Here is a 72,089-nt window from a genome sequence, read left to right as displayed (position 1 = left end):
TCTCCTTCTCGCCCTGTTGTTTGAGTGTAAAAGAGCAGGAAATAAACTATGCATGTTTTACGCCTGGAGGCAGCTCCATTTCCCTTTCTGATGATGGCAGCTTAATTCCCATCGTGACATTAATATCACAGATCAGAGCACAGCTTAAGGCAAAATGCTCTGCTTCAGACTGTATAATTTATTTCATGGAAGGAGAAAATGATTATTGTTCATGCTGTGGATGGCTGGATTTTATTAACACAAAATTCCCCAAATCTTAGTTATTCATTTATTATATTAGAATGATTTGCTTTGACATGTAAGTAAGATTAATAATTACATTGCTTCTTCTGAGATTATTTTAAACCTCTGTTTCATTGTCTGCATAAATCAAGCTTACCTGAATGAACCTTCAACTCCATTTGAAAGGACACTGTTAAATAAGTGAGCAATGACATTAACACTGTAATAAACTGTGAAAATGAACAACAAGAACATGGACAGAATTAGTGCTGAATACCAAAAAAAACAAGAAGAATATACAAGTATTATATGGGATATATCTTTGAACTAGCAGGTTAAATAGTGAATGTTTGCTACCTACCTTCCTCCTTTCTGATGAACGGGAAGAAATATTATATGGGCTTTAAAGGGATAAATTATGCTTATGTATTTAATGTTGACTTTGTAAGATATTCCATCATTTTAGTAGCATTTAATTTTTTAGCACTCCCTTAGTTGCAGTTTCAAGCTTGCGATCCCCCCCCCCCCCAATAATATTTTAAATATTTGAATGAAATATTTGAATAAAAATATACAGTGAGACTGTGACTGAAGAATCTGCTTTTAAAACAGTCTGAGCGATATTGAAACCAGCAGAGTTCTGCTGACTGGCCTAGTAATTACTTGCAAGATAAACCTGGATCAATTTGTCATATCTTGAATCTATAATCATTTGCTTGAACAGCATGAGGGGAGATGTAGCAGAAATGTGACATTAGAACCGCACGGTTTGATTTCTATACCCAATATAATCGACAGAATGAGACTCAGCGTTGTACTGTAATCTATAGTCTTATTAAGGAATGTGCCGCAGTGTGTCAGAATCATGCTCAATGTTTTATGGAGGAGCTGAAGTGGTCCATGGTTCTCCTTCTTCTCAGAATAAAAAAACAACACTTTGGGACATGTTGTTTCAGGAAAATAATCAACTCCAGGGTGTTAAGACTTTGTGTTTTATTGCTTTAAACATATAGGGCCATATTTAGACTCAGCAACTTAAATCAATATTTACTCAAGGAAAGTTACATGCATTTAGAGTCTGTGAACAATAAAATCACCATGCCAGATTTTATTGAGTTGAAGCATGGAAGCACAATCGAGACCCAGAATACCAAACCCATGAATTGTAAGTGAACCTATTTTGCTATGATACTGAGTTGAATCTGGCACAAGTTAAAAGAGGATATATGAGAAAATGTTTATATTTGACAGCAAACATTTGGCTGAGTAATGTGATGGAGACAGACTGTCGAAATGGATACAGTCACACATTTGCACTGTGATTTGTTCTCCCAGCGTCAGCCGTCCCCGCAGGGAATTGAATACGGCATCCTTTCAAAGAAACACCGTTAACTGTGGGAATGATAACAGCGTGTGTATATGCTGGAAATTGAACCCATCTCTGCAACTCTATCACTCAGGAACATTCATGTTCAGAACAGCACTGAATCTATCAGTGCCATGAGGATGCAACCTTGTTCATAATCATCATTTTAACTGCAGACATATATATATATATATATATATATATATATATATATATATATATATATATATATATATATATATATGAGAGACATACTAAAATGGATGAGCTATATATACACTCAGCAAAAATAGAAACGTCCCTTTTTTCAGGAAATGGTAGTTTAAAGATATTGTTGTAAAATTCAAATAAGCTTTACAGATCTTTATTGGAAAGGGTTTAGACCATGTTTTTCATGCTTGTTCAATGAACGATAAACAATTATTGCACATGCACCTGTGGAATAGACCTTAAGACATAACTTAGGACACCAAAGAGGCCTTTCTACTGACTCTGAAAAACACCAGAAGAAAGATGTCTAGAGTGCTTGCTCACCTGCGTGAACATGCCTTAGATCTGCTGCAGGGAGGCATGAGGACTGGAGATTTGGGCAGAGCGATAAATTGTAATGTCTGTAATGTAAGACACCTGAGACAGTGCTACAGGGAGACAGTGCTACAGGGAGACAGGAAGGATAGCTGATCGTCCTTGCAGTGGGAAACCACGTGTAAGCGTGTGTCCCCCCCAGATGTGATTGAGAACTTGCCTTGGTGGAAGAGTGGAGGAACATCTCACATCAAGAAATGACCATTCTGGTGCAGTCCATGAGGATGAGATGCACAGTAGGACTTAAAGCAGCAGGAGGACAACAGATACTGTCTGTTCCTGCTGGTATTGACACTGACTGATCTCTGACACTGGCTACCCGAATATGGCTCAAAACTCTGAACTTTGTACATTTAAATTTTTTTTGAAAAATACAGTTTACTACAGGAAAAGGTTATGAAAACAGACTTTGAGTTTGATGTGTGTGTAATGAGGATTTAATACCAAAATTGTGCACACCAGACTTCAGACGTAACTACAGACTTAAGCACTATTCAGAGAGTTATGCAAAATTTGCCTATGTGGAAAAGGTTTTTTTTTTTTTTGGTCATTTGCCAGTTCCCACCCACCAGCCAACTGTCTTACATAAAGCCAATCTTTTGCCAATCTGCTGCTCATGCTGCATCACAGGGCAGAATAACACTCTCTAAGGAAAGCATTATTTGCCCTCTTCTACATACATGAGCTCACAGATGCCCACAGTTGTGTAGTGTCACTGCGACTCTCAGATACGGATGACTGTGAAGTCGTTGGGATGACCCGTTCTCACTCCCAACATATCAAATAGTGAAGCATGGACAGAACCCTTTGGTGTCACACTACACAGACAAAAGGGCACCTTTGGCATTGAAAGCCGGTTCGAGCCATCTCTCCAATGCAAAATATAATCAGTTTTACTGGATTTGTCATCCACACCTTGTGCTTCAATGGTCCAGCCCAAAAAGGTGAATGAATGAACAAATTCACAGTCCATAATAAAGGATAACTCTTCTGTGATTTTTATTCTTGTTGTTCTGTAGTGCCACATCTGCATAGTGTCATATTATACTCTGCATAGGGGCAGTGGTGGCTTGGCAGGCTCTGAGTGTAGGCTCTGGGTTACTGATCAGAAGGTTGGGGGTTCAAACCCCAGCACTGCCAAGCTGCCACTGTTGGGCCCTTGAGCAAAGCCCTTAACCTTCTCTGGTCCAGGGGGCGCTGTATCATGGCTGACCCTGCACTCTGACCACAACTTCCTGACATGCTGGGGTAAACGAAGTAAAGAATTTCACTGTGCATGTGACCAATAAAGACTCATTATTATTGTAATAAACATGTGATATTTATCAGAAGGCAGTTGTTGATTACTTCTTTGTGGAAGTCTCTTCATTAAGTCTCTTCATATTCATATTCACTAACCTTGGCAAACCATGCCTTCATGGAGCTAGTTTTGTGCACAGGGACATTGTCTTGTTGAACTTGTTGAAATCAAAAAACTTGTTGAATTAAAAAAAAAAAAGAGTACTTGTACTGTAGTCTTGCAACAAGTGTTTCATTATATGCATAACAATTCGTTTTGGAATGCAGCTATTCTGTCCTTCTGGCATAAAATATGGATGAACGTATAAATATGAGGTAATTCATGGCATCTCGATTTCCTCACTTCAGCTGGAGCATCATAGCATTTACAAATGAATACACTGAATATTTCAGCACTACAGTAGATGGTTTGGGGTAATCACAGTCACAACCCAGTTCTAATCATTCTTAGAAAGTTGCAGCGAAAATATGTATCTTTTCAAATGTCTGCATCTTCGAAGTGCTTCATTTGCTACCGTTTAGAACTGCCACTTGAATGTAATAGCCACTGGAGTTTTCTACCAGTTTAATTCAATGTCATCCTGATTTACACCACTCAGAAGATCACAGACTTTTATAAAGGTGGCATGGCATTGAACACCAGCACATTAATAGCACAGAAATAAAGGAAATAAAGCAATGGTTTCAGTTTACTGCACTGCTCATTCTGGCTTTTTCATTGCTGTTCAACTTCTGCTTTGTATAGAGGTCAGGAATTTCAAAAACGTTACTTCTGATTATTTTTTTTTGTGTGTGTGTGTAATACGCACAGTAAATTGTTCAGGTTAAAGGGGTTTTTCTGCCTGTGCTCTGTGACCAAGAAGCAAATAAAGTGACCCTTGCTTCAATGAGTATTTTTTTTAAAAAAAGGTCAAAAAGGTAGACCAGGTTGTACTTCAGGGAACGCTCATGATGAGACAAGAGAATAGAACTGACCTTAGACGAACATTTACAGACATGAAACTATAATTATGCTTCTTTCTTCAGCCTGAAGTAACACTCATCTATCAGTAAAGAGGAATGAACCCAATTAAAATGTTATTAATCATGCTTATAAATTACAACTCAGCACACTGACCATAGATATTTAGTTCTCTCTTTGGGTAAATGTGTGTATAATATGTTCACAGTGCTCAGACTTAATGCTTTATTCATCCATTTTTTACTCAGTTAAATCTGCTTACTGTACAATTGTTGGCTTTTTACTTCTATCAGTGCCTGAAACAAAATAATGTTGTTTTCTTGGACACTGAAGTTTTCCTTGCTGAATAAATATTCTAAATCAATCCAATGTGTAGAAAATGTATGAATAATAATAATAATAATAATAAAAATGTTTAGCAATTTTGACAAAACATTTAACCAAACTCATGCATTTTTTTTTACTGATTTGCCCTTCAAATATTTGTAACATGTGACCGTTATTGCACTAAATACCTCAATGTTTTGTATTCAATAGTTATGAAGTTTTTTGAAGAGTTGTTCCTAAAAAAAGAAAAGCCTACATTTATGGTTGACTCTGAAAAGCACTATTGCACGTTCATAACATTGTTATTACACATTTATAACAGTGTTATTACACATTTACTACATATTTATTACATACCCTCTAAATTTCACTTAAATAAATCTGGTAATAATTAATTTTGCTAAAGTATTACTTATTCGATTCAGAACATTACACAGACATTATTCTGCTGTTCGCTTGTTCTTCATTAGTCTTTTGACCAGATCAAAAAAATATATATATATTTGAGTCCATGATTTGACTGTCGCTTAATCTGTTCCGATTGATGAGAACACCCCAGTTTATAGGATCAGTGCCATTATTTATGGATTGTTTTAATATAATATCTAATGTGCTGTTTTCATTAAAGGAAAAAAATATATATAACTGATAAATTAAGTATCTCTTTTGACAACATGATGGCTGGCGGTAGCTTTATTAGATTTGTTATTTTAAAATCAGCATAAAAGAAGAAATAACCCCTGAATTCACATAAAAAGTGAAAAACATTAATGCAAATCAAATTGTCATATTCATCAGGAACAATTCAGCACCACAACACCAGACGCCCATTAAAACCCTGATTTCAGCACACTTCATCTATTGTATTCTATAGCCATTTCCTGTTTATAGACTATAAAAATCTCAATAAAACTCATTGTCAATGCAAAGTCTGTAGCGACCCTCGCAGCAGCACTGGGCAGAGCACAGACACACAGAGGCGATTGATGAGGAATCAGTGCCGTTTTTTATTTACAAAAAAAAAAAAAAAAAACACATTAGAAAGGGACAGCGTGAGGGCAGAGAGTGCAGGGAGTGTCAATGGCAGGCTGGTAATCACTCTTCCCAGATAAGAATGTCGCAAGGAAAGAGCTGTGCAGTGTTGCGGCGAGGCTCCAAAGTGTGGAAAAAATTTACAGAGGGAGCAGCGATGATGGACAGCCGGGGCGCATTGTCATCCCTGCCACACAGAGTTTGCCGTTTGTTAACAGGAGACCGTTCACCTTGCTGCTCCTGGCGTGCCCTTTTATAGTCCGCTGCTGTCTCCTGGATGGTAGAAAGACGCCATTGCCATGCATGGTTTGAACTACTTCCCCTTCAACCATGCTCTGATGTAGTCCAAAAACACTAGGGGTGCTGAAAGGGAACTGTCCCTTCAGCACCTTAGCTGCAATCAAACGAGGAGCATTCTGTATCTTTTGGGTTTAGCTCCGGTCCGATGTCCCCTCTCTTCAGTTGTGGCCCAGCATTTCTCTGGGCCCTGGGGCCAGGTGTTGCAGCTGGGTGAGGGAGAACTCTCTTCATGACTAGTGAGTTCTGTGTGAACGTCGGTGTACTGTGTTTCCGTCCTGTTAATTGTTGCTGCTGCGTCTGAATTGCGAATCTCCCCCTTACTCTGCATAGGAAAAGACTATAGTGTGTGGATCGCTATATTAGACCCGGCTACCTTTAGTTCCTTTCCCCTGCTGTTTTCCAGGCCTATTTCCCTTGGAGAAATGATGGGGCTACAAAAAACATTTTTTTTTTTTTTCCAAATTTTCCACAAAAAAATTACCTCCAGCGTCTCTTCTAATAAGAGTATTTCTGGAATCTGCCAAGCACAGTAACAGAACATCGTTAATCCGTGAGTAGTTTATACCTTTGATGTAAATACCTGCTCTGTTTTGAGCTCTCCTACCATGTCTTGGGGCCAGAGTTTTCTTCTCCTTTTCACATAGGACATCCTGGCGGGGGCCCTTTTTGGGAGGTTCATCACTGGTTCCACTACTCACATCTTCCTGCTTTCTGGGAGACTCTCTTCCTCTGTGCTTGTGCCTATGGCCTTTGTGGTCCTTTGCTCCTCAGCCTCTATGGACAGGAACTCAATCTCAGCCTCTGACACTGCACTTCCCGAGGAACAGGGGGCTTTCCTCAGCCACTTTTCGGACACTGCAAGGGTGGTTGCACAGGGTGGGTTCCCCACATAGCAGGCACAGTCGGCCAACAGGGGCTTTCTGGCACGGGCAGCAGATAGGATTTCCAAGGGGAGGGAGCTTGTGACGTCCTGGGCCATGCTGTACACATGGCGGCTATAGATGGTCGTCCCATTTCTAGCAAGTTCCTGTCCTGTGTGGTGTGGAGGAAGACTCTGGGGGCGAGTGAGGCTTCTTGCTCGCTGGCTCTCCCTCCCAAGTTCCAAGGGTCTCTAGGCTCCTCTTTGGGTCTCCGGCTATTCTCCAGGATCACCAGCTGGTCCTACCTTTTCATAAAGTCCCGCATGAGGGTAGATGTCCTCTCCCATTTCGGCTGTTCCTTTATCCAGGCAGCCGGCTCCAGCTCCAGCAGTTCCTTTTCCTTCATCTGTCTGGGTGAGTCTCAGGGTTGCATAACTTGGCTGGGGACAGAGAGGGGAGCAGCAGCACCTCTGGCAAGATCTTCCCAAACACGGAGCTCTTCCTCGATGCTCCACACTGATGTGTGTCTCGCTGATGGCTGTCTGAGTTTTTTCCTTCTACGACATTCTCTGCGCCATGTTTTTTCTTCCAGTGGCTGCATTCTCCACCAGTGTAGTGACCCTCGCAGCAGCGGCAGGCAGAGCACAGACACACAGAGGCGATTGGAGGGGAATCAGTGCAGTTTTTTATTTATAATATTTACAAAAAAAAAAACAAAAAAACAAAAGAGAAAGGGATAGTGTGAATGAGAGAGGAGTGCAGGCAGTGTCATTGGCAGGCTGGTGATCCCACTTCCCAGCTGAGAATGTCGCAAGGAAAGGAGCAGCAAGGAGTTGTGCAGTGTTTTCGCGGGGCTCCAAAATGTGGAAAACATCACAGAGGGAGCAGCGATGATGGGCAACTGGGGAGCATTGTCGTCCCTGCCTGCAGAATCTTCTTTAAAGAATGTACAAAAGAGAAAGAGTTAGCCGTTTTTTAAGAGGAGACCACTCACCTTGCTGAGCCCAGTGTTCGCTTTTATACACCGTCTCCTGGAAGGTAGAGAGCCGCCGCCATAATTAGTGATCACCCCACCTTTCAGCCACACTCTGATGCAGTCCAAATGGGAACTGTCCCTTCAGCACCCCAGCAGCAGTGACACGAGTGTTCTTTGTCTTTTGGGCGCTTAGCGCCGGTCTGACATCACAAGTCTTTTTTTCTATCGCCGCGGCTAGTTTTGACTACTCTTTGGATTTGCCCTGCTGGTTTAAAAGACTGTGGTTTGTGTGTATGATCTTGTCCTCTGATTCTTTCTTGTGGACTAATGTCATTATTAAACCTTGTGCACATCTCCTGAGTCCTTTTCATTACAGCTGTGCATTTCTATGCTGTAAAGCTGCTGGACTCAACTCGGAGTTATAATCCTGCGCCTACTGTCTATTAATTAAACCTGATGAGAGGGGGGTCTTTAATAAAGCCTGCGTGAAGTGGAATTGGCTTTTAATCACAGTTCAGACCCAAATATCCATAAATCTCAGTATCTCAGCTAAAAACTCTGTATGTGTGTGTGTGTGTGTGTGTGTACAGCAGGTGGAAGATTCAGGGCAAATTCAGGCCTGTCAAAGCAGCAGCTCCAGCACTTAAATATAGTACAGATACATCTGTGTGTGGATGCAAGGGGGAGTGAAAGGGCGAGCAATTTGTTCAATTTCTTGGGAAGAGATCAAGCCAAAGAACATTCTATTTGTATTCTGTTCATGTGTATATGTGTGTGTGTGTGTGCATATTGATATACATGATTATGTTTACATGGTGCTCTGAGCTAGATCCACTATTTCCATCCATATTAACCACTGGCCATGGCCAGACCAAATAATCTTCTCCTGTAGATTAATACCTCTGTGACTTGCAGGCTCATGAGTTTTTGACTGGTGTTACTCATCGAAGTTAGTCATCTAGCACACATTTTAATATAAAAGTTTCCCAATGAAGAAATTCAGAAGAGCTTGATCTTGCTAAGTCTATAATAGGTGCTACTATAATGTCAGCCCTGGACATAAAATCAAGTTATATTCATATGTGCCACAATATCATGTGCTGTTGGATGCTGACATATACATATAACCATAAATGATCAAACTCTCATGTAAACATAAAAAAAGTGGAAACTCCCTCTCCTTATGTTAATTTCCCCTGGACTTGAGAGTTTTGTTCAACAAAAATGTGTTAAATTTACAGCCATCACCCAGTGAAAGTTTAAAAATCACTTTGGGGTGGGGTGGAGAGGGAGGGGGATTATGAAGGGTTGGAAGGTTCTTCGTGGAAAAAAAAAATAAATAAAAAAATTAATAAAATCGAAATCCCTAAAATTTGGCAAGTGTTATCAGCGCTTGCCAGATAGAGCAACCCAAGCAAATCTCCTTCTTTCTGAGTAACAAATGTGGAACAAATGTTAAGTTTAATGTAGCATGTGGACTGATAAGACAAGCAGGCAAACTCAGCATTGGGCAAACCACTAGATCACCCAAAATGGGAGTCGGAACATAGTTATACATAAGCATATCCAAAAATGTACTGTATATCAAACAAACAAGTGCAGAGCTTGGAAAGAAAACCCTCAGAAATGTATGATAACAACTGGCAAGACTTCGTAACAAGACAAAAAAAAAACAACAAAAAAAACAACAACACTGGGGTATAACTATAGACAAACTAACCAAACACTAACACAAAACAGGTGCAACCAATGACAGGACAGGGAGCAGAGACAAGACCAAAACAGAAACCAAAACCAAAACACAGGCACGTGGTGCTCGTTGCTGTAGGAACAGTGATGCGAGTCTGCGGAAGCCGCAACACAGATTTGGCATCGTTTAATATGTTAATACAGACATTAATTGACAGTAACACAGTAATTGACAGTAAAATCTTTCTTAAAATAAATAAATAAATAAATCTTGTTGTGAAAAATGAAAGAAGTTTGGTTAGATTAACTATGTCAATCGTGGGAAAACATGTCAGTTGTGAATCCTAGACAAACACCCCTACAAATACATGATCTACTGTGCTCATAATAAACACACACACACACTCCTCTATCTGCCTGAGGCTGGAATATCAGATAAAGAAGCTCCTGGTGGACTGCAACAGCAAACAGCATATTACAGCATCCGTCCTGTGTTCTGCTCGGTGGATCAGCTGAATCTCCTCACACCGCAGTGACAGCTTTCACCTTGTTTCAGCCTATCTTATCCACAATTCTCCTTTTGTTTCCATTTTTTAAACATCTTTTATATACAAACTGTAGAACGTATTCAGAATCATGGACGGCAGTGTTTCGGTGTGGAAGTAGGAGGTGACTTGGGCAGATTATTAGAACTGGCAAGTCTGAAAGTCGGTTTCTAGATTTGGATATTCTTTAACGCTTCATTTGCTCCAATTCAATTCAAATCACTCAAATAGTAAAAAAAAAAATGCATGTTTCTAATGCGTTTCTGCTACACTACCGTTCAGAGCTGTTGTTATAGGAAATGAATCGACACCTTCTGACTAATACGAATCCTCCTCCTCATCATCATCATCATCGTTTGGCAAAATAAATAAATAAATAAATGGATGTTCCATGGTAGACCAGTCAGAACTTAAATTATTATACCAGTGGGGAAATATGAAAGAACATGAAATTCTTATTACATATATGAGGATGTGAAATGTCTAAGGCAAGGAGGCATCAGTGTTTACATTATGCAGGCCATGGAACAAAGACCTCAATGGGACTGAGAACATTGAGGTTTATAAGCTCAGTGGAAGAGAAAAACATTTTAATCATGCGTATTTAAAACCAACAGTACAACAAACAGCTAATAAAATTGAAGCTGGGAAAGTACGAACTACAAAGTTACGGAAAACATCATTAGTAATGAAACTATTCTCATATCGAGCTCCATTATATTCCCATTTACTCAATCTTTGCTCTAATTTTTGTATTTCATTCAAGCCATCCCTAAACCACTGATAGTACCAGTCTAAAACATCGCTTCCAATGGACCTGAGGTGAAATAATCCATAATGTCACACTAGCGTCCTCCAAAGCCGCTCAAGTGTGTCCGGGGAATCCGAGTGGAACAGCAGTGAGATGATGGATGAAATTGCAGTCTCGTTCTGTTCCCTGGATTCTGTCCCATTGACGAATACACACGCTTGTCCAGGCCGCACAGAGGACTGCTTTAGGACTTGAACACAATCTGCTCGAGTCGGTTCGCATTCCAGCGCCTCACACTTACAATACGGCACACGCTGAGGAAGAAATTATGTAGGAATATGTCTGATTAAGTGAAGTCTTTTTTTTTTTAATTTTCTGTAATGATATGATTAAGGTTCTTTTTTTCTCTCTCTCTTCTCAATAGAAGATGAACTGGAACTGCGAGTGCGTTTAAACCTGATTACTTCTGGACTCCTGGACAGGCAATCAATACACACAGTGATTACAACAAGCCTGAAGGACACCCAAACACTCTGCTGGCTATTGTGATAAAACAGATATAGCAAAAGAGGGTTTTTAAGCACACAAGTGCTTGTTTTTCACTTTGTTTGTCTTCCATTATAAAGGTGATTAGGAGTGAATTATGCCTTTTGAAGGTATAAACAAGTCACATGTCATCAGAGCGGCTGTTTAATTCAAAAAGGAATCAACACCTTTCTGAATTCAACAGCGCTGCGTTAATTCATAAAGTGAAATAACATTTCCCAGAGGTCAGACGAACAGGATTATCTTTTGATATCTAGGGTTCAGGGACACATGTTCCTATTCTCCTCACACAACCTGATGAAATGTCAGCATGCACTTAATTAAATGTTGCCTTTTGTGGAATTTACATGATAAAATGTCAGTTATTCTGCATGTGTCTGCAACAGATAAGTAAGAAATAAATACAGAAAAGTCTATCTTGTAGATACATATATTTTTTTCTTCTTCCTTTGTCACGGTGCCTTGTCAGAAAACTCAGATTTACAGCCACACCTCTGACACTGGAGACTCCTTCCATAAATAAACATCTCCTTATGAAAAGACTGACACAATGATCCCATTTTCTTTCTTAAATAACAGCATGTTTTCAACATATTTACTATTTATATTATGTAAAACATTTGAGAATTCAACAGTATGCTTATCATTTTTCCAGCATTAAAAAAAAAAAACAAAAAAAAATTCCTTGTATGCTTCTTTCTAGAAATGGTTGCATTGCACTAAACACTGTTCATAAGTTGCTCTCGGTGTCTTGTACACATATCCTAATACAGTTGATGCCAAATGTTTACATATCGCACAGATTCAAGGTACCATAAGCATCTGTACAAACTAAAATGCAAATGTAAAACTCTTGGGACCACACAGACACTGCAACGCTCAGGAAAGAGAGAAAAACTCACTTCCAGGGGTAAGCAAACTGGTCTGAAAGGTTCGAGTGAACCTTAAGACAACAACAAAGGAACTGGTGAAGGAGCCTGAAAGGCTGTCATGCAAGGAAAAAGCCCCAATTCCAAGTCTGTCGTAAAAAAAAATTAAAATAAAAAGAATGTGGACAAAGTATCTTCTGTTTAGATGAAACCAAAATGAACTCTTTGGCCATAACGATCAGTGTTATGTATGGAGGAAAAAGGGTGAGGCTTTTAATCTGAAGAATACCATCTCAACTGTGGAGCATGGTGGTGGAAGCGTCATGTTGTGGGAAGGTTTTACTGGAAAACGGACTGGTGCACTTGAGAAAATAGAAGGCATCTTGAGGAAGGAGGATTATCTAGTAATACTGAAGCACCTCAAGACACCAGCCATAAAGTTACAACTTGGTCGTAAATGGGTTTTACAGAAGGACCTCCAAAGTTAGAATCAAATGGCTTAAAGACAACAAAGTGAAAGTATTTGCATGGCCTAGAAATAGAATAGAATAGAAAATTATAGGACTGAGTTAAAAAAAGTGTGACTGTGCAAGGAGGCCCATGAAAAGCCACTAATACGCCAGTTTATATGCGTAATTGTACCGGAGCCTGGCTAAAATAAATGCTTATAACATTTTGCTCTGAGTCTAGCGTTTGCTTAATAAAATAAAAAGGTGTTTTGGTAATGACAGATGGATTTAATTTATATTCATGGCATAGCAATAGAGGAGTATAGAAGAGAATGAACAAAGAAAAGGCTTCAAGGCTTGTTAACAAAGTGAAAAAAGGACAGGATCATTGAGATTTCAGTCTTTAGCATCTATCGCCGTTTTTATGGCCTCTGGAAAAATGAATTAGTCAACATTTGGAATTGTATGGCGTGAGAAAATTAGCTTACCAAAAACCGCGTCGGATTTTAAAGTGGTCATGATGAATATGATGAACATGCAGTAATATGGAATTTAAGGCAACGTGTTAAGACTCTGTCCCCTACGGCTCGCCGTTAATATCATGCGGTGATCGTATTACGGACGGCAGGAATGACTGTTTTCTATTTCACTTCCTAGTGAAACTGAGGAGTCCATATCGCAGCACCTGGAATTAATCTGCTATGAGTATCATCCCACATTACACTAATGTCATTCTTCAGATATTACTTCACTGTGTGAAAAAAGGACGGAAAAGGAGACCAAGCAGGATTAACAGGTGTAGAAAAGATTCCAGTAGCAAGACAATGATTAAAAGGGGATTATACCACAGCACTGCTTAATTCTAGATTCTGATTGGTTAGAAGGTGTTGATCAACTTTCTGTAACAGCTGCTCTGAGAGTAAATGATAATGAGTCTTTATTAGTCACATATACATTACAGCACAATGAAATTCTTTTTTCACATAACCCAGCATGTCAGGAAGTTGGGGTCAGAGTGCTGGGTCAGCCATGATACAGCACCCCCTAGAGCAAAGAGGCTTAAGGGCCTTGCTCAAGGGTCTAACAATGGCAGCTTAGCAGTGCTGGGGCTTGAACCCCCAACCTTCTGATCAGTAACCCAGAGCCTTAACCACCAAGCAAACCACTACCACTGACTTGTATGGTGGACGCACCACATAATCTAAGTTCAATAATGAATGGATTAAAAAAAGTGTTATTATTGATAAGGTGATGAGGATTTACTACATAAGGCTCTAGTATGAGTGCTTTGTAACCACTGGAAAGTTTTCAGAACAGATGAATTTAGACTGTTTACAACTGTTTATAGCTGCTATAATGTAAGCGACAAACAGGAACTAACTTTTGTCGTGGCTGTTCCACAATATCAAGTGTAACTATATACAGAAAATGTGGGATGGGATGAAAGAGGAGCCACATACTTAGCACCCATAACATCTCTGACCTTGTGCACATCCAAAAGACTCCGGCAGCTTTCGGCAGTTTCCCAAATACCCTCTAGAACCAGAAAGTGTAAAAAAAAGCTAAAAGGAGAAATCTGTTCATTCTTTATTGCTGGGGCAATTTTGGTATTCTGCTTCTCACCTGGATGACTCGGTTTCTCTGAGGGCCTCCTGCTACGCTGCAGAACTCTTCAGCGAGCTCTTTGAAGCTGGGCCGACTGTCAGCATCAATCATCTGACCCTGGGGGGTTGGGGGGGGGAGGGGGGATCATTAATGAGTCACAAAGTGAAGCAGCTCCCTTCAGCAAATCAGTCAATGGCAGATTCTGACAGATCAAAGCTCAAAGATTAGGAAGGAAAGAAAAAGATTTAGTGTGAAGTTGCTTGCAAACTGATTCACTTGTTATTTTATCTAAGATACATGCTCAGTTTTAAACCTGAATGAAGTGAGGACATTATTACAACATGTGTGTTATTAAAAAGTTATTAAACCTTACTAATTTAGTTTGTACAAGATGACAAAACTTATTCTTATTCTTATTGTGAGGTAGATCAAAGGGGAAAAAGCTCCCTTCACCTATTTCTCACCTTATGAGCACTTTTGAAAGAGTGCCCCAGGGTTCAATATTCAGTCCTGTCATATTACATTCTGTCTGCAGACAGGGTGCAAATCTGTGTGACACTGAATTAGGATGTGAGGACATCTTGCACCTTGCTGTCCTGTTCACCTCTGCAGGTTTGGCCGTGGCTGTAGCTGTGATCTGATCTGACATTAAAGCAGCTGCAAATCACAGGTTTATATTAATGGCCGTGGTCTTAAACCGCATTTTGGTGTAGGTTTGATTGACGGTTCGATTCCTGGCCCACGTGATTCCACGTGTCGAAGTGTCCTTGGGTAAGACACTGAACCCCAAGTTGCTCCCGATGGTAAGCTAGCGCCTTGCATGGCAGCTCTGTTACCACTGGTGTGTGAATGGGTAAACAGGAACCAGTAGAACTTTGTAGAACCGCTATCATTAAAAAAAAGTGCTATATAAGTGCAGACCATGTTATCGTTTCTATAGTAACAGCTCGTTCACAGGGGGATGCTCCAAAGTGTAACCCAAGTGCAGAGCTGTTAATGTAACCAGTGGTGATACAGGACAAAATTTCCGCTAAGGCAATCTAAGGTAATTGCAGCATAAATGCTATAATAAACACTTCACCGACCTCTAGTACACTATTTCAGAGACGCGATGGAAAGTTAAGCTGGATGACATGCAAATAATGATGCAAATTAGAATGAGAAATGCCATTAATTGCCATGTTTCACTTGTGGTAATTGCTGCAATTTCACAGACACTTGTGCTGTTTTCGTTCTTGTACGTTTCAATTATGTGCAAATGAAACCCGACGGCACAGCAAAAGACTTGACACAAGATCGCAACCTTGCAACACATACACACACACGCACGCACGCACACACAATTAAATGCGAATGCAAATAGTGTTTGCATCGTTTATCCAAATCTGTAAAGCTTAAAATAAACTGAGTGCAAGCCAGTAATTTCAGATATGCAGAAAATGTCACAGCCAACACAAGATGACAATTTGAACCTGCATGATATTGAAATATTAAAGCACATACCTATACATGCCTACATATAATTGTAAGGCAGATACAAAGGGGTGAAAAAAAAAAACATATTGATGATACATAGCCACACTGACTTGTTGGATGTCGTAAAGATGCCTGTTAAATTATTATGATGAATTATGATCATTCTCTGTCAGTGCTAGTTTACATATACATACATATATATATATATATATATATATATATATATATATATATATATATATATATATATATATATATATATTCAGAAAGAAAGTGAAAGCTTTATCGGCTTTTTACCTATGAACATACAGGAATCTAATCAGAATCCAGAATTTAACAGTATAAATGTGTCTAAACCCCGCGTATGGTACACCATAACACTCGTACGTGTTGTTGAGCTTTCCATTATAGATTTAGTCCCACTTTGCTGTTATAATAATCTCCACTCATTTGAGAAGGCTTTCCATTTTATTATGGAGCATGAATGTGGAGATTTGTGTTCATTCAGCGACAAGAGCATTAGTTTGGTCAGGCGCTGATGTTACAGGACGTGAGGAGGCCTGGGGTGCAGTCGGTGTACCAGTTTATCCCAAAGGTGTGCAGCGGAGTCGAGGTTAGGATTCTGTGCAGGACACTCAGGTTGTTCTACTCCAACCTTGGCAAACACTATCTTCATGACGCTCTTTTTGTGCATCGTCATGCTGGAACAGGTCTGTGCCTCTTAGTTCCAGTAATGCTACAGCGTACGAAGATGTTCCATACAACTTTGTAGCAACAGTTTGAGGAAGAACCACATATGGGTGTGATGGTCAGGTGTCCACAAAAACTTTCATTCATATAGTGTATCTTCAGATTACTGGACTGAGTACTGAGTTTGTGTTTGCACAGTGGCAGGAGTGTTTGGTGTGACTGTGTCTTTCCTTGGCAGGTTTATTGAGTGTTTTAATTGACCTAGCAGGCACACAGATACTGGAAGGACTCCAACAGCACACACCATCTGATATGATTTGTCTCTGTGGATGCTGAGCCAGTCTCAGAAAGTGCTAATGAGTTCTGACACAGCCAGTGACATACAATAGAACAGGTGGAGGCCTCTATCTTATTTTCAATAAAGTATCTCCTCGAAACATACTGCCACAGTTAATTAGTTCGTCAATAATCTATTCTGCTGTAAACTGGAACCTTAGAGTGGGATATATTCTCATACAAAAGCACTCAATAACATTACTATTAGCATGCAGAGAGAGAGAGAGAGAGAGAGAGAGAGAGAGAGAGAGAGAGAGAGAGAGAGAGAGAGAAGATGGTAAAACACAATTGTAGGTGATAGACTGACTGTTTACAGCTGCTCTAACATGAGTGCTAATCAGAACTGACTAACGGATGTTCCCATGACATTTTTTCACAAGTACATGTTTTTTGATACTAATCAATGCCAAAAGTGAAATGAGTAACCTCAAGGTAAGTCTAACTAATTGGGAAGTGGTAGCTCCATGGTTAGGACATTGGCCCTCTGATCGGAAAGTCACACGTTCAAATCCAAGCACCACCAACTGCTGGGCCCTTGAGCAAAGCCCTTAACCCTCAACTGCTGAGTTGTTTAAAAAAATTAGATAATTTTAAGTCGCTCTGGATAAGGGCATCTGCCAAATGCTGTAGTCAGGGAACATTTCATACAAATGCGTATTCATGCATTTAGGCTACTAGGCTGATTATTTATAACATTAGAAAACGGATTTCAAATAAAGTGCATTAGCTAGCTACATTAGTCAACTTGGGTCAAGTAGTTTTGCAGTGAAAGAGAGAGGGCCATGACGTCTGAGCCCAACATTGTGATTGATCATCAATAACGACATACTGGGAAAGCTGGGTTATTTACTGGGTTATTTTTACTCACCTAGTCTTGTCTGTAGACATTTTCTTGACCGCCTCATGATAATGTTTATGTATAAGATATAGTTTTATCAGGCTACATGTATTGTGGGAAGATGCTTGATATTTACAGAGCACAGTCTTTAGTCTGCTTTGTTTTGATCAATGCCTCCAGAGCTTTGTCCGCTGTTCATTTGAAAAAATACATACACTAGGCTTACATAAATGGATAGATAAAAGATGCAGCTCTAGTAACTGTATATAGATTTTTTTTTTTTAAAGTACGACATGGCTGATTAAAAAAATGTTAGGGTTGGTAAAAAAAATAAATAAATAAAAATAAAAATTTAATAAAACACTTTTTGTTAGAAAAACAAAACAAAATTTTTTTTTTTTGTGGTAAAAGCAAGTCTGCATCATCACCGCAGCACACTGTTGATCTTTTTCCTGTAACGCCACCACACCCAGTGTTTTATTCCTTACTTATTGCACTACATTTCTTTTTCCACAGATAGTTCATTTATAAGTTACATGGAAACCAGCAGTGGAACTGCCTCACTCACTCAACTCTATCAGAAGTGATAGAATTTCAAATTGGTAGCCGTTCACTCTGAGCATGTTTCCTCTCACCTCTGCGTGATGGCATCGCTGTGACAAGCTCAACGGAAAGGGGGGAAAAAATAAAAAGGGGTTGCTGATGAAGTTGTCCTGCAAATGCGTCCTTCATCTTCTGTGCCTGGAACTCATTTCCTTTGCACTTTTCGCACACGTGCTCCTGCGGCTAGATCGTGAGAAAGCCAGAACTTTGGAAATCCATCCTCAGCCAAGGCAACGCCGGAGATGCCTCCCTGAACACCAAAGGCAGCTCAGGAAAACCGTGCATGTGAGAGAGGAAGACTGGAGCTGTGCTGTGTGGAGCCAGTCATATGTGTGTGTGTGTGTGTGTGTGTGTGTGTGTGTGTGTGTGTGTGTGTGTGTGTGTGTGCTTTATCACTAATAATATGGACACCTAAAGTGAATGAAGAAGTCAGAAATGGTGCTTTCCTCAGCTGTTATTGCTTGCCGGGAGGGAGATTGGAACATTGGTAAACAAAGTCTGAACCTGTCCGATTCCCTTCAGCTGTTTTTGTGTGCTTTTTGATTGAAGATGAAGATGAAGATGAAGCACCTTTATGCTACTCCAGGCCTTTTTTTTCCTTCCCCTTCTTTAAGGCCTATGGTTTAATCACAGCTGCATGCAGTGTGTGAAAACAGGGAAAGAGTCATCTCAGAAAGAAATGGGGTAAGAGAAAGGTCCTTTGGTTTTCCACACAAATCAATAAGCACTGTTTTACAGGAGATTTCCCTGAAAACGTGGAAACGAGGCCCGAGCGGCATGATTTAAACTATTAAACAATTATTTCGCTGCTTTCTATGACACCGTTCCGTTTCAAAACACACACGCAAGCAGCTCTTAGTTTAGTGTTCGGCAGCAGCTGAGAGCCGATGTTGTGTGTATGTGTGAATATAATCCAGCAGGCAGCTATGGTTCACGAACTGGGTCACCAGCTGCATTTTGGGGCTCACACACACACTTTGAGTAGATGCAACAGGTGTGGGTGATCCATGCTGGACACCATCACAGCCTCCTGGGGAGAAACAAACAAACAAACAAACAAACAAACAAACAAACAAACAAAGCCTTTCCCAAACCACAGGTTTAAAATCATTTTTCAGACTAACCACCACTTTCTGCAATGCTGTGACACTTTAGTAGGTGGTTTTATTTCATTCTGAATAGATACAGACGGTTACGCATTAACACCGCACTTTCCTGGAAGAATGACCGACAACAAAAGAGCTTTTAGTGCTCCAAATCATGTCCTCCCAAATCCCCACAGAAAACATTATCTCTGAAGACCCTGAGGGGAACAAAAAGAACGCAAGAGTGTGTTTAGTGTTTCCTTGCGTATCGAGAGAGCTGACCGCTATTAGTGAGACCGACCCTCAGTATGTACTCGTGCGTGTGTATGTGTGTGTGTGTGTGTGTGTGTGTGTGTGTGTGTGTGTGTGTGTGTGTGTGTGTGCAGAAATGGGTTTCCGAGAAGAAGATGTACTAATGCACTGATCTAAGGTACACGTGCATGAATATTCAGAGTGTTCTGAAAAGTCAGGAACAAATGGGACTACATATAGGAGATTTTCTATTCATTCATTTACACTTGTTTGCTTTTTTAAATATATATTAAAAAAAATTCCTTACAGGTGAAAAATGGCATTATCTTTGGGATCGCGTCTTCATTATGCTCTTGCGTCAGACGTAAATGGAAAACATGAGCACAAAATCATGAGCACAAAAATCACCCCGATCACATCTGGCTGCAATTTGACAAGTTGTACTAGGTGAAGGCCTTTTACCCAGAATGCACTTGTAGCAGAAAGTTAAATCTCTCAACTGGACTCTTCACCGTGACCCTGAGCTCTAATGGGCAATTTGGTTCCACTTAAATTCTTTCCTATTACAGTCCTTGTTAATCATCTACGAGTGGCGGGCAGGGGCGGGGGCGGGGGTGGAGGGGTGGGGGTATGGGTGCTTTTTTGCTTCAGGGTAGCCAGCTAAAGAACTCAAAATTGCAAGACACATTTTTTTTTTGATTAATGTGTCACTAAAAGTTGTGCTTAGCTGAACTGTAATATTAAAAACTATGTTGGCAAATCCATTTTACAGCATTTATGTTCATATGAATCTATACCTATACATCCGCTTATCCTACACAGGGTTGCGGGGAGCCTGGAGCCTATCCCAGAGGACTCGGGGTACAAGATGGGGGACACCCTAGACGGGGTGCCAACCCATTGCACGCAGAGGGGACTTGGGGCGCAAGACGGGGGACACCCCGGACAGAGTGCCACCAATCGCGCACACACAATCATACACTACGGACAATTTCTAGGTGCCAATCAGCTTACATCTCATGTCTTTAAAATGGGGGAGGAAACCGGAAGTACCCAGGGGAAACCCCCGAAGAGCCGGGAGAACACGCAAACTCCACGCACACCGGTTGTGCCTCGATTGAATGATCAGTTAAATCTATTTGATATTTGTTTGAAAATTATCAAATGTTTTATGAACTGTTTTAAAATGAAGAACTGTTTTATGAACTGTTTTGTGCTTTGCTTACATAAAAAGGAGGCTTATTTCCTGGTGGTACACCTGGGGCGCCACGTGAATGAGTCTGGTTACCGTTCAGATTTCTCACAATGGTGAATTTATCTCAATTTTAATGAAAGCAATTACTGATAGTGAACGATACTTTTTGTTTCACACTGTAAAGTATGAATTATTATGTATAATAAATACAGACTGACCTATGATAAAGTCCTGACCAGGACCAGGGCTGCAAGATCCTACGTCTGAACACACATGCCCATCACGCACATGCAGCTCTGCATCTGTAAAACATACACAGACACACCGGAGACTAAATATATCACTATAAATTGATATATAAAAACACTCCCTTCCGTAATGCATAATAACGATCACAGCATCCGATGGGAAAGGGATAATAATCCGGAACAGTATTAGTTTGACTGTGATGTTGGATTGAGCCGGTGTTAGTTTGATCATAGAGTATATATATATATATATATATATATATATATATATATATATATATATATATATATATATATATATATATAAAAGATACAATTAACCCTTAAAGTGTTTTAAAAAAATACTTCATGAGCTTAGAGTGTAAAGTGATATTAACAAATTCGTCTTAAATTGAGATTAACACTAGAACAAACCCTATAGCATTCAAGACACCCATTCTCAGGAAACAATAATGAGTTCATCTTTACATGTTGAAGCCAAGTGTGTGTGTGTGTGTGTTTGTGTGTGCGTAAATACACACCCAAAGTGTATCTGTGTATCAGTCTGCTTCAATGGTCTGTGTGGATAAGTGACTAATGAGCAAGGCAACTAATGGAGCCATTGATCCTCCTCACCACAGAGCCATTAGCACACTAATGACATCAAACCCAACCTGCGCTGCACAATGCATCACATCCGCTTTATCCTCACCATGCACTTGGTTTGAAATTAATGTGTTAGTATGTGTTCTGCTGGAAAAAATGTCCACTTTAATATGTCCTCTGTTCCAACTCATCCACTGTCCCTTTAACAAGAGTTAATGCGTTGAATCAGGAGTGTTAGAGTGCATACTTTTCAATTATTTGTTCGTTTTTTATTCCACGATGCTGCCGTATTCTCAGTCCTGATTGTTCAGAAGGTGTTGGTTCATTTTCTCTGACAATAATGCGGCTATTTTCTATAATATGTTCTATAGTATCAACAATAAAAAACCATGTCTGATTGTTGATATGGTTTTAATAAGTTTTATACACAAATGTTGTTCTTTTAACAATGTGGATATTACTATCTGTGTTCCTCTGATGGTATATGTATCCGTTTATGAAATGCTAATGAATTTTTGATGAACTTGCGGAAGTAAATAAGTACATTTATATAACCGCTCGTCTTTTTTTAATGAGCTCGCAAGCCAAAATTGTGGTGAGATCAACAAAGTTCAAGAGAACGGAGCTTGGCACAGAGCTGAGAAATGCACACAGGAGACGAGAGAATATAAATCAGCATGCGGATGAATGGAAAAAGGAAAATCAGCAATGTCCCAGGATTTTATTCTTAAAAAAATAAGTTTTATTCTTAAAGTGGATTTGAATGATGGTGTGTGTGTGTGTAGGATATGAAGAGCTGTAGGACATTAAATGTGAAGAATATTTTAAAAAAAGTACGAGTAATGTACTCAAACACGTCCGGATCTTATGCTAATTATTAATAGTAACTGCCTAAAGAATGATAAAAGGTTAAAACAGGGGTAAGGGACGCAGTTTATTTATTCAGAATCATGCAAACTGTGACGTACCAAGGAATGAGTGCAAAGACCAAATGGATCCATAGCACTGATGTGCATGTGTATTTCATTTAAGGAAAGCCTACAAAATTTGACCCTGTCAACAGTTTCAAATCATCCAATGTCCAAAATATTGTAATATTCAGTTACATATTTATGCATAAATTGTGCATTTATGTGCATTTCGTCCTCACGTGTAAAGCGTTCGTCCTCCAGTGACGCTGAGATTAAAGAACATCGTTGAAGAAGGTTCGTCATATTCTCTGGCCACAACAAAAAAAAAAGCCCAAACATATATCTATCTACTGGACGTGTTATAAAAGAAACTTGTGTTAACATTCCTTGACTGAATATTGCATTAAGCAGCAAATAGAGATAACGAACTGAAAGAAAAAGAAAAATGATATTTAAAAATGACATTTAAATTTCCACCTCACACACAGACTTGTGTTTCCTTGTGTTCTGTGTAACGGCATGGAAAAATAAATAAATAAACAAATAGCATACAGGGTGTTCTTTTTTTTTTATCGACTAGTCACGTTTTTAATAATGAATGTTCAGAGCGAGAGTGTGTGAGGCGCTATTACATTTTCTTTATGCTGCAGTTTTCATTATTAGAACGTTTCACCTCATTAGCAACACCGAAATGTCAAGAGGCAGGAGTTTAAAATGATGAAAGACCAGGCAGGGAATATAAATACATTAACCCCACGTAACAAACGCCAATAAATTCATATTCACAATGAGAAATATTTATCGGTACGTCCTCATCTTAACTTCTGCAGCGTGAGCTAAAAGATTTGAAGGTAAAATCTGGACTGTAAATGAACTGGTGGACGTTCAGGTCATCTTCAGGACAGATGTTTCCTCCACCTCCATCTTGTTACAAAAATTATACGGAGGAGACCACAGTGTAGCTTTTTAAATCATGTTCTCCTTTTGATATTCAATCAAGACGTTCACGATAAGCAAATTAGACTCTTCAGACTCTTTTGCGCCTCACTCGTGTGGACATTTCTCGACGCTGTCACTAAAGTCGATACAAAGCTACTTCAAATACACAGTAACACATAATCAAGAGTTTACAGGTCAATGGGTTTGGATGAACGAATCATATTTGTCACACTTTAGCTCATAAATCATTTGGCAAGGTTTGTTTTGGGATAAATGTTTTTATTAATTTCACATGTGGAAAGTGCAAAAAAAAAAAAAAAACAACCCAAAAAACATAATGAGCAATTGATCCAAGGCAGAATGTAAAAGAGTGAAATGCTGGTCTAATTAAAATCTAGGCATGTATACTATCCCTGTGTGCGTGCAGCAATAACCTGAAGTAATTGAAACTCAGGAATCTGTCAATTTTTGGGGTACTATTACTTTTCTGTGCCTGTCGTATCTGTAATAGACGCTGCTCTGTTTTATAGGTCAGCAATCATAACGATCAGTTTTAGCATTATACATGTAGAATGTCTGATTGAAAAAAAAACACACACACACAAAAAAAAGCACGACATACAGATTATTGGTGATGAGATAATTCTAAATAATAAAAAAAGCCTCAAAAATGAATAAAGCTAATTTTGGACACTCACAGCTTTGTCCCTGATTCTCTTGCTGTGCATTTTGAACATCGTCAGCTTTAATCTATCACTGTCCAAAGACAAAGCTGTTAAGATACAACACATCGTGTGCCTGAAATTTAACAACTTTTCAATTGTTTCCTTGAATTGCAGAAATAAATTGCCGAAAAGTACATGCAAGCCTTCTAGTAAATTCTGATCAAGATAAAGATCCCCCTTGTTAGAGCAGATCCCACCATATGATGCACTTAAAACATTGAGTTAATATGTAACAGTAAAATAATGGATCGTTTGTTCATTTAAAAAACAAACAAACAAACAAACAAAAACTTACTGACATGAATACTACCTGTTGTTGGATGGCACCACCACCAGCAGCTCATGATGGTGTCAGCATCTCACAGGAACATGCTCTGATTCACATACACACCACCGTTCAGAATTTCTGTCAGTAGAAAAAGAAAACCGACATGATTTGTTGAAAGACGTGAATGTTTTTAAACAACAAAACAATTGAAATTGATGGCAGAGTGCTGTGTGAGAAGAGGAATAAAAGTAATCAATTTCAACATGCTAATAGTAACTCCACGTCTTCGCACTACTACAGCGCTCGTCATTTTACTATAAGAAAGGGTTATTGTTCATTTATTCCTTGCTTATAGCTTAAATTCCGTTATTCCGTTTTTTTGTTTTATTAAAATGCATTAGTGTAAGATTTGTTACCACACAGAGCTCCAAGACAACAAGCTGCAGTCTCCTTAGCTATGGTTTCTGAGAAAACAGAGTCGCTGTTTAGAATGATGAATGGATGAGTTAATGTAACTGTAGTGTGTGTGTGTGTGTGTGTGTGTGTGTGTGTGTGTGTGTGTGTGTGTGTGTGTGTGTGTGTGTGTGTGGAAGAGCCACTCATCTTCCTACAGCCTCTTAAACTGCAACTCAGTTTCTAGCCTCTGATTTCATTTCAGCCACTCGAATCCTATTATTTCCTAATGAGTCTGGATGAAAAATGGCATGTTAAACAAGTATGGGGATTCCTCATAACTGAAATGATCTTATATGCAACGAAAACAATGTAGGAGCTGAAGAGTCTTAGCAATAGAAGGGTCAGTGCTATTACAAAACCGAGATACTCTGCAAGAATTGTTTTAGGACTTTGTTCCTGAACGGAGCAATTTAAAAGTAATTTGTGGAAACAAAATTCAGCCCACCCAAAAGCGGCCGTGTTCATGTATAAGTAGTCTCTTGGCTACTTAGTTGTGAGTCAGGAAGACACAAGTTAAAAATTCTGTACGAGATTGCTCATCCTGGCCTGATTAAAGTTGAAGGCCCTGTTGTCAGTTTGTGCCTCCTCTCGAAATTGCACAGTAATTGATGGATGTTATTCCTCTGCAGCCTGAACAGGTTCACGATCAATTTAAACTGAAAGGTCTGAGTAAATCTCATAAATGTTTGTCAAAGCCACAGTAAAGACCATAAAGGCCTCACTCAGGACCTCACTGACGGCATCTGCATGGACTGAACCAACTGAGGGGTGGAAAATAAATGATTTACTGGCTGCCAGAACCCAAACCCGGCTACTGTACAGCACCCAGAACCGAACCCCAGTTACTGTACTGCATCCGGAACCCACCTGACCTACTGTATTGCACCCAGAACCCCACACCTACAATGGTACTACAACCAGAACTCAAACCCAACTACTGCACTGCACTCAGAACCCAGCTTGAGTTACAGTACTACACCCAGAACTCAAAACCAACAATGGTACTTCAACCAGAACTACCTACTGCACTGCACCCAGAACCAGAACCAAAGTCCAACTACTGTACTGTGCCCAGACCTCAACTAATGTACTGCACCTAAAACCCAAACCTACCTACTGTCCTTCACCCAAAATCCAACCACAACTGTACTAAACGACTCCATAACATCTGGTCAATTACCAACTGCTTCAAGACAGTAAGAAAAAGCCCAGACTAGATACCTCAGACATCAGTAATGTCCGACTGGTATCACTTCTCTCCTTTCTTTCTAAAGTTCTTGAACATGCTGTATACAATCAGTTCTCTCTATCCTACCCAAAATGACCTCTTAGATCCAGTTTTGTCATCCATTTTCTAATCCTCATTAACCATACAGCAGCCTTTGGAAGACTCACAAGTGTCGGAAATCGGTGGAATTAGAATGAGTCATATCAGGTGACATGGACGAGACTCTCCACTGTTGTCCCACAGAGCTCGGTGCTAGGTCCTCTACTGTTTTCCCTCTGTACCTGCTCTCCCAGTGATATATTATATTTACATGTTTTTCGTACCAACGCTATGCTGATGACACCCAACACATCCTCTCCTTTCCTCACTCAGATACTCATGTTTCTGTACAGAGATTTCATCATGGATGACAGCTAAACTGAAACTAAATCCAAGCAAGACTGAGCTGATGTAGTTTTCTTGAGATGCATCCCCATACAAAATGATATTTTGATCTCACTGGACAGTTCTTGGATCAAACAATCTGGAAATGCACACAACCTTGGGGTAGCTCTGGACAAACAACTATCCTTTTGTCCCTACACTGTCTAATCTGACTAGACTACTGTGACTTACTCCTGGCTGAGAGAGAGAGAGAGAGAGAGAGAGAGAGAGAGAGAGAGAGAGAGAGAGAGAGAGAGAGAGAAGATGGTATAAGTCATCAAACCTTATTTTATCAGGTCTAACTCAAAGGTCTTCAGTATTTGTCATAATTCTCATAATGAATATCAATGATGATTATCACAATTATCATCAGTTATCCTAATTATTAAAACCCCTTCATTCCCATACACACAAACATACACTTTGTTTCCATACACGGGTAACTCCCTAAAAACATACGTGTAAATGATGGTCAATCACCTAGTCATACACACACGTAGCATACAAACATAAATGTACATCTCATCCGTCCCTAGTTTCCAGCTAAACATATGTCCGGAAAATTCCCTATAAAGACATTTGTCATTTTAACATATAGAATATTCTTAACGTTTCAACAGAGCTGGTCCGTCTACTTGTCCGGTCATTTATATATTCTGGTATATGTCTATACATAAAGTTCCATCCATCCATCCATTTTCTATATCACTTATCATTCAGGGTCACGAGGAACCTGGAGCCTATCCCAGGGAGCATGGGGCACAAGGCGGGGTACAACCTGGACAGCATGCCAATCCATCACAGGGCACACTCCCCTTCATTCACACATCCAATCATACACTATAGACACTTTGGTCATGCCAATCGGCCTAACATGCATGTCTTTGGACTCGGGGAGGAAACTAGACTACCCGGAGGAAACCCAGGGGAGAACATTACATAAAATTTTTATTGCAGAGCAAGACCGAACTATTCTCTGTAACTATACCTGATTCTATCGTCAGGGAAATTGTAGCAAACGAACGCAAACCTACTAAGACATTTAAATTTGTCTCTTAGAACTGAGCAAAAAAGGTAACTGGTAAGAGAATATTTTATTTGTTTACTGCTTCTTTTAGACAGCGGCGTTGTGATTATTTCTGACGACGGGTGTCCTGAAATGTCCACACAAGGCCAAGTGAATCCAAGATCGTTGGAACATAACCAAGCTATCCAAATACCAATAACCACTGTATTAGCGCAGCCCAGAACAATCTTGCAAACTACACATAAGTCATGACATAAAAGTATGAATATTTCATACTGTAAAGTCTTTTATTTATCACACATTTACATTTTATTTGCTTCATATTTAGAAGTCGAGGACACCCTGACCGTCAGTGATGATGATTCAAGCGCATCAAGTGAGATGATATGTATATTTGCCTTCTATTTCATTCTTTTTTCACCATCTTTGGACATCTTTATTGGAAAGCTTTGGACATCTTGATAATACATTACTCATGACATTTGACCTAGACCTGTCAACATAAGGTTTGATGACTTATACCAACTATCTTCTCTCTGCTGAGCTTCCCCTGTGTGCCATCAGACCCCTGCAACTGATCCAGAATGCAGCTTAAAAACTTGTTTTCAATCTCCCTCCCATGAGTGCTCCAATGTCACCCGAACGTTTTGTTCCTTCCATTGCCTTCCTGAAGCTGCCTGCATATATCTGATTAAATCTACAAGTCAATCTAGACAGGTGTGGAAATGTACACGACTATACTCAAAAACCCAAACCCAACTACTGCACTGCACCCGGAACTCAAGTCTATAAAATTGTATTAAAAATGCTGAAGATCAGCCAAGTGTGTGAACATAAGCTGAATCTATTTACTTAAGGTTTGGCATACTGTATTAAAAATTCAGGACCCACAGCTCAGATACTTGAAAGTCATTAGCATATCAGTCAAGGCTGTATGTAGGAGGACTGAATTTGTAAATCCCAGCACTTTTGGGTCTGAGGTAATGGGTGGAAAACTCCACATCAAGGCTACTGCATTAATTCAATAGCGCAAGGCATGTGACCATACATACGCATACAGGTGCATCTCAGAAAATTAGAATATCGTGGAAAAGTTCATATTTTTCCATATTTTAATTAAAAAAGTGGATCTTTCATATATTCAGGATTCATTATGTCACAATTCGGATGGTTGAGCCAGAAGCAGATAAGGACATTTATTTAAAGAAACGTACTAAGAAACACATACACTATAACAACCTTGAAACACACTGTGGCAAGAAACAAATGTCGAGACATCAACAACGGGCTTCTAAGACAACGAAAGACAAACTAATGGTGCAGACAAGGACCATTTATACCCATGAGTGCCCATTAATACCCATTAACCAAAACGTGAATCAGGTGCAGGTGGTCATGTGACAACTAGTGCAGTGCAGTGGCTGATGGGAAGTGGAGTCCAGAGTTTCCCGATACGTGACAGAACCCTCTCCCAAAATTATACGTCCTCCATCTGGTGGTCCTGGCCCCCTGGAGAAAATGTCCCCCGCAAAACCAGGAGGCCGGGCGGCTTCTACAATGGCACAGGGAGGCTGAGATATTACCTCGGCAGAGCATGAAAGCGGTGCAACGCCCCCAGCTGAACTGGAAGGCCGAGAGAAGTCCCCCGTGCGGCCAGGGAGAGGAGCGTGGGTCTCCTTGAAGCAGAAGGGGGGAACGCTAGTTGCCATGGAGCAAGTTGGCTGAGCGACGACCTCGGTTGAGCGGGGAGCCTGTGCAACGACCTCAGCTGAGCGGGGAGCCTGAGCGACGACCTCAGCTGAGCGGGGAGCCTGAGCGACGACCTCAGCTGAGCGGGGAGCCTGAGCGACAACCTCAGCTGAGCGGGGAGCCTGAGCGACTTCTCAGGGGTGTAAGTCTGGAAGGCGAACCTGCCCTGCCGTTTACCCACTACTACAGGCAACGTCATACAGAGCTCAACCCTGAGATCCAAGCCAAGCCTCCAGTCAGGAAAGTCCAAGTCCCAGTCAAGTCTCATGTCTCTGAAGTCCCTAAGGTCCAAGTCAAGTCTCACGTCCCTGAGATCCAAGTCAAGTCTCACGTCCCTGAGATCCAAGTCCAGCCTCCAGTCCCTGAGCTCCAGGTCCAGCCTCCAGTCCCTGAGCTCCAGGTCCAGCCTCCAGTCCCTGAGCTCCAGGTCCAGCCTCCAGTCCCTGAGCGCCAGGTCCAGCCTCCAGTCCCTGAGCTCCAGGTCCAGCCTCCAGTCCCTGAGCTCCCGTTCCAGGCTGCTGATATGCCCAGCCAAGCTCTGCTCACGCCACAGTCCGCCGACACGCATCGCCAAGCTCCGCTCACGCCACAGTCCGCCTTGCAACATAGCCAGCAGAGTAACCTGAGCATCTGGGGCTTTCCACTGCAGGGGAGGCACACCTTGCTGCGCAGTCCAGAGGTGAAGGCTGGCCCAGAAATTTTTTTGGGGGGGGCAATGAGGACAGCAGAGCTCCAGCCTGAGGCCTACGGGGAGGTCTCAGCTGTGGAGCTCTCACCTGAGGTCAACATGGCGACCTCAGAGAGACAGGCTGAGGAGGCTGTCCCGCTGCCATGCACAGCCGAGGAGGCTGTCCCGCTGCCCTGCACAGCCAAGGAGGCTGTCCCGCTGCCCCGTTCAGCTGCGGACGTCGCTCAGCCTCCCCGTTCAGCTGCGGACGTCGCTCAGCCTCCCCGTTCAGCTGCGGACGTCGCTCAGCCTCCCCGTTCAGCTGAGGACGTCGCTCAGTCTCCCCGTTCAGCTGAGGACGCTGCTCAGCCCGCCTGTTCAGCTGAGGACGCCGCTCAGCCCGCCTGTTCAGCTGAGGACGCCGCTCAGCCCGCCTGTTCAGCTGAGGACGCCGCTCAGCCCGCCTGTTCAGCTGAGGACGCCGCTCAGCCCGCCTGTTCAGCTGAGGACGCCGCTCAGCCCGCCTGTTCAGCTGAGGACGCCGCTCAGCCCGCCTGTTCAGCTGAGGACGCCGCTCAGCCCGCCTGTTCAGCTGAGGACGCCGCTCAGCCTTCCTGCTCCATGGCAGATAGCGTTCCCCCCTTCTGCGTCGAGGAGACCCACGTTCCTCTCCCTGGCCGCACGGAGACCCACGCTCCTCTCCCTGGCCTTACAGGGGACTTCGCTCTGCCTTCCAGTTCAGCTGGGGACGTCGCTCCGCAAACTCTAACTATTTTACTAGTTGTTTTAATCCTATTAGTGAGTGGCTTGTAAACTGGCACCATTAATAGGGAAAGATGGTCAGACTGTCCAAGATGGGGACATGGCAGGGCTTTATATGCATTATCAACATTTGTATATACATGATCTAATATGTTCTTGCCCCTGGTTGGGCATTTAACATTCTGATTCTGAAATTTTGGATATACTGACTTAAGATTCGCCTGATTAAAATCCCCTGCAACAATGAAGATTCCTTCAGGATGTGACTTCTGCTGTTTACTAATGGCAGTGTATAACAGCTCAAGAGCCAATGTTACATTGGTGTTTGGAGGTATGTAGGCAGCAATCACAAGAACCACAGATAATTCCCTTGGGAGATAAAAGGGCCTGCACCTTACCACAGTATATTCCAAATCAGGTGTACAAAATTTGTCCATGATGACTGCATTTGTGCACCAGGCATTATTCACACATACGCAAAGTCCACCTCCTACTTTCTTGCCAGCTTTAGATGTTCTGTCTGCAATGTACAATATACAAACCCCACTACAGATTTGGGAATATTGCTGTTTAGCCACGTCTCCATCATGATCAGAATACACCAGTTCTTTACTGTGAAATAAGGACGTGGCACAAAACATTAGAATTCAGGAGACTGCTGCCTCTGCTGGTGGGATGGGGTAGTGTACAGAGTTGGGGACTAAGAGGATATAAATTCACCACGGTAAACAGCAGAGGAAATGAAGTGAATACAGATGGAAGTATTCCCATCTGTATTCACTCCATGTATTTAAATGGAATATATATTTCGTGATTTGGGGATTCTGATTGAGTTGTGAGTGAGCTGCAGTCCTGCAGATGGACGTAAAGGATGCAAAATAATTTCCTCACCTCCTCACCCTCATATACTTGCTTCACAATCTAATCTTTAATAAGCAGAATATGAGACCTTCTCTATTAATAGGTAAACTATCCCAAAATCCTTAGAGGTTGAAAATAACCCATCTTTACTCTTTGTCACTCCAAGATCACTTAAAATTTGTATTCTGTTCACCTGTGGTAATAATAAACTAGCTCGGTTTATTTTCACCTTCACCGACACGTGATACACTTGAAGGAATGCGCTATCCACCCTTTTCCGCATTCGCAAGCTACACTAGACACCCATGATTGGGTACACCATTGCTCCCTTACTGAAACCACTGCCAAATCTAGTGACCTCCAGATGACAGGGTGAATGCTGTAGTCCTGTAGTTTATTGTTTAGAGAGTTAAACAATGCCACAACTTGTGGCAATATCAAAATGCAGTTTAAAAATTATGGATATTTGATAAAACCATAAACTGTGTACAGTCAGGTCCACATATACATACATACATACATACATATATATATATATATATATATATATATATATATATATATATATATATATATATATATATATATATATATATATATATATACACACACACACATATTATATATATATATATATATATATATATATATATATATATATATATATATATATATATATATATATTGCCTTATTAGCCCAAGTTTACTTATGTGTGTTTTTGTGTATTCAGATTCTCACGTTACCTGAGAGTGAGAGAGTGAGAGAGACAGTGTGTGAAACTGCTTGGCAGAGCTTGCCACATTCACACACACACACACACACACACACACATGTACACATGCCACAAAGTGTGAACTTGAACCTGACAGAGCGAAAGCCGCAAGTTTATTGTTTTGAAGGTACACTAAAAAGCATGGTCTGAAAAAAGGTTCGAATAAAGGTGAGCCTGGAGCTCAGTTAAGCTTCCGCCTGTCTCTCAAGTCTTCCTCCGCACCCTCACACACTGGGGTTCTACACCATAATGACCATAATGATTCATGCTTGTCATCTCACTGCCAATTTTTCTCACAACCTTGCTGAATCACCCTGTGAACTCTAATATCACAGGAACTACATTTCTACTAGCCAAAATGGCTTAAAAAATAATAATTAAAAAATTAATTGAAACAGCTAATGGTCTGTGACAGTGCAGAACCTTCCCATCTGGCACCTTCATCAGAAATGTAAACATCCAGGTTCAGCTTTAGTTCCCAGTGTCATTAATACAGACAGAGAACATGCAGGAGTGGGCAAATGATAAATTTATTAGCGAGCCCACAGGGCAAATAAAAGCTCTTACGTGCTGCCCAGTCCAATGTTTTGGTTGCTAAGAAACTGACTGGTTAAAAAAGTGGTAGGTAATGTAATGTAATAAGGTATGGCATAAGTAGATAGTGATCTACTTGTGCATTAATACAGACTACAGGAAATAGTAGAGTGTTTGCACCCTTGAAAAGTTAGCAAGTCATTGGCAAACATGTTTGCTATGAGTTTACATATTATTCTGGCTAGTGTATTCATATTTAACCATGACGTGACTGCATATAGTAAGCCTGAGAGTTACTGTATATGACAGCTTTATGAGAAAGACTAACATGTGTGGTGTGTCACACCACCATGAAGTGCATACCATTTAAATGTAAAGACCAATTGAAAACTTTGTTTTGTGAGTTTTCTTTTTCTGCTTGTTGAACTTGTCTGGTGAGCAAAACGAATAAAAATCTAACGGCCCTGACATGAAATCTGCTTGTCCTGGGTGCCAGGGCTACTTAGTTTTTGTACACCATTGACATGTTTGCATCTCTGTCACACTAACGACTGATGGCACTCCAACGCGTCACCTTTACTTCCAGAAGTGACACATAGCGCACATTTGAGTTACTTCACTGATAGCTCTCACTGTCAGTCACATCACTGCTGGTGTTTACACCCACAGAGCTCCAGCTCATCATTATGTCCTATAACGTAGATGACACTAAGTTGTAGAGGTGAATGCACTAGTAGTTGTCACATGGAATTGATTTATAAATTATATGCTGTAAATCTCCAGCTTACATCACTGTCCTCAGTTCTAAACATATTTTTGTTATACCATGTCAAGAGCTCGCAGAAAATATGCAGAAATTTTTGTGAGTGATTTTATTTTAGTAATACTGTCATGAGAAAAGCTAAAAAAAATAAAATAAAATGCTGACCCTTCCTATGACCTCAAACATCTTTTAATAATTCTAAGTTGGCTTGTAGAAATTTGTACAAAACTGAAACTCCTGACTATGACATTAAAAATGGCCTCACATGGCCCTGGACCTGTGATCTAGCACCAGAATGAAGAAAGGGTCAAAGCTTCATTATTTCCCAACTCTGTCTACTGGGCACAGGGACACAGCCCTTACGGGATGCCAGTCTATTTCAATGCAGCAGGCTCACACACATTCAAACACTCATTCACATCTAGGGGCAATTTAGAGCAGCCAATCGACTGGAAACTGAACAACCCAGACAAAACCTATGTGGGCATGGAGTAAAACTGCCAACACCACACAGACAGCAACCCGAGCTCAGGATCAATCCTCAAACAGTAGACTTGCCTGCTGTGCCACCATGCTGCCATGTTGATCTACTGCCCTTATTTAATTCAAGCCCTAATTAAACATCCTCTGCCGTGTTGGTAACAGGCTAAGAACTTCAGCTTAGACTTCTCTAACCCCAGCCACAGATTCCAGCCCCTACCAGGGTATCCTTAGATTCCACGGGATCCCCAGATGTTCCCAAATCAAATAAGGGAGATCATGTCTCCTTCGGGTCCTGGGGCTGCTCCAAAGTCTCTATCCAGTGGGATGTGCCTAGTACAGTTCTACCGGGAGAAATTCTTGCAAGGTGCCCAGACCACATAAACTGGATCCTATCAATTCGGAGGAGCAGTGGCTCTAGTCCAAGGTTCTCCCAGATTGTCAAGTTCCTTACCCTATCATAGAAAATACACCCAGCAACCTTGCCAGTAAACCTACTGGCTCCATGAGTGGGTACCAGTAACCCTAATCCAGGCAGGGTACGCTTAGTCTTTTTCGTACCTTTCATGGGGTCATCACGGTCGCTCTCAGAAAGTATTTCAGAAAGTATCTCAGAATTTGAGAATAATGGATAGTGCTGGAACTAAACATGATCAAGCCCTCATTCTCCTGTAAATGTTATCTAGTGTTAATCTAATAATAGTTTAGGAAACAAATAGTTTTTCACTACAGTTACATTTTGCAGCCAGGGATGCCTATATTAGTAAAATCAATTCAGGAGACCACCTCGATAGAGATTTACTTAATATATAATAATGTGTGGTAGCAAGATGCAAGTGCATGAACTTAATGAGTAGTACTGCATTTATTTCAGTGAATCCAGAGTTCATATCAGACATCAGAACACAGGCAGGCTTAATACTGGACAATCCAGTACTGTATTGTATTGTGTCAGAACTGAGGGAAATGGGAAGCTTTCCACCAACATGACACACTGTTAGATTCAGGTTGTTATTATTTTTACAGGATGACTTGTATTTACATTATTGATGTTTGGATTAAACCCATTCAAAACTTAAGATTCAAGTAATTAACTTTGTACTAACTATTTTGCTTAATAACCACTATTCTAAACAGTATTTTGTAATATCTTTTTGTTGAAAAATAGGTAAAAAAATAATAATAATCCCAATTTTCTGTAGAATGTAAAAAAAAAAAAACTGTCAGGAAGGGTGGACAGTTAGATACACGACCTCTAACTTCACTGTCTGCTAACAACAACAAAAAAAAGTCTTGAGAATCTGTACAGAAGTCATCCATGCTTTGAATAATAACTACTGAATCAAACTCATTTTATTCCTCTAATAAATGGGAGTGTCCAGTGCTGACATCACAAGAAAGAACAAAACCATAGTCTGCAATTACCAAGATTATACTTCCAGTCTGTCATATCATTAAGTGATGAACTGTTGTAGCATGACAAAACCATGCTGAAAATAATTCCGCATTAATTTTGCTCAAAAGCTTCTCTATTGTGCAAAAGCAATGTCTGTGTGATTTGGCAGTGGGAAGGTGAAGGGGATCGAGGGCTAAAAATTCCCTCATTTCCCCCTAAGGAGCATTAATCTTGCTAATGCTAGCGCGCTCGAACCCATACTGCTTCCAGCTTTTATCCATTACTGTGATGGAGAGGTGGGATAATGAGGTAGTGTTTAAGCCCAGTGTCACTATTAGAGTTCTCTCTAGAGCTCTGCTGTCTCTTGTTGGAGCAAAAAATACAGCAGGTTTATCACTAGGAGAAGCTTAGCATCTATGACTGAAATGGAGATATAGAGGAGTCAAGTGCTTTCAACTCATACCTGGATAAATGTGTTCATTCTCTATGGATGGAGATGAGTGGCTCTTCACTTACACTTATCGAGAGACAGAAAAAAAGTTGGGATGGACAAAATGATTTAAGCCTGCTATATTATGGAAATGCCAGAATGAGGGTTTGAGGTACACAAACCGGTGAGTAGAAAGTATAGAAAGTGCACAAAAATAAGTCAAACTTCCTGACCCTGTTGCATTCTGGGTAATGATGCTCTTTAGCATCTTTTTTACACACCAAACGGAGCTATGGAGCTCCAGAAGCAGCAACTCTCAGAGCTACATTCTTACATAAGTGCTTCCAATAGGGGTTTTGTTTTAAACAGTTCTGTATTTTCTCAAACTCCAAAACTGGGCTCCTTAACTCAGTGTCATAAAGGAGCCGATAATTAGCTGATGAGTTGAGAATAAAAAATAGCAAACTCGTCAGTACTACACATAGATTTGTAGGCCGGTCATGCCTAAAGGTGAGTTAATAAATGTAATATCCCTGCTGTTGAATACGCAATGATGAGAAATTCTGAACTTACAACACTCAAGCCAATTAAGAACAAATGCTGAACGCATACTCAAGTGCACTACTAAGCTTGGATGAAATGAAGAAATTTCAGTTTGTGCCTAATTGGAAATATTGGAATTTATTTAAAGGAAACCTCCACCCGGAAACCACCATGTTTATAATACATTTATTATTGAAATATCAACGGAGACATTACTAGTGCAGTTACACTGGCCTTTAATAGAAGAAAATAAATAAATAAACAGTTTCAAACAACAGTGGTAACAGTCAGGTTTTGCTGTTAGCTCATGAAAACAAAAGAGCAAGAGCTTATTTTGTTACTCAACTTTTTCCAGTGACGTTCAATGTTTTAAGGATAACTCTAAGACAGAAGTAGTGGAGACAGCAAACGCTAGACTCAAAGTTCCAGAATGCAGTGCAGCTATAGTATACGACACAGCTGTGCTAACTTACATTATGCGTAATGTAAGGAAACTGTTAACCAAAGCGACAACAGAGCAACATGGCAATTCCTTCAGGAATTTTCAGAAGAAAAAAAAAAGTGTTTGATGCTCTGGAAGTTCTGTAGTTTGTTCTGACCATCACACCACACCCACAACATATTTGGACCTTCCCCAAAGTATTGTCACGCACTTGTATAGGATGTGTTTGTTTGTGTTTGCATGCTGTGGAATGACAATTTCCTTTCAGTGGAACCAAGAGGCCCAAACCTGTTCCAGCAAGACAACGCCCCTGTGCACATAGCGAGGTCCATGAAGACATGCTTTGCCAAGGCTGGAGTGGAAAAACTCAAGTGTCCTGAACAGAGCCCTGACCTATAGCCTACTGAACAGCTCAGTCCAGAAAGTCAGGAATACATTCTGGATTGCTCAGCATGCTGGAAATTTAGCTTAGTTAAACTACCTAATGGCTTGTTTTTGAAAGGTAGGAGGAAATCCGAGGAATAACAGGGAGAACATATGAAACTCCACACAAAATGGTAGCTCAAGGTCAAGATCAGATCTAATGGACCCTGGAATGTTTATAAATTTGCTGAAGGTCCAATTATAGAATGTAGAGATTGAAGAGGAAGGTATGCTGGCCTGTATGCATTCAAACATTCTTTTTAAAGCTTGCTTTACTTTATGGTGTTGTTTACTGAGCACTTACAGTGTGGGGACAATTTGAAATAACTTACAGTCTATGTATTCATATACTCGGAGTACATTTAATCAAGCCTGCGTTCAGAATAGAAAATGGAAATAGCCCAGAAAGAATTAAACCACCATTAAAGCTTGTAATAGATGTCATTTAATGGCAATGATGATAGTGTTCACGCTGAAATGACCTAGTAAAAAAAAATAGCAGATGTTCTTTACTCAATCAGGCGTGTTAGAGAAAGTCCCTGGAGAATAAAGCTACATTACAAATGCACAAACTTCCCACTGTGTTTTTATCTTGAGAATCTGAAATGTAGGTGAACATCTGTTCCACATAATCACAGAGTGAATCAGAGAAACAGCTAAGACCCAAGAGATTACCCATGAAATAAGAAAAACTGCTTCTTCTTCTTCCTCCTCTCTTCATATCTATTGATAGTCCTTATCAAGCCTCCAGATGCCCAAATGTTGAGGAGCCTAACTCGCAGCCTTAAGAGGACAATGATACAACAAATTATGAAGATAATACTAGTGCCTCATTACTATCTAGCTCACTAAATAAACATCAAATAAACATAAGCAACAACAGAGATTCTCAATCCAGTCCTCATGGACTCTCAGCCAAACCACATTTTTCTGTTGTTCCAGTTCCTAACAAGTTTAAGTGTAAGCTCTCCTCCATGAGTCAAAAAAGGCAAGGTCAGTTTGTAGTAAAATACTGAATACATATGGCAATAGCATTGCTGGATCTGTCTCATCTAAAGAATACAGCTGTAGAAATTGAGCCTTAAGTGTTGAAAAAGTAGTGCCAGTGTGACTAAACATTAAGTTAACTAAGATTAGGTTTGGATGGTCTTTAGGAAGTTGTGATCATTTAGGTGGATGGATGGATGGATGGATGAATGGATGGATGAATTTTATTGATCCCCAAGGGAGAACTTGGGAATGAGTCGGAGTTTAAATATAAAGAGTTTGGGTATAAAGTTTAGGGTTTTCATATGATTTACCTTAAAGAAGTTTTGTTGTTGGGATGTAGCATTAATGCTGGGCTTACTTAGCCATGAGACGTTTGGTAGGTTAGATTGAGAGTATGTATTAGGCCTAACTTCAGGTAGTTTCAGGTTGTTTAGGTTTAAGATTTAGGTTTAAAGTTGTGAAGTTAATGTTGATATAATACTGCCTTATAGAATCTGAAGTTTTGTTTTTTATGTCTAGAGTTTAGGATTTGCAGTGATGTGCACACGGTGGCTTGGTGGTTAGCACGTTCATCTCACACCTACAGGGTTGGGGGTTCGATTCCCACCACGGCCCTGTGTGTCCGGAGTTTGCATGTTCTCTGAATGCTGCAAGGGTTTCCTCCGGGAAACTACTCTGGTTTCCTCTCCTGATTGGCATGTCCACATTGTCCAGTTTGTGAATGTGTATGTGCTTGTGCCTTGCGATGGACTGGCACCCTGTCCAAGGTGTACCTTGACTTGTACCCCATGCCTCCTGGGATAAGCTCCAGGTTAGCCGTGACCCGGAAGGATAAGCGGTACAGAAAATGGATGGATTGGAGGATGGATTTGCATTGATGGTTACCAGTTAAAGGATAACGTTGGTGTGGCTCACCTTAAAGTTGAGTTCTTCTGTTTAAGTTTAGGGATCAGATTTGGGGTTAAGGTTAAAGGTTAATGTCCTTATGACTCACCTTGAGCACTCTGGAGATTGAGGTTGGTTAGATTTAGGAATTAGGATTAAAGTATAAGGTTTAGGGTTTGCATGACTCACCTTCAGGAATTCGAGGTTGTGGTTGTGCTCAATTCTAGTGATCTCCAGATTTCCCATCAGCACCTAACAGTTTTCATAGAACTTGCACGGGGTCCAGTAGTGCTGGTCCAGGTCAGACCGGGTGCTGAGCTTGTTATCATAGCCTTTTACAGAAAAATACTGTTAAATGTGTGAAACTGCTGTACATCTAGAATGTACAAGAGATTTAGACATCATCTCACTTAATAAACTGTACACTTTCCCTCCATATGTGTAAGACTACATTGGTTGTGTATGTCATATCTAAAATAAATAAATGATCCTGACTTAGACCCATGTGTAGTCAAATCTCATCTCAGCTGATCTTGAAATACATGGCAATACATGGCAAGCAGAAGGAAAACATATCCTTTTTTATATCAAATATAACTTGCAGATCAATGTTGAAAAGTATAATAGTCACATGACCACTGTATGTGACTGCAAGTTTCAGGACTACATCCTTGCCTTTCCTTTTGTTTTTCTATAGTGTGTCTACTAGGGCTGCACGATTATGGTCAAAATGATAAATCATGGTTATTTTGATCAATATTGAGATCACGATTATTTATCACGATCATTCATTGATTTTAAGGACAACATATTTTTATTGCAATTTATCATTTAAATAAACAGACCACTGCTTTCACCTCCATGTTGTGCTACATTCCTGCTAATGTACAAATCTTTACATCAAATTAGACTCTTCCTTAAAGTGCACCATCTCATAGAAGCAAATTATAAATAAAAATTGTACCCAAAATATAGGATGAGTAAAAATAAAAATACCATCAACCAAATGAAAATATGCATCAAATATAACAATATGCAACCAAATGAAAACAATTCAGGCGAATGCAGAAAAGTCAATAACAGTGTTTACAGGAGGTGAGACCCAGACAAATCACCCAATAGAGTGATGCAGGGGTGATGTCATTTTGTCCCGGAACCCGGAAGTTAGCATCACACCGGTTCCCTCCACAAGAACCCAAAAAGATTTTCCAATAGACTTTTGGATTATTGCAAAAAAAAAAAAAAAAAAAAAAAAAAAAAGCTCTGTGATCAACAAAAGTTTACAACACTAACACGTTTTGTCCATCAAGATAATTTTCACAAACGAACAGAAATTTTATGAAGTTTGAAACCTAAATACAATCACTGGAAATAAACAGCTAACACATACGCTATAAATGAACTACACCACGGTCACCGGACTTCAACGTTGCCATCACCAAGCTTCCGATGGTTCCAAACTTGATTTAAAACACTTTCCATAATACGGATTTACTCTGTGGATGAATCTTCATAGATATTTTTGGGGGAATTGTGAACAGCACACTTGAACCAGTTTATCTGCAAAGTTTTTTCCTGTTCGGCATGATGACGTTTAATGTCCCCGACAACGTCTGTAGTCCTATTAGCAACTTTTTAGTGTTACGATTTCTGGATTTTGGCGTTACAAAATGATGTCATCCCTGTGCCACTCTATGGTGACTGGCTGTAAGTTTAGGAAGCGCTCGATTTGATCTGCATCAGAGTTTTCTATGAGCGGAGGACGAACTGTAAACGTCAATATCGCAGTCGATCATGTTCATGTAATCGTGGGCAGTTAAAATCATAATAGAGATCGATATTCGATTAATTGTGCAGCCTCAGTGTGTGTGTGTGTGTGTGTGTGTGTGTGAGTGAATGAGAACGAGAGAGTAATGGTTTGTAGTAATGGGCAACAATCCAGCTTGTAAACAGATGAGACTTGATGTGTAATTAAACACACCTCTTTCCACCCATCACACACTTTTCACTGTCAGGCCGGAACCATCTGCTCCATCAGCTGCGCCAACATCCTCGAACCCCCTCAGGTTTAACAGTCTGTAGGTGGCCATCCTAACGGCAAGGTGCCTGTTTACATTACAATGCACTGGTTCTTATAAGTTATTGTATCCATTGTAACAGGTCATGCACAAGAACATGAATGGCAGATAATCTAAGACTAACAATAAATGCATTACAAGTGTGTTCTTGGTGTATGATAAAGTATTCTATAAGAAGACATTCATTTAGCATTTATAGGAGTCTACAAGCCTAGAAAATAAGGACCAAAGCGAAACATGAACGAAGTGAACTGTCACACCTTCCTACTTCCATTCATTTCTTTCATTTTATATAGGTTTACATTTTACGTAATTAAAACAAGAAATTAGCAAAATCTCTGAGCTCTCACTTTTTTCACCTCTTCTAGTTTCGTGGACATGGAAGAGCTCTGTTGTTGATCGAGAGAAACAGAGCAGATGAACGTGCAGCAACACTGATTTCTAGTCGTCCAGCCAACAGAGGGAAGAAACACAGGCTGTCAGCACACACTTGGGCCATTGATCAGGCTTCTGCTTGAGCTCTAATGGCTCCACTCTCAAGATCTGACTGCCACTGAGCAAGATTTAATGCAACTCAGAGATACACCAGCAATTATAATGAACGTGGAGGCCTCCATTTGAGCAGTGTGTTCTCAAACTGGGGTCCAATGAGAGGTGTACTCATGGGGTCTGTGATTTTATTATGTTGGTATGGTAGTGGAAATCACAACCACTTTTTTTGTTTTCAAAGTTATACTTATTTACTGAGTTTATACAGTTATTATATAGGCCTGTTTTCTTGGGCTTAATCCAAACCTTATTGAGAAAGTTTCATACCATGGTCTCCGTGTCTCAATTCTGAAGGTTTCTAGTTTGTGTCACGATGCATTCGCTTCTGCATAACAAGAAGCAAGACCTCTGATAAATTTGTTTTTCGCATTCCTAACTGCCCTCTTTTTCGTTCTCCTTCTCATTCTCTATCGGCTCTTGTTATTATTATCTGCTAGAATAGATGCCTTTAGTTCTTATATTGCTCGAACCTACGTAATTAATAGATGTTCTGTTTTTTTTTTTTCTGTGACCTGTTCCAATTGACTTTTATCATTCTTTATCAGTATTTCCCTGTACAATATGTATATATATATATATATATGACATGCTTTGTGCATCATTAAACTAAGAAGCTTCCACTGAATGATGGTGGCGGTGTGACTTCTTCCTGGGCAAAGGCGAGAGGAAATCAGCCAGAGCAGGGTCCAAATTGTGGTTCTGACTGGTATCGGACAAGATCTTAATGAGAGACTTATAAATAATGTCCACTCAAATCTAATTTAAGCGAAACCATTTAGAAATCATTCAATTCAATTTAATTTGATTTGTATAGCACATTTAACGATGGACATTGTCTCAAAGCAGCTTTACAGAAACCTAAACACAGGATGGAGATTTTAAGTGTGTGAATTTATCTCTATTGAGCGAGCCGGTGGCGATGGTGGTGAGGAAAATCTCCCTAAGATGATATGAGGAAGAAACATTGAAAGGAACCAGACTCAGGCAACCCGTCTTCATCTGGGTAACAAAGGATAGTGTTAAAGTAATGGAAAGTTCATTATGGCTTTAACATGAAGTCTGTTTGTTGAACTAGTCCACTGCTCACTAAAAGAGACCTGAGTGTAAAAAAAAGAGGTACCATCCTAAGCAATCTCCAGGCTGTAGCCTCCAGTTGATGAGGGCTCCAGGATGGATCAGGCAGGTCCGGAGAGCAGAAAGGGTCAAGACCACTGGCATCTCCATAATATCATGTGTGGCTTGACAAATAAATGCTTCATGGTTCCCACCAGGCAAAAAAATGTACATCCGTACCACATCAGTATCGCAGCACTGTTGATTCCTCGATTGCTGAGATTCATTTTCTATAACAGCGGCTCTGACGGTAGTGCAGATGCAAATCCCGGGTTTATATATTAACAAACTAGTTCTAACTAATCTGTGAATATAAGAGGAATAAAACACTTTAGGTCAAGTTGAAAAGAAATAATCAACTCTTTTTGTGATAACAGTAGCCATGATGTCACGGATTACTTTCCTAGAACAGTAAGCTTTCCCACAGCTTTCCCTGCAATATGCATTCAGCAGATCTGGTACTGGGGGTCAAGTAAGTCACTGCAAAGTTGTTTAAAAATACAAAAATAAACAAAAGCTACATAGCAAACCTTTGCATAAATAAATGCTATTATGCTTGCTCTCTGAATTTGTAAAAAAAAAAAAAAATGTCAGAATTGAACCGGTTCACAGAGGTGAAAGCGCGAAAATGTCACCTTGGTGGGGAAAAAAAAAGTCAAGAATAGCAGTACTATCTTCTTAAATATAAATATAATCCTAACCTGAAGTAACCAAAAGGAAACCTTTTGGATCTTTTATTCATTTATTTATTTATTTAAATAAACGCCACAAAGCAGTTTTCCTCACATGAACCAGCGAATTGTCCCCACAAGGTCAAAACTGTGAAAAAACAAAACTAAGAAGATATCCCTGTCCTTGAGGATATTTGGTCCAAAACACGACATAAAAACAAGCCCACACACACACACACACACACACACACACACACACACAAATGGATGGCTGAATAAGGAGGAGTGGAGGATCATTCACATACTCTTATCTCTCCCAGACGCTGCTCACTGCACACAATACAGGCAGGAGAAAAAGAGAAGATTAGTCCCAAAGCATCACCTGGAAACAGTGCCCACCCACACCCAATCACCCGACCACACACGTACAGTGGAATTTACTGGTTTTGTAGTTTAAATGGTTAGCGATATAATTAGAGGATGTGGGGACTGGGAGCCTAAAGGACCCCTGCTTAGTGATAAATAACCACAACACAGCTTTATACGCATTCATCTGTTTTTCTTCAGGAAACTGCCCAGTGTAATGAGCACAATGAGGAGGGAAAAAAAGAGAAATAAAAAAAGAGAGAGGGAGAGAGAGCAAAAGAGGCTGTGTGTACGGGCCTAACGTGTGCTCCCATCTGTATGAAAATCCTCTGCCAAAATTCTAATCAGGTTCTCCATCACGTCTCGCTACCTGTCCTCTGCCAAACCGACAGTAATCTCCAAAGGCAGTGCTAATGGACGCCTTGGAAAATACGCTGTATTGTCATTTAGTAAACTAACTCATGGAAAATGAATTCGATAGCAAAACACTACGTGAATGCTGAACAAAATTACCTTCAAATGCAACTTCAAACCACTTCAAAAAAGTTCAACCGCTCATTCTCGAGCTATAAAGAGAATCTCGAACGGATGCTCAGACGACATAACATAATACTTCCACCATCTAGTGGCGGAGACATAATAAAAGGTGTCCTGCTACAAGAGGTGATGTAACACTAGGTGATATCTGTGTACTCACGTTCACAACGTGACCTTTAAGCTAGAATGAATGCTAAACCCTGTGGGTCTGACGCTACACCCTTTACTGTGACTCTGCATAGAGATGACTACTTTAGACAAATCAAAATCCCCTCAGGTCATTTCCCTGAACAGAGCTGCAATTAAAGTCAGAATAAGTACAATAGACGGAGTCTGAGAAATGTCCTCTGCGTCAGCACACAAACTCTGAGATGAAGCAGTGCGCAATTCACTCAAAATAACCCTGCGCACCAGTTCTGTTCAGTGAGCTAACATTTATTTAAATGATGTCCTTTGATGCTTGTATGATTCCAGGCATAACAGTTCAGTTTTTACTATGATATCATGTTGTTGGCTCCAATGGCTCCTGTTGGTGTCGTAGCCCAGAGATTTCCTAATGAGTACACATAATTTGCACATCTGGTGTAGAGCTTTTATTATGGCACTGAGCTAAAACTTACATCGGATACAATTCCGTTTTTAGCTCTCACTGTATAAGGATGGTTTTTAAGCTTTTCGAATAAAGATTTGGTCGAACTCTGGTGATAAGATTTTTGTTTGCCTTTGCTGTAGGTTCGGACACAAAAAGTAATAAACAGTTTTACCTTCCCAAAAAAAAGTCTCCATCAGCTCAGCATTTAGGCAGCACTAGTGTGTGGAGTACTACTGCTCTCAGAGACACTTGACAGCACTCGACGGCATTACACCTGTGCCTTCATGCTAGCAGCTAATGGAGGACGGCTGACTGGTGAGAGGATCATCCACATGGCAAGTCCTTTAAATGAGTAAATTAAAAAATTAAAAAATTAATAAAAAAAAAGCACTCCAATTGAGCCAAAATTGTAGCAGAGTAGCCTGTGGCCCTTTGTTTCTTGAATTATAAGCAAATAAATAGAGCTGGTGTGTTTCTGGTCTAGGAGAGGAAAATTAAGTGAAAATTGAGTGAGAAGAAGTGACAGCCATTATACCACATAAATGTTAAACTCTGGTAGGTCTATAAAGTGTGGTATAAGCAGAAGAAAACACTTCGGGACATGTCCTTCTAAGAACATAATGAACTTCCAGGTGGTAACAGTAACTCTGCTTTATCACACCATGATACAAGCATGACACTTGTTTTATTCCTTACACACTCTGTGGTCTAGGTGGTCAGCGACCTGTCTTGAAATCTACCTTCCTGGAGGTTTCATCTCCAACCAAAATCTGACATAGTTGATCAAGAAGGTCCGGTGGGCACCATTATGGTTGGCGCTAAAGTCTTCAGGAAGGTAGATCTCCAGAACCACTGCTCTATGGGAAAGGATTTTGAACTGTCCTAGAATATCAAATAAAATATCAAACAATTGTTCTTAGGCACTCATTTTATTCTCATAACAGATTTGTTATTGGTCTATTATTGCTGAACTGAGAATCAGACACCTCGAATACTTCCAACCTAAAAACGTGCAACGAGCTGGGGGTTTCCTGAAACACGCACACACACACACACAAATCAGCAAACTAATGAAATAAATGATGTTGAGAATGAAGTTAATTAACTCAATGTCTCATTCATTAGAAAGCCCCACTGCTGCTGCTCTCTTGTTAGTGGCATAAATGACTCAAATTGAGTGCAAACAAGAACATTGCCCCATCAGTATTTGCAATATATTCGTTTGTTACAACGCAAGCCGGGTGTTTTGGAGCAAATTGTTTCGAATGTTTCATTTCACGATGCTAAATTTACATTAGCGATTGATGACTTTAGCCACCGTGTATAGGTGTAACGATATCACGTACTGAAATTCTCACATCATACACCGCTAACATATTACGCCTACAAGAGTTTAAAACAGTAATTGATTTTACACAGCACTGTGAACAGCTAAATTATTGCTTTATTTGTGAACAACAACAACAACAACAACCAACAGCAAAACGTGATGGCCAATAGCAAGAGTGATCCTCTTAACACAATTATCACCTAGAGATTTTCGTTGTTATCTCATTCCATATTTACTTTGGTGCTCACAGAGTATTAAAATTATTTTTTTTATATGAGGTGAGATAGATAGATAGATAGATAGATAGATAGATAGATAGATAGATAGAGAGATAGATAGAGAGATAAAATAACATTTTAAAATTAACTTTCTTGCTTTTGTAATTTTGCTCACGGTCAACGAGTTCTGCTGAAGATAAATGCTCTGAGGTTATAAAAATTCATAAACAAGATGGTGTGTACGTCTGTGTTTGGATATTCTCATAAAACAGTGCTAAAATATTTTGCGTGTCCTGTCCTAATAACATTTACCCACAGCCAGACATCTGGGGTTTAATATTTCTGTCCAAACAAATAAGTTCTGCTGATTCTTTAATTAAGAAGAAGGGGGAAAAAACCTCCACAAAGGCTCAAATCTCCACAGATGGGTTTCATATGGGGGGTGGGGGGGTGTTGGAATTTTGGCCCATTATTTGTCTGGAAACGAAAAGAAAAGCATGCTAATGAGCAGACAGTATAACTGCAATCACAAAGAACTTTCATGGATTTGCACGGTGCTGTTAAATGAAAACAATCAACCTCGGAGTGCTGTGAAATAGCGGTGTCACTGTTAGCACCCAGAAGGTGATTGTTTTCCAATAACAGCACACCCAGAGTGATTAATTTCCCTTCTAGCACAGCAATTTGCCAACAATTTCTATTGATTAAAGAACCATACATCATACTTTTAATCTGTTTATTCTGACATTTAATGCATTGTAATGTCCACTGCTTAGGTTCACTGTATGAAATCTACATAATATGTGATGCTTACCTGCGAGACCACACGAGCACAGGAGATGGTAATGATGGTTAGAGTATAATTGTTTTTTTTTCTCTCAGGCATCTCAAACAGGTGCCACATCCATCTTCTCCTTTGTTCAGGATCTTACCATAGAAACACTTAACGATGTAATTTTCACACCATTACAGGGACAGGGACAGGCTGAGATTTCCCATCATTCAATCAAAGAAAATTACTTTCTTCTCCTTTTGTGTAAATAAGAGAAAAGGTGAGAGGGCAGAACAGAGAGAAAGAACTTGAAGGCGTGCGTGATGAGAAGCTCTGAGTTTCTTTAAATAACACGTGGGGAGGACAGCTGACGGAGACACAGAGAGCGTGAGGATGCTTAATAATGAAGCCTGTGTTTATTACACAGCCCGTATGGGGCTGTTTAACACAGAACGATCACTAAGTGAGAGAGACTAGAGAGAGATGTGAGAGACATGGGAAGGAGACGAGTATGTCTAAGTAAATATGATAATGGAGATTGGGAGCAGATACACGACGAACACAGAACCCTGTGGTCATGTTCGGAGAATTACATTCTGCAGATCTAATCAAATTCAGTGTTTGTGTGAGAAAACACAAAGGACTATGGAAGATGAAACACAAAAGCACAAAAGGATGACAGAAAGATAACGTCATTGTGTCGCAATGAAACCACTGAGCCTCCGATATTACACTCATAAATCTACACACCACACACACACGTTTGCCTTACAATCCTTGTGAGGACCTTCCACTGGCATAATTATTAATTAATGCCAGCTCCTAAATCAAACCCTAGCTTTATCCTCCGTAATCAAAAGGAGTCCCTTCATCTCTTTTTCTTTTTTTGTTTGTTTTCCTTAAAAAAAATATGTTTTTCTCTTGGGGACCAGTCACGTACCAGCCACGTACCCACAAGGTCAAAACTGTCAGATATTCCTATACTATCCTATACTATTCTTATCCTACAGTGTTAGTTATTTTAAACCAATTTTAAATGTTATATTAATGTTTAGACCACATGACCACTCACAATTCACAAGCATTCATTTGAACTAACTGAATGAACTAACTGGCTATAGCTAGCAGGATGAAATAACTGTTTTTGTCACTATTTTGAAAATGGCATGCATCAGATTGCATTGATGGCTTGGTCATGGTATTATATGGGGCGGGGGGGGAGCTAAAATCTAATGTTTATCAATAGCTTGACAATTAAACTTACAGTTGTGCAACACGTTACATCAGATGGCACAATAAGAATAATATGGGGCAACGATCACGCAAACACACTTAAAGGAAGATCGGCAGCTGCATTCACGATTTCGAGTTTCGCTCAAATGTTAAACAGAAAGTACAAAAAAAAACAAAAAACAATATTACCCTGTAATTAAAAACACACTAAACGTAAGAGTTTTGTTATCTGTCCTACTGCGTCATATGTATTTTGAATGGACAAAATGTGCTTAATCTTGTCTACGTTCAGCTTCTCCGCCAACAAAGTAAACTTTTCCCAAACCAAAGTAAAATTTCACAGTCACTGCTGATGGAGTGTTACGGATATGTCGGAAAAATATCAGTCCAAACGGAAATCAAATCTATGAGGAGTATCACTTAGAGTCACAACTACCCCTGCATAAATCTAGAGTCTAGACTAGAAAGAAATCAGCCCGAGCATACTGATTTAAACTAACTGCTGAATCTGAATCTGTCTTAACTGTTAAATTCAAAATAATCCACTTTAAGACATTTGTTGGCCACAGATTATCTGATATGGATGCCAAAAAACAAAACTTTATACTGATTATATTTATCGTTGAAAGACAGGGAGACTTAACCCTGCTTGGCCCTGATTCTGGGTAAGTTCTGCAAGTTTACAGTTCTCTAATATAACCATCTTCAGTTAATAAAGTAATGCGAAGACATGATAACGAGGGTGCATTAAGAACAGCTTTGGAATTTGAGAACGCTAAACTGAACAGCTCTTTAGACCGCATGTTAATAGGACACAATGGCAGGCACGGGTAATTGGCTCTCACTTTCAAGATCCCTTTCCTTCACCCAATCAATACCAGGATGTCCAATTAAGTACCTTGTTCCCCGGGAGATGCTGTCACTCACCGCAAACAAGACTTTGCTGCTTGTTGTTGGATCGGTATGTGAGCCGAACTGCCCTAATTACCTGTGGGTCACAACAAAACAAAAAAACCCAGAACAGAAAAGGAGGCTAGTTAACGCTGGACCATTAGAGCTTCCATCTTCATTCTGATCGCTGTAACAATTTAGGAACCACTGAATGGAATATTACTTTTTTTTTTATTTTTTTTTTACATTGCCTTTTACCTACTCTCTGGTTCAACATGAAAGACTCTCGCAAAGATGCCCTTAATGGTTTTGAATTATATAGACGGTAATAACAGGATTTGTTTAAGGTTCTGGATTCATGGAGAAGCTAAACGCTCTTGCTCTTGTTTTAACCCCAGACCTAAAAATGCACAAAGCATTGAAATAGGACAGAACAGGAAACCTCAACCTTGTTAATTAGGTGTAAATGAAAGCAACACACTCATAATCAGACCCAGAGGTGGACGTCACTGTCTAGCATCCTGATGTCAGCTTGGTGTAGATGCAAACGCAGAGTACATGACACTATTTGGAACGCATCACGAAGGCTTCGTGTACAAATCATCAACAAAATGAATTAACCAAGGTTAATCCTTTGTTAATGGGGCAGTGGTGGCTTGGCAGTTAAGGCTCTGGGTTATTGATCTGAAGGCCAGGGGTTCAAGCCCCAGCACTGCCAAGCTGCCACTGTTGGGCCATTGAGCAAGGCCCTTAACCCTCTCTGCTCCAGGGGTGCTGTATCATGGCTGACCCTGCACTCTGACCCCAACTCCCTGACATGCTGGGATATACAAAGAAAAGAATTTCACTGTGCTGTAATGTATATGTGACCAATTATCATGATCATTAATATAGGTATAAACTGCAAGGTAAGTGTAAATCTTTTGATGGTGGACCAAACAATGGAGCCTGAAAGCACAGAGTGAGAAAGGAGAGGACAGAACAGAGTCTGGGTCATTTATCAAACCTGGCTGTTCTTGGACTGACAAATCACGTTGAGTCATGTACATTCATTAGATGTTGAGGATTTATGCCGTACTGGACAGCACAGAGTGAGACAAAACACTGCTGAACCGAATGTAAGAACATCACACTGATTTATTTTCCAAGCAGATTGGAGTTAATTGACTGGGTAGGAAACGCTGTGAGGATTAAGGCCAGGAAGAAAATAGGGATGGTCAAGCTGTGTGTGTTATACGGTGTGTTCTAAAAGATCTCAAACAGTGCAGAACAAATGTAGTAGCCATATCTGACCAATCAGATGTTCTATTCAATGCCTAGTGATGGGTATCCACTTTCAACTTTGGGCTGCATTTCATATTCATTCCTTTCATACCACACCTCATTTAACCAAATCCAAGAGCTCCATCATTAGAGAATGACACGAATTGGATGCATTAGAGCAGAAAACATCGCTAACGTGTGACACTGCACAGTTCTGCTAAGGGTAAAGATGAGAAATGCTGGCCTAGATGCTATGACAAGATTCTTAAAAAACAATTCTGCAAGATTTTGTCTGATCTCTAGTAATGATCTATGTATTACATCATTTATCCTCCAGTATAGTATAATCTATCAGGGTCTCATTCCTTCCTTTATCCAAGTAACATATCTGAAACAGTCTCCATGCCTCGAGCAGGTGACAGGATGTGCTTTCGTTTCCAATCAGTAATTTTACAGAGAATAACGTCCGTTTAGACTACTTTGTTGTAACTGCTTAATTAGAGAAGGCAGACTTGCATCCTCCTGCTAATTAACTGATTATTAAAAAAGTACAGTTGAGATTATAGAAGCGTTCGTGCTTTACAACAAAATTTAATTTACTGATGCAGTTTTTCTCCTAAATCATTTTCTAAACCACTTCTAGAGCATTGGGAAAAAATGATTAACCATGACTAAATTAAACATTGTTTTACAAAGGAAACAGGACTAAAGGTGCTTATTTTAACAATCCTCTATTAGGCCAAAATATAATTCAGACCCAGGAGCCTCTGTAGTGATATGGTGGTTATTTTGTAAATATTGAGGTCCCATACTGAGTATCATGCAAACATGAATTATTATGTTGTGTCCACAAGATACCAAAGTCATGACCGTGAATTGTATACCATGAGCTCACAATTTAATATGTTGCGGAACGTTATACTCAACATGTAGTCTCCAGACATTATTGTGGATAGTGAAGAATTCACTTTAGGCAATACAGACTAATGGTATGATAAAAATCAAGGACTTCGGTGTGTCTTAATGTATCATTATGTATCAAGTAAAGTGCAATATTGGCATTTGTCTCTATGCTTAGGTTCCTGATGCGAGAATAGACTAATTAATTTGATTTGATTTTAAAATACAAAGATTTGAGTACTTTCTGGCCTCATGGCCTTATCTCAATAACGTCTAACACAAGCAGCCTTCTAATAATCACTCCAGCAGACCATCCTGCACTTTCTTCCCTCTGGTTAAGCTCACTGTTCTCTTCACTGCTTCTAGATTCCTGGATGAAGTGTGTGCCAGTTTAACCTGAGGGCTTGTTCTCCTAATTAACTAAATGAGAGAGATACACCAGCAGATGGTTGATGAAAGATGGTAATTACGTCTCCATCAGAGTTGGCCTGCAGGTTGACAGCAGCGTGACGATCTCGGATTCAAACTATAATATGCAAGAAGCAGGTACACTTCCAGATTTGAAAAATCCAACCATGGAGCAACTATTCTAATCAAAAGTCCTCCAGCATCGTTTTCATATAAAATAAATAAATACAGGGAACCTATTCTCCACACACGCACAATGAGTAGAAGTAAGTGTGACTCCCAATGATCTTGCTCTTTGACACGCCATTAATATTTACCCCCTCTTCTACTTCAGGGAGTGATGATCTCAGAGCAAGAAGACGGGAAAATATGAGATGAAGGGCATGAAAGTGTGAAAGTGAAGGTATCGAAAACATAAAACATAATATATGGAAGGAATGTGATAAAATAAAGAACAAATTAATGACAAATGAGGATATATTGTAGATTGATATTGGACCATTTGTCCAATTGAATAGAAAGAGGAACGGTTAAAGAAGGAGCGTACATCATCTAAACATCTAAAGGGATCTGTTGCTGAAAAACGCAAAACCTTCAACTCTTGCGGAAAAACTGCCAAGCCGAGGTCACGCGCCGTCACCTCCGCTTTTTCCCTGGGAGTTTTATGTTCCTTTAAATTCAAGGAAACAGATGCTATTTCTGCAACCGTGGCCAAGGTAATGAAACACACATAGCCACAGTGTTCATGGCTTTTCATTGTTGTACAATAGTACACAGCGCATAACATTTGTCTTGTCACATTACTTTATGGCCAGTTATGAAGGTGATGTCACGAGATATAAGATATAAGGCACTGATGAAATTCTCACGGAAATAGTGTTGATGTGCTACATCAGGAAATGTTACCAATATCACAATGTCAGATTTCCTTATTACAGTATACCGCAATATTGATTCGGTGGTGTTTCAATACAATAACTGGAGCAGTTAATTGCCTCCCACTTTCAAGATCTCTCGCCTTTGGCCAATCAATACCAGGCTGCCCTATTAAGCACAGACCCTTTTTCCTCATCTCATTCCCTTGGCGCTGCTGTCTCACACCTCAAAATAGAGAATATAATTCAATACAAGTATAATCAGACTCTCCGAAGCTGAATGGCCTTGACGTCAACTTGATGTGAATGTAAATGTAGTTCTGTTAAACTGAGGTACAAGGTGACTGAATAAATCAGGGTCTGTAAGGTGTCTGGGCTCATTCCAGCTCTAAAATATGAATATCAATATTCTGCAGCTCAGAAGTTTAAATTCCCAGCAGTGCCATGGCTCATGGTCAAAGGTCTATGAAAGCACAACTGCCCCTGCGGTAATTGATTGGAAACAACTTTTTAGTACTGCTTTCGCTGTTGATTCAAATGCTGCTCAAGGGTGTGTTTCTTAAGGAACGCTTGTGCCATGATGACGGAGAAAAATAACCAGCGATTGAGTGGTGTGACGAAGCGGAGTTACTCTTACCAACCCGAATGTGAATACTGTCCAATAACAACACATCTTGATGTGTTGTATTACTCTTATATGGTCTCTTATGGTCTCTTATACATGACAAACAGTAAAGCAGAAACCTAAAATGGCCTCATAGTTCATTTATTTGGCCATTTTGTATGTTTTCTTCATGATAGTGGGAAAAGCAAAGGTCTCTAACTCTCTCTATACGATCTCCAATTATGTGACTGAAAGATCGTTTCTAACAAGTTTCTAACTGTGGTGTTTGTTGGTGTTGACTGAAACATGGAGTCGCTAAAAGGATCGAAGTACAACTTTGAAACTTGTACTACTATCCTGCAAGCACTGTTCTTCATTTAAGACTGAGAGTTTCTTATTTAAACAAACTGAGAAACTGTTGCATTAGTAGAAGAAAGACATTTCATCCTGTCAGTTTGTATAGCGTGTGCGTGTGTGTGTGTGTGTGTGTGTGTGTGTGTGTGTGTGTGTTTGTGTGTGTGAGACAGAGAAGGACAATGAGAATGAGAGAACAGGCCAGAGTCCGGGTCATTTATCAAACCTGTCTGCTCTTGAGCTGATGAATGAAACCTCACAGCAGGCTGTCCAGTTTGATTAGATGTAGAAGATTTCTGCTGTAATGGTCAGAGCAGAATGAGACACACCGACACACATAGCTTGAAACACACACACACACACACACACACACACACACACACACAAACACACCCCAACAGGCATCGGTTAAAACAGATCAAAGTTAATTGACTGGGGTTAGAGTGGATTACAACCAAAAAGAAGCTGAAATTTCCAACACATTCAGAGCAAAAAATCCATCAATAGAAATTACTCTCTTTACTGTTTTAATTAACCATTGTCTATATATTTGTGTTATATACTGTAGGATACTGCTGAGAATCAGGTGGTGACTACCCCTATGGAGGTTTTCTACCACAATACAGCCAGAGAGGAGATAAGGCTGATCCCTGAGGAGATGGCTCATTCTGCCAAGTAAGTTTGAGTCACAACACTGTCTTTGGAAACACCTGCAAACTAAGGCTTCCCTTTAAGTTCACAGAGGAGGAGTTCAAGGTTTTGCATGCAAGGAACGTGTCCCGGGAAATGCAGGAGTGCTAGTGAAGACTGGTAGGAAAGGGGAGAGCTTTTCAAAGAGCTGGGCTAGGAACTTTTGCAACTCTCTGGAATGAGAAAGGAAAAAGGCAGCAGCAACTAGTCCAGCATGATGTCAGAGTGGCTGTCAAAGAGGATTTTTACTCTCGCGCAGGTGTAAGTGGGTGGTTTTTACTCTCATGCAGGTGTGAGTGGGTGGTTTTTACTCTCATGCAGGTGTGAGTGGGTAGTTTTTACTCTCGTGCAGGTGTGAGTGGGTGGTTTTAACTCTCATGCAGGTGAGTGGGTGGTTTTTATTTTCATGCAAGTGTGAGTGGGTGGTTTTTACTCTCGTGAAGGTGAGTGGGTGAGTTTTACTCTCATGCAGGTGAGTGGGTGGTTTTAACTCTCGTGCAGGTGAGTGGGTGGTTTTAACTCTCGTGCAGGTGAGTGGGTGGTTTTTATTTTCATGTGAGTGTGAGTGGGTGGTTTTTATTCTCATGCAGGTGAGTTGGTGGTTTTTAACTCTCATGCAGGTGAGTGGGTGTTTTTATTCTCATGCAGGTGTGAGTGGGTGGTTTTTACGCTCGTGCAGGTGTGAGTGGGTGGTTTTGAGACTCAAGCAGGTGTGAGTGCATGGTTTTTATGCTTGTGCAGGTGACAGTGGGTGGTTTTTACGCTCATGCAAACTGGAACAGGAGGTAAGTTATGAAGCTCGCAGATCTCGGTTGTTTGTTCACTTGCCAAAAGTAACTAAGAAATAGAAAAAAATACGATCCCTAGAAAATACTGTACGCAGGTGCAAATAAAAATAGCTGCGAAACTGAGCAGGATTAGTTAAAAGATGTCTATAAAATGTCAAAAAGGGTGACGTGAAGCAATGGCTCTAGAAAAAATTTCAAAGCCCCTTGAGGGTAGAATAATGGACAACACACTCGCAATTCCCAAGAATGTTCTAGAGTGAAAATTCAACAGCTAAAAATACATCTATGAACTTCATTAACTTCTTCCAGAATGAAAGAGAGAGAGAGGGGGGAAGAGACAAAAAAGAGAGTGATACACACACACACACACAGATAGAGAGTGATAAAGAGAGATAGACAGAGAGAGAGAGAGAGAGAGAGAGAGAGAGAGAGAGAGAGAGATAAAGAGAGAAAGACAGTGAGAGAGAGAGAAAGAGAGAGAGATAAAGAGAGATGAACGGAGAGAGAGAGAGAGAGAGAGAGAGAGAGAGAGAGAGAGAGAGAATTGGGTAAAGTGCTAGTCTGTCTGTGCGCGCGCGTATCTGAGGTGGACGGAAACGAAATAAAAAATATCCGTTACGCACGGATTAAACTACACCCTCGTACACACACTCATGTCTATAAGTGAATATTTACACCTTTACTACAAGTATGACATACCTGTGAAAGTAAATTCGCATTGAGTTGGAAGTGAAGCGCTTACCTGCCTGCGCGCGCGACCCGTACGGATGAGAGCAACCGCCAGGAATCATCAAAATCATCCACAGATTCACGTGTGGAGAATAAATCCGAGCTGTAACTCTGTCCTGGGAATAAATATGAGTTTATTTCTCTTCGTCATGTCCTCAGATTCTAACTCTGTGTGCGTTTTTATTTTTTATTTTTTTTGCTGTTAGCGGCGCTGCTAAATCTGCACTTACCTTTACCTCAGAGCACCTTGGCAAGGAAGCGCCTTCTAATTTACATAACCACGCCCACACCATTATCTGATTGGTCGGAAAGAATGCGCGCGTACCGGCTCGAGGGGAGTGTTATTACAATTACAATGAGAGAGAGAGAGAGAGAGAGAGAGAGAGCGAGAGAGAGAGAGACTTCATGTTGATCATTTTAATACTAAAACACTATGACCACAAATAAGTTATCTGCTAATCATCTCGAAGGTGATTATTTTCCCATAACGACACGTTTTATTTTTCTTTTACCACAGCAACTTGACAACAATTACAATTTTACCTCATTAATGCACAACACATTGCACTTTTTTCTATTTATAATGATGTTTAGTCTTGCGGAAAGTTCACAAAACAAGTTATCACCTATGTTACAGCTGCTATAAACAGTCTTTACCCCGACAGACTCTCGTTTTTATCCTTCTTAAAGTTATTAAGCCAAAAGGGAAAAAAAACATATACAAAAAAAAAAAACTCAAAGTGTGAACTCCTCTGTTCTGAAGACTTTCGCATGTCAGAAAACGTATCACTTCTGACTGTAACAGTGCACTAACAAATGTTTTTTGTTTTGTTTTGTTTATGTGTAGCGTGAAGTCAAACTAGCATACACACACACAAACACACACCCACACGCACACAAATAACCTAGACTTGCACACAATCATTGTGAAGAACCAAACTCTTGATATTTTGTGTGCACACTATTCTGGTTTAGATCTTGTTCTGCTTAATCTGTTTGTTTTGTTTTTTTTCTTCTATTATTTGCTTTCATTGTAGTTAACTCTGTCTTTAGCCCTGTCCGAGCGGAATTAAATGTACATGTATTCCTGGGGTAATTTCCTATTTTACAGGTGCTCCTCTGTGACTTTATGTGCGACCAGAACAGCTCTGTTTCTGTTCTGTCAAGGCATGGACTCCACAAGACCTCTGAAGGTGTGCTGTGGTATTTGGCACCAAGACGTTAGCAACAGATCCTTTAAGTCCTGGAAGTTGCGAGGTATGGCCTCCATGGATCAGACTGGTTTGTCCAGAACATTCCACAGATGCTCAATCGGATTGAAATCTGGGGAATTTGGAGGCCAAGTCAACACCTTGAACTCTTTGTCATGTTTCTCAAACCATTCCTGAACTATTTTTGCATTGTCTCAGGACACATTATCCTGCTGAAAGAGGTCACTGCTATTAGGGAATGAACTGTTGCCATGAAGATGTGTACTTGGTCTGCAAGAACTTTGCCCAGAGCACCAGACTGTCTCCACATCAGGCTTGCCTTATTCCCATAGTGCATCCTGGTGCCATCTATTCCCTGGTCTGCAGCTATACAACCTCATACACATACAATCTGCAAGGCAACTATGTGTTCTGACACCTTTTTATCAGAGCCAGCATGAACCTTTTCAGCAATTTGTGCTATAGTAGCTCTTCTGTGTGATCGGAACAGACGGGCTAGCCGCACATCCTCACTCACATCAGAGAGCATTGGGCACCCATGATCCTGTTACAGGTTCACTGGTTGTCCTTCCCTTGGACCACTTCTGGTAGGTACTAACCACTGTGTTCCGGGAACACCCCACAAGACCTGCTGTTTTGGAGATACTCTGACCCAGTCGTCTAGTCATCACAAGTTGGCCCTTGCCAAAGTTGCTCAGATTCCTACACTTGCCCATTTTTTCTGCGTCCAATACTTTGAGAACTGACGGTTCACTTAATATATCCCACCCCTTCACAGGTACTGAGATAATCAATGCTATTCTCTTCACCTGTCGGTGGTTGTAATATTATGGCTGATTGGCGTATTTCAGCTCTGAATAGAGTTCATAATAAGTTTTGCAGGTTGTATCAAACTACATTTTTAACTGTAAGTCATAACATTGTAAAACAAATGTAAAGTGTGAATGAGCACAGCTCTGTAAGTAGACTACAGACAGTGTTTCAGCTTTAGTGACCTTTTTGCTCTTGTTACCTTCTTGTGTTGTTTTATGCAAACAATCCTGGCAAGCACAGAGTTAAACAACTGTCTCATTTTCATAATTCCTTGGCATTCACGTCACACTGTATAATACTGTGGCTCCATTAGAACTGTGTTTTCATGTGTGTGTGTGTGTGTGTGTGTGTGTGTGTGTGTGTGTGTGTGTGTGTGTGTGTGTGTTTAATCCATAAAACCATAATTATGTCCACGATAATAGTCATAACCAAAGCTGATTTATCCCTACTTGTAGTATAATTTCTCTTAGAAGACAAATGAAGAGCAGATGATTTTAACAATGATTTTTTAAAATTATTTGACTAATGATTAGTGTCAAAAGTATGTTTCAGTCTTTCCATGACTGTGTGTATTTGGCCATAGCTCATTATACTACAGAACTTGTTTGTTGCTAAAAGACAGACTATTCTGCCCTGTTTTATATTAGCCTCCTTCATTTCTACAGTATGTACATTCTTGAAAAAGATTGTTTGTGAAAAGGCATGGGAACTTCAGGAGGAGGGCCTAGGAAGGAAACCAGGAGGGTCAAGGTGACATGTCTCTTGTCAAGATACTTCATCGGCACCTATTGCAGCGTTGATCGAGTGTACTGTGGCACTTATAAGGTAAAGACCATTTACACCTGCTGTAAATTGCCTTTATAATTATAATTATAGTTATCAGACAGGTCATTACACACACATTTGCTGAATAAAGACACTCAAACTGCACTGCTCTAGCTGTCGTCTCTGCTGGCGTGGCTGCTTCAGATTCCGTGTTGTTGTTTTCAATCTTTTCCTTGATAGCTTTACTAGTTTACTGGCATTTTACGGTGGGGTGGGAGTGCTGGAATGTTAAGCAGCATGCATGTGGTGTGCGTTACTGCAAATAATAATGTCACAAAACACGTCGCTTCTGACAAAACTGTACAATTTATTTTTAATATTTATTTTCCTTGCCATATAACACATTTGGAAGGACCCTGCGTGAAAAGCACAGTAAACTTCGGATAAGTTTCAAGTGGCTTATACAAATGTTTGCATGTGTTCAAAGTGGTGTTTATTCACCAAGAAAGTGTTTTTGCTGTTGAGATTACATGAATACTGTGTTAACTTTGGGGGATTTCCAATTGTAAATAGTAATTGGATGTTGATGTTGAAAAGCCTGTGATTGGCTGGAGAATGGAAATGCAAATGTGGAACGTGCAGGATGAGAGCTGATGCAATCATCGTTTTTGGTGTGAGGTTGGTTGTAGTTCTATAATAAAACTCTTTATTTGGCTCTTTTTGTCCCCCTGCCATGTTTCAGTAAAACCTCTAAACAAACCATGATTGCCTTTGGACAGCGGATTTCACCTCTTTGAACTTTTCCATATTTTTTACTATTACAACCTGGAACTGAAAAGGACTTAACTGGGATTATATCACGAATGTACATAAAAAATGTGTCCATCATATTTTATTTGAGTCAGCACACATTCTCCCACCTTGGGCATACAGTGTTCACGGGATTGGCTCCGGATCCACAACAACCCTGATTAGGATAAAGTGCTTACTGAGGATGGATGGATAAAAGAATGAACATCTACCTATATAAATGAAAATATCATTCAGAAAGCACCCGTCTCCACTGTGAAATCTATTTTTGGATATCTGGGGTGTGAATGCTTATTGTTTTTAGAATTTAGCGTAACAGCTAGAACCACATGCAAAATATGTCCTTTTCCCTGTAACTGACATGCCAATGATACTGCTGGTGCCCAAAGGACAGAGATAAAAGGAGAGGACTGTGAAATACAGCCAAATACGGCATCGAGAAGCAAACAATAGTACATTGAGAGACAGAAGCACAGTAAAAGCAACTAACATCCTGGTAAGAATTATATTTACTCACTTAAAAAAATAGGACTGATCTGTCATTTTGCCAAACTTGGTTTGATTTTTGTGTGTGTCCTTTGATAACAACAATTAAAGCCTGACTGTGTGTATACAGTATAACAGTGGAGAAATGCAATGACACTAACTGTATCTGTTGTTTGTTTAGTACACGAAAAGTGTCTTTGTTAATATTTTTTGCTGTTTTTAATTTAAATGCTAACAAATTAGCAACTTTGTCAGTATGGTGTTTGAATTCTGGCTTTCACAGATCCTCATCATTTGGGTTAACAGTTGGTCTTGACTAGAGGTGTGTATGTTTGTACTGTATCGTCCCACAATGGGCCTCATTTATCAATCTTTTAGTAAAGTTGCATGTGAATGTGAAGTCAAACTGAACAAGAAAAGTTTATGGCATTTGCAAAAGTTTCATCGTAAAATTTCCTTCATACTCGTGTGCGTATGTGGATCACTCTTAATATGCAAAGTGTGTTCTTGATGCAGCTCATTTGCATGAAGTGACGCCCACAAATTTCCATAAAAGTGTGTAGGCAGCTGCGAGTATGAAATGATTGATCAGGGTAAAGGCTGAAAGGCAGAAGAGGAAGCTATTTTGACTCACTTCTATGCCAATAATAATATTCCATAACCTGTCACATAAAAAGAATAAGTGTGCTAAATCTTCTGTCAGCTGAGGAATTTGTTTATGCCACTTTTGTCATAATTGAATGTTTCATTTGTTGTCATGTAAACTCCATTTTCAAACTCCAGTTCCCAGAATACACAGCTGCCTACAAACATGGCTGCCACGAATTGCAACTCGCAACCCTGCACGTCTCCAGAGTTTTAATGGGGGTTATGCACAACAAACTTCCATATTTTGTAAAACAGGTCGCATTGCTTCCGGTTCTGTGCGTTCTACGCTGACATGGTGCTGTTTTATTCAAAATGCCTTCAGGAATAACTGAAGCTGAGCATAACTCATATATAATAGGGATATAATACATTGGGGGAAATAAGTATTGCTTTTACTCTTTGCTTTTACCCATCATGAGATGTTTCTTGTGTGACACCTTGGTAATGAAAAGCCTTTTTATAGACCATCAATTTACTAACCTAGCTGATATTAATTTGCACAAATAGGAGGTATAATAACTTATAGATTTCAGCTGGTTCCTCGCCTTACCTTGACTTGTAGAACTGCTTTTTCTTAGTGTGTTCAATAATTTTTTCCTGTGTCATTCCACTTTATTACACATAACTTTATTTATGGACTTTAATGTTGTGAATTCTTTATATTTCTGGATTTCTTGAGTTAATACAAAGTCTGGTGAAAATAAATGTTGACACGTATGGATAAGTGATTTAAGCTATACGCTTCCTCATACATATGAGACTACGAGGGTATGTAGTAGTTGTGAACGGAAATGCTGTGCACTATGTCACTAGCTAGCTAAAACGAATGCAAACATAAACTACCTAGTCTTATCTATAGATCTACATAATCACATTAACACGTTGTTAATTTTTTCACCAGTATCCAATAAAGAATCAGGGCAGCCTGTCACAGGTCTATGAGGAAAAGCGAGAAGCCACACAGCCTGAGAGTAATGTTAGGGATGGTTTTGGGTGTTTTGTTCGAGTTCTCATTCTGTTTCAGTTCAGGGACAGTTTTTATCAAGCCCTTCAGAGTTGGAATAAGAATAGATGAATCTGTGACCATGAGCAAGTCCCTTTGTTATCTCGAGACGCTTGGTAAATGCATGCACAGTTGTTCCAAGTTTATTGTTGTTGTTTGTCTATTTGTTAAAAGACGAGGATAGTGGTACTTTTTAATTACCAAATTCTCATGTCTTACATTACGTATCCATATTTTTATTAACGTTTCATCTTTTGGTAAGTGGTGGAATCTTACAGTGGAATTGATCTGCCCTGACATTGCCTATTGAGGTACACAGCAGAAATCACTGTAGGGGTTTTCTCGCTTCTGGTACTTTATCAGTTTTCACAAAGACATTTTCTTCTCACTAACACTCAGATATGAAAATTAAAATAAAATAAAACACAAACAATACTCAGAATAATAATAACAATAACAAATAACCAAACTAGCTAGGTTATTTATAGTATTTATTTATTTTTAATTGATAGTATGGAATAGTTCAGTTGTCATGTCATAGCAAACTAATGACTCCATTTCCTAGAATGCGCCGCAAACAGCAAACATGGCTGCCGACGATTACAAATCCCAAAGTAACACACGTGGCACCTTCTCCTGAGGACTAAGCAGACACACCTGTTCCCAGTAACACTCGCAATCACACCAAACTATATAAGAGACTGTTCAGTCACACTCTCTTTGTGAAGTAATACATGCAGTTGTGATTGTCTTTGTTGTTTACCAAGCCTTGCTACCATGTTTTTATTCTGGTTATTATTCTGCTTTACCCTTGACTTTGATTTCTGCCTTACCTGCTCTGCCCAGTTTACCTGATTGCCTGACCTCTGCCTGTCTTTGTTGTGGTTTTTGCCTTGCTCTCAGAATGATATGCTCTTCAATAAATCTCTTAACTGCGATTGCATCTGTCCAAAACCTCATTACATGACAGTGATGAAAGTCTATCTAGGTGAATTATCAGCATAATGGGACATAATGTATTTTAATTTCTAATTCTAAATCTAGTTTTAAAATCATGACACTGTAGGTAGAAACCTGACTAAAATTGCTTTAGTAGCAGTCTACGAACACTGTTTTCACTAATGAGGTTAGGGAGAGTGTGCTTCACCCCAAGCGACCTTTAACTCAAGTTACTTTCTCCGTTGTTGTTTTATGAAAATGGTTCTGGGGTCCGCAGAGGAACTCGGCGGTCTCATTTCCATAATTCTCCTGCAGTTACGAGACACTGAGCCCACAAAGATCTGATAATAGGGTAATGTTATGCTATGCTAGTACAGATAATAATGTCACGAAACACGTCACTTCTGAGCAAACAATGAAAATGATTTCCCCCCTCGATACGATTGAGAAACGTACCAATGACAAGACCCAGGTGGAGACAGGACTAGAATCCTAAGGAAATGCACATGGTCAGGCAATCTCATGACATAAGCAAGATCACATTACCCTTAGAACCACACTGTGCACTCTGAGTGGGAATTCGAACCCCCACTCACCACCATCTCTCCTCCTCCCCACCCCTCACCACTGACATTATATCTATATAAATTATACTATTATATTATCTGTCTATAGAGAAAAGAACTGATTGCTGAGTGCACTGATTGACATCTCCACTCCCACTTCATTCTCATTCGAGTGTCACTTCCTGCTTTGGAACCCACTGTGCCTAAGCTGCAGCTAATTAGCATGCAAAATAAAGTCAACAAACATTTCCATTAGCCACGGTGTCATTAGAAAAACAATTAAGCATCCAAGGAATTGATACGGGGCTTCAGGTGGTATGAAACGACAGTTGAGTACAACCTCTCACTGGAAGTGAATGTGTGTGTGTGTGTGTGTCTGTGCGTGTGTGTGCTTCAGCGTGTCCAGGCATACATGATTAATACTTCAAGAAATCTTTACTGCTTTATTGGATTTGCCTTCTGCATCTACATTGACACAATAGTGATGCTAGCACTATAGTGATATGCATGATGCTAGCTTGCTGAGAAAGCAGAGTTGAGTCATGCTAGTTATTCTGAGAACGAGTGGTTACATTGTCGCAGCTCTGCTAAGATTAGCCTCATTCGAGTGCCAATTCCTGCTTTGATCCCACTGTGCCTAAGCTGCAACTAATTAGCATACTTTCTTTTCAAAAATAAATTCAACAAACATTTCCATTAGTCACGGTGTCATTAGCAAAACAATTAGGCATCCGAGGAATTGATAAGACGCATGAGGTGCTTCAAAGCCCCGGTTGAGTACAGCCTCTCACTGCAAGTGTGTGTGTGTGTGTGTGTGTGTGTGTGTGTGTGTGTGTGTGTGTGTGTGTGTGTGTGTGTGTTTCTTATCTTCTCTTTATGTAGTTAAAGCCCATTCGCTTCCCATTTTTAACCCATTCCACTGTCATAATCGGTTTAACAGACGACGCGTTAAAACTGTCGTTTCCACGTTATCTCTCTCTGTAATCCTCCTGATTTGATCCAACAGCACATTCTGCTTTCTCCTGACAGCTCTGCACTTCTCCTCAACCTGAAAAGCAGGAGTGTAATTTAGCCTAAGAGCACAGGGATAGAAGCACTCGACTCTTCTCTCATCTCCTCTTCATCCTCTCTGCATTTCTCTTTCTGTGGACAGACAATGTGAGTAATGAGACGGAACAAAGGATCGGTAGGACATTGAGAGAAGGTGGTAATCACTGTGGTGGGCTAATAATGCCGTCTCGTTAGCCCTCTGTGTCCTCTGATAGAAGAAGAGATGAGCGAGGGCAAGCTGAGCACCGGCAGTAACACAATTACTGCTATTTAGCAGAAACCAGTACTTCGTTACTGCTGTAGACTTCATTTAAATGAAAATATTCCGAATATAATTTATGAAAAAAGTTGCAGTTTAGATTTTGGTCTTACAGTGTGCATAGAGTATTTGTTGTCTTTGGTTTTATGGGATAGGTCTGAAATAACAAGACCGTGTTGTCAGCATAAGATATTGTTTTATAAGATACAAAACACTTTACTTTGGCTTTTTTTCATAAATGAAGTAAATAAATAAATAAAATGCAGCTTGTTATGTTACTGAGAAGAATTTCCAGTGTTGGAAAACTTGCAACTCAAAACACTGACACTGGAGACTCATTCCATAAACAAACTTGTGCTTAGAGAAAACAGAAAACTCCGCATATGTACAATTAACAATACTGATAAAATATGCTTAGCGGTGTTATTTACTTCATAGGAGCTGGATTTTTTTTTAGTCTTTTATAGTAATTAGCTTGCGAATGCTGATATTTCATCTTTCCTGCGTGAAATATGGATGAAATTATAACGCAGGGTAGACCGGGATGTCTGTGTTGATACTCAGAATGCGTTTTGTCAGATCAGCAGAGGGAAAAGAGCAGCTGGAACGTCACAATAATTAACTGTGGGGAATGCGATATAAACACATAAACCAGATGGTTCTGGGTAATCGGAGTGACAATGCAGTTCCAGTGAAGGGTAACACTCTTAATAAAGCATGAGGAAGGAATTAATGTCAGTTGGAGTTTATTTGCTTTTCAAATGGACCATTTCATTTAGCTATTTTGATTGCAAGTTTATTATTTATTACGTTTTACAGTTTACGAGTTTGTCTGTTTGCACTGATCAAATAATTCATAAATCGGCCTAAACATAAATAATAATGATCTGAATAGTTCTGATCTCTGAGATTTCTCCTTCACACCACACTATAGTTTGGATAATTGGGGATGGAACAGAGCTTGGAGTCAAAGACTTTTTGGTGTCCATCATAAAACATATTCTTGTGCGTTGGTGGTACATAATATTGGTGGTTCAGGGATGGAGATCAATATTAAATGAAATATAAGTATTTTGTGCTATGAACTCTGGAACTTATACAGTCATGTGAAAAAATACGTACAACCCAATGGAAAGTGTTGGCTTTTTTGACATATTTGGACAAGCAAACATTTGACCCTCTTGGAAACAGTGTCTTTTAATAAAGTTGATACACTGACACATACAATTGATATTTTATAGTAATTTTATTTGAACATATAAGTCACATGGAAAAATTTAGTACACCCCTACATTTATCACACCTTCAAATCCTTAAAATTAGAATCAGGTATTTTAAGATTGGGTGCCAGTGATTAGGACCTGCTTAGGGAGTGCAGGTGGAACCTGTCTTATTTATACCCATCTCAGATCTAGTGTCTGGTGTTCCCTTTGTTATTTAATACAAAATACATAATTTCACTGTAAGGAAAATCATCTACAAGTGGCGCAGATTTCAAATGACTGCCAATTTGTCCTGGACTGGCCGTCCCAGCAAATTCAGCCCAAGAGCAGACCATCTGATGCAAAAAGAAGTCTCCAAGAACTACAAAATTTCAACACAGGATCTGGTAGTAAGTCTTGCAACTGTTGGTGTCAAAGTGCATGAGTCTACAATCAGAAAGTGTGTGCACGAATTTGACCTGCATGGGAGGTGTGACAGGAAAAAGCCTTTGCAAGACTACAGTTTTGCCAATGAGCATGTAGGGAAACACCAGGCCTTTTGGAATAATGTGCCCTGGACAGACGAATCAAAGAGAGAGTTGTTTGGTCACAGTAACAGGAGACATGTTTGGCGCAGACCAAAGACAGTTTTTCACGAGAAGCACCTCATACCAACTGTGAAGCATGGTGGTGGAAATGTTATGGTTTGAGGTTGCTTCTCTGTCTCAGGGAATGGACAGCTTGCATTCATTGATTCAAATATGAATTCTGCATCATATCAAAGAGCGCTTGAAGATAATGTGAGGGCATCTGTCCGAAAGCTGAAGTTGAACTGAAAGTGGACCTTTCAACAGGATAATGATCCTAAGCTCACTAGCAAATCCACCAAGGAATGGCTCAAAAAGAAGGGCTTTAAATTTTAGAATGAATCTGGATTGGAATCCCATTTAAATGTTGTTGGGGGATGTGAAACGGGCAGTACATGCAAGAAAACCCTCAAACATCTTGAGGAAACTCAACCTGCCACAGGAGCTACTGATACAGTTTTGCTCAGCTGTCATTGAGTCTGTCCTGTGTATATCTATAACTGTCTGGTTTGGTTCAGCCACCAAATCTGACAGAAGGTAACTACAATGGACAGTCAGGATTGCTGAGAAAATTATTCATGCCCCTCTGCCCAACCTCCAAGAACTTTACTCCTCCAGAGTGAGAACAAGGGCTAAGAAAATCACTTTGGGCCCCTCGTACCCAGCCCAAATTCTCTTCGAACTATTGCCCTCTGGTCGGCGCTACAGAACAGTGAGCAGCAGGACAGCCAAACACAAGAACAGCTTTTTCCCTCAGGCAATCTCCCACCTGAACAATTAAAACTACCAACAGGGTCTATTCATTGTGCATTTAATGCAATGATAATTTAATCTTTTTAAATACTTATTATATTATATACCTTTGTACATTCATTCCACTTTCATTACACATAACTGTATAAAACATACATGGCACATTCTTTACTTCCATTTGCACATAATTGTACATCTGTAAACGACATTTCTGTATACATATAATCTGTATTGTATTATATTTAATTGTATTGTGTGATATTCCATTTTTCCCCTTTTGCACTGGAAGCTGCTGTTGCCAAGACAAATTCATTGTGTGTGTAAATAAATGTAGGGCAATAAGGCTCATAAAGATAATTAATTCATTATAATAAATTATTGAAAAAGCTAATTTTCCCTGTAGTTTTATTCAAGTGGTAGCTCAGTGGTTAAGTCATAGGACTTCTGATCGTGAAGGTGGTGAGCTCAGATCCCAGCTCCACCAAGTTGTCACTGCTGGGCCCTTGAGCAAGGCCCTTAACCGTTCTCAGTTGTATAAATGTATGTTGCTAAGGTATGGCTAAGGGCATCTCCCAAATGCTGTAAATGTAAACATAACTATAGCAACTTTATTAATAGGCACTGTTTCAAAGAGGATCAAACATTTGCTTGTCCAAATATGCAAAAAAAAAAAAAGCCAACAATTTCCATGGGGTGTACTTATTTTTTCACATGAATGTAGATCTTTAGTAATGGATCGTACTGCTTTGAATGTGAGTCGAGGAATAGACAAGTGCCTCAAGGTTCTACATCAGATCGGGTTCTATTGTTTTCTTCTCTCAGAGGGAGGGGAGTGTTATTGACCTTTTCTTCCTCCCTACTATCTCCTCTGTGCATCAGAGTCATTCTTCTTCCTGTTCATACTCTGTAGGTCACTGTTTTTTAATTCCTGGCAGGCCACTTTCTCACCATTTATGTTAATGGTGGATTAAAATGCAATTAACGCAACCTTTGTTAGAGGAGAAGGTCTTTAGGGTTTGGTATAAAGGGTTTGTTGGATTGGCCATTAGACATACTGATTGATTTCGAGGACTTTCATGACACTAAAGGTGATTGCACACGTTTGCACATATCACAGACTTCAGCTCTTTGAACAACAAAGTCAACCGATGTTAATTACAGGAAGGAGAACTGGATGGTCTTACAATGTTTAGTAGTTAAAGTTCAAGTTCAAATGGTTTTATTGTCACTTCAGCCATATAGAGTTGGTACAGTACACAGTGAAATAAAACAACGTTCCTCTAGAACCATGGTGCTACATAAAACAACACACTAACCACATGAGACACAGAACTAATAAGATCCACAAAGATTCCACATAAAGTGCACGTGCAGACGTGTGCTAACAACACAGGACAGTACAGTACTACTAAAACAGGACAATACACACAATAAGTGATAGTGTAACGCTGAATAGTACCAGCTATGAGAAGTAACTAGAAACTAGCACCGAGTTCTTGCACCATTCCGTGTTCATGTAACCACACAAGCCACTGCCACGAGCCTTACCACACAGAGCTGCATTTCTGTCGGCACGAAAGGAGGCGAGCCCGTCTAGCTGAATGGCGGAGTCCGGAACACGGTCGCTGAGCCATGTCTCAGTGAAAACAAAGATGCAGCAGTCTCTAAACTCACGCCATGTTGACTGTTGGAGTCAGATGTAATCCAGTTTATTGTCCAGGGAGCAGGTATTGGAGAGCACGATGGACAGGAGAGCCGGCCGGTTAGGGTTTGCTTTTAGCCTAGCATGGACCCCCGCCCTATTCCCGTGCTTCCGTTTCCTCGCACACCGCTTTCGACATTCCCTCCCCCGGCCACCGACATCAGGCGACGCCGAGGACTGGAGGCCTGGTCTCCGCAGCAAGCCGAGATCACGTAGCTTCTCCAGCAGATCATCATGCAGGTTGGTTGTTGCATGATTTCTGTATTCTTGCAGTGTCTGACGATGGTAAACATGAACACCGGTTTCTCTGATGTCCATGTACTGATGGGCTACAAGACAAAAATTGAAAAAATAGCATCATTTGGATCTGGAGAGCCCGCTGCGTGCTACTGCTGCACTGCCATCTTGGACTTCAGACTTCTACATGCAAAAGTTTTCACCAAGGAACTGATTCTGTTTACAGATTCCCACTGAACTGTTTTTATGCCTCGGTATAAAAGCATGTTACAGGTAATCTGATCCAAAGTCAACATTGTTGAAAAAATTATTAGTCACCATCAGTCCCAAACAACATCCATCCATCTTCTACCGCTTACTCCTTCTTCAGGGTTGCGCGGGAACCTGGAGCCTATCCCAGGGAACATCGGGCACAGGGCGGAGTACACCCTGGACAGGGTGCCAGTCCATCGCAGGGCACAATAACATACACACTCACACACCCATTCATACACTACGGACACTTTAGACACGCCAGTCAGCCTACCATGCATGTCTTTGGACTGGGGGAGGAAACCGGAGTACCTGGAGGAAACCCCCGCAGCACAGTGAGAAAATGCAAATGCCACACACACAGGGCCACGGTGGGAATCGAACCCCTGACCCTGGAGGTGTGAGGCGAACGTGCTAACCACTAAGCCACCACACAACCAAACAACACCACTACATAGTATTACCACGGTTGTTATTCTTCTTTTCAACGGGTTATTAAATATATTCTATAGATCGATCACAATTTCATTCAGATTGGTTTACTCAATTCCGACAGAGGTGTGTTACTGTGTTATTAACTTGTGTTACTGTTGTGTTACAGCGTCCTTTCTATAACCCTACTCCAAGATCTCTGCCAAAAGATTTCTGAGTTTTTTTAATGAGTGCGATTTAAAATGGATTAATCCTGTAGTGCAGTCAGTAGATCAATAGGCACAGTGAATACAATAATGCCTGATTTAGCAAATATTATCCTCCTTGTCTTCCAAGAAAAGGATTAGAAATCCATATTGTGCTCAATGTTTAAGCCTCTAAAATAAATGCCTACCTCAGGGCTAATTAAATTAACAGTACATTGACTAACTAGCCTCATAAGCCAGATTTCTAGATTTCAGTACAGCTAGAGCTAGAGCTTGAACTTTAAAAAAAAAAAAAAATCCTGAATATTCCACTCAGTAGAAATATAAATGCATCTTCAGTAAACTCTATCCTGGTCAGGATCACTGTGAACCCAGAGCCTATCCCGGGAACACTTGGTGTTAAGCAGGGACACACCTTGGACACCGTTTACCTACTGACATGTTTTTGGGAGGTGGAAGGAAATTATTTTTTTTTTAAAATTAACGAATATTCGGAAAGCATGCAAAACAGTAACCTGAGCAGCTTCTCTGCTGTGCCTTCCTGCTATACTCTTGCATAGTGCATAGGGTGGCTGTGGCTCAGGTGGTAGAGTGGGTTGTCCACTAGTTGTAGGGTTGGCGGTTCAATTCTGAGCCCATGTGATTCCACATCCTGAAGTGTCCTTTGGCAAGACACTAAACCCCAAGTTGCTCCTGATGGCAAGTTAGCACCTTGCATGGCAGCTCTGCTGTGAATGAGACAGTGTAAAGTGTTTTATATAAAATCACTATATAAGTGCAGACCATTTACTATTTTAAGGAACTCTTTAGAATGAAACAGCAACCATAAGCCATAAAACGTGGAATGGTGCCTTTTAGTTACGAACCCGGCCCGTTGTTTGATGGACAGCTAAGATCATTTTGATTTTTTGAAAGACCATGACTTACTGAAGTTAATTTTGACCATTCTCAGAAGCACTTCCGATGAAACACTGAGATCGGACAGCAGGCTCTTTCTGACTGACAGCTCCAGAAGAACGGACTGCTCCTATGTAAAGGAAAAATACACTGTGCATCTATTGCGTTTTCACCTCCAAATTATCCTAACAGCAAATCAAATTTATTCTGAAGTAGAAATGCAGCCGGACAGAGACATTTATTGTCCTGTTCCTCTTTTTCATTCTTTGTCCTCTATGATTATTAGAGTGTAGCAGACCAGGACTATGGAGCACAATGGCTCTATTCTACAGTTTCCTTCAATAAGGGATGCAGCTTCATTCACACAATAGAAAAAGGCATTGGACCTGAAATAAAAAAAAAGGTGCTGTTTAAAGTAGTTTTGCAATGAAACAACAGTTTGAGTTTTGACAATGGTGAAGATGATTTGGTTTGATTACCATGAATGAGAAATATAATTTCTGATGGTCTTCCTGTAGGACTTGCAGCAATATTGTCGGTTTTTCCAGGTTCAAAAAATATGTGCTCGCATGCGTGGAAAACGTGTGAAAGTGCATTTCACCATAGGCTCTTAAATTACAGTTGGGAGAACAAATGTCACATCTGAAACATGACACCAAATGACCTACATGTGAAAAGTAATCATGGGGAAATAAATTATGTGTAAAAAAAAAAAATGTGAAAGCAAATTAACTGTGGTCATACAATCATGTAGGAAATTAGTCATGCTTTCTGGGAAGTATGGAAGCATGTCATTTTCATCCTCCAAGCCTTCAAGCTACAAAGCAGTAAAGAAAAACAAATAGGGATGCCTCCATGTTTGTTGTTTCTTGCAAACAATATACCCAAGTAACTGTGATGAGTGATGTATATTTACTTCCTCAGAACAGAACAGCTCGCTGAACT

At 40.1% G+C, this 72,089-nt stretch overlaps 2 long non-coding RNA genes across 2 annotated transcripts; both read right to left on the bottom strand.

The window, feature by feature from the left end:
• Window positions 1–18,166: 18,166 nt before the first annotated feature.
• LOC108258872 (uncharacterized) lies at window positions 18,167–42,509 on the bottom strand. The gene is made up of 4 exons (XR_006981154.2): window positions 41,347–42,509; window positions 39,555–39,697; window positions 24,576–24,671; window positions 18,167–21,159 (listed from the first exon to the last, which is right to left on the bottom strand). It is a non-coding gene; the product is annotated as an uncharacterized LOC108258872 (long non-coding RNA).
• Window positions 42,510–42,592: 83 nt separating this feature from the next.
• On the bottom strand, window positions 42,593–56,604 carry LOC128629232 (uncharacterized). Its single transcript, XR_008393574.1, has 3 exons — window positions 56,340–56,604; window positions 54,346–54,418; window positions 42,593–45,613 (listed from the first exon to the last, which is right to left on the bottom strand). It is a non-coding gene; the product is annotated as an uncharacterized LOC128629232 (long non-coding RNA).
• Window positions 56,605–72,089: the final 15,485 nt, after the last annotated feature.

Source organism: Ictalurus punctatus, chromosome 26, assembly GCF_001660625.3.
Source record: "Ictalurus punctatus breed USDA103 chromosome 26, Coco_2.0, whole genome shotgun sequence".
In the NCBI taxonomy this organism is placed as follows: domain Eukaryota; kingdom Metazoa; phylum Chordata; class Actinopteri; order Siluriformes; family Ictaluridae; genus Ictalurus; species Ictalurus punctatus.
Note: the sequence above shows the minus strand (reverse complement) of the source record. Positions and strands in the feature narration are given on the sequence as shown.